This window comes from Pseudonaja textilis, chromosome 1 (assembly GCF_049901715.1).
Source record: "Pseudonaja textilis isolate UNSWEBS1 chromosome 1, rPseTex1.2, whole genome shotgun sequence".
In the NCBI taxonomy this organism is placed as follows: Eukaryota; Metazoa; Chordata; class Lepidosauria; order Squamata; family Elapidae; genus Pseudonaja; species Pseudonaja textilis.
The window spans coordinates 317519056-317581124 of record NC_141990.1 but is presented as its reverse complement, the minus strand read 5'-3'; the positions used below and the strand labels follow the sequence as shown (position 1 = coordinate 317581124).

At 51.5% G+C, this 62069-nt stretch overlaps 2 protein-coding genes across 2 annotated transcripts in view; both read right to left on the bottom strand.

The window, feature by feature from the left end:
- Positions 1-1832: 1832 nt before the first annotated feature.
- Positions 1833-50123, bottom strand: ACSBG2 (acyl-CoA synthetase bubblegum family member 2). The gene is given in 16 exon segments (XM_087922566.1): positions 1833-2019; positions 2853-3099; positions 5299-5438; positions 6381-6598; positions 9245-9478; positions 13691-13872; positions 15448-15624; positions 16494-16643; positions 18521-18556; positions 18558-18602; positions 20514-20634; positions 21277-21365; positions 22429-22670; positions 23243-23304; positions 34923-35119; positions 50079-50123. Coding segments are annotated over 15 exon segments (2148 nt in total). The 5' UTR covers positions 35039-35119; positions 50079-50123; the 3' UTR covers positions 1833-1930.
- Positions 50124-58866: 8743 nt separating this feature from the next.
- MLLT1 (MLLT1 super elongation complex subunit) overlaps positions 58867-62069 on the bottom strand; it is a 45750-nt gene continuing 42547 nt past the window's right edge. Inside the window, 1 exon segment of the mRNA XM_087922565.1 lies at positions 58867-62069. This exon segment is cut by the window's right edge and continues 1939 nt beyond it. The gene's annotated coding sequence lies outside the window, so the exon portion shown is untranslated.

Here is a 62069-nt window from a genome sequence, read left to right as displayed (position 1 = left end):
GGCAGGTGGAGAAATTTGCAGAATTTCTACTTATGTCTTTCTTTCCCCCCCTCACTCACCCCTGGCTTTTGCACCCCGATTTCCTGGGGCTCCACTTAAGAGAAGCTGGAAGATCAAGAAGCCGGACCCCAAAATTTGAGGCAATGCTAAGTCAGGGAAGGCGAACTTCAAAGCCCACCACAACGTAACCACGTTTGCAAGGAAAAGGTGAGTCTGAAAAACTCTAAACCAACATCTGCATATTTTGCAAAACATATATAAATATATAGACCTTGTTACAATATGGGGTGTCCATCCCAGCTTTGGATGGCCTTTAAGAAAAGATACTCCTAATAAAAATGGACACATTCATCACATTCGATTCCTTAAGACAGCTTTCCTTTGCACCCAATTCATAAATTACAGGGAATTCCTGTTATCATATTTACAAGGAGAAGAAATAGTCTTCCCACGAAAACAAAGCAGCCTTATTAACCTTTTATCAAATATGCCCCCTCCCCTCACGTTCGTACTAGAAGCTAAAAGTGATTTGGTTTAGCTCACACTAATTAAAAATTATAATCCATGATTGCACCCCACGCTTCAAGACCCGTTTGCTCAATTCAGCGCTAAACATGACCAAACATCAACATTAAATAAGCCCCCCTTTGCACAGAAAAGCGGCTCCCGGTTCCCAAGGGCAACCGTTTTTGGCTCTTCTACACATTTTGGTTTTTGAATCCAGAGCGGTGCTTGCGATTTTATATCGATTTAATGGGAGCAGGCACAGCCGAGCAGCTTCACACCCACCCCAACCCCGATATAATCGGCCTGAAATTTGAAGTGTTAGGTTCGTGCGGAACAAGTGCAAGGTTTAAACTTTGGCTGGACCCTAAATCCAAGCCAGAGGGCTCGTCCGGGTTCCCAGACGGGTTCCCAAGACACTTGTGAGCAAGATAAGGGAGACTTCTGCCCGTTCCTTCCTTCCTTCCTTCCTTCCCCACCGGGAAATTGGTCCCCTGGCACAAGAGGGGCAAAGTGCAGCTGGAGATCTGCTCTCAAATTGAACTTGGCTACGTAAACACCCCACCCCACCCCAGGTAAAAACAGTGAGGCGGCTTTTTAAGTGTCCCGGGCTTCCTTGCAGGAAGAAAGGTTGCCGCCGTATGTGTGAAGCATGGACACCAGCTGTCTGTGGAAGGAGAAAAAGTGCCCCACGCAAAGACCTGCCCAACAAGCTACCCCCCCACCATGGCATCGCAAGCACACACAATGTTCACCCAGCCTGTGGCATCGCTGCAATGTTTTCCTTTGGTTCGCTATCCCACCCTTGAAGAAAAAAAGAGAGAGAGAGAGAGAAAGAAAAAGAAAGAGAAATGGAGGAGGAGGAAGAAGAAAGGAATGAAAAAAAAACAGAAAGGAGGAGGGAGGGAGGAAAAAGACAGACAGAAAGAAGAAAAAGGAAGGGAGAAAGAAGGAAAAAAAAAGAGAAAGACAGACAGACAGAAAGAGTGGAAGGGAGGAAGAAGGAAGAAAAAAAGAAAGAAAAGTGGGAGGGAGGGAAGAAAAAAGACAGGCAGAAAGAAGGAAAAAAGAGAGCAAAGGAAGAAGGAAAAAAAAGTCAGAAAGATAGTCAGAAAGAAAGAGGTTGGGTGGAAGAAGGGAGAAAGGAAAGAGAGAGAGAGAAACCCTGAGGTTGGTACATTCCTTTCAGGAAGAGGGACCCTGGGGTCAAAGGAGCCGGCGAGGGTCTTCCGGAAGCTTCCCCCTTGGCACAGCCGGAGTCCCAAGGGCAGAGGAGTCTTCTGCCTTGGGGGAAGGCAAGAGAAGACAACATGCCGTTATCGGGGGAAAAAAAAACCTCGTTTATCAAGGGAAGCCTCCCCAGAGGCTCCGGGAAAGACGCTGCCGCCCTTTGGGCAGAGGCCGGCGGAGAGACGCGCATCCTGGTTCACAAATTCGGTGTTTCGGAGTAAAGCTGTTGGATCTGTTCTTCGTACATCTTGCTTACCACGGGCCTCTTCAGCTTCATGGTTGGGCCTGGAAGACAGACACGTGGGTGTGGGTGGGTGTGCGTGGGTGGGTGTCACATTAGCACCAAAGCCCCCGCCCCTCTATATCCCTCTTTCGTTTTTTTCCGAAGCCGTGCAGAACCAAGATCCAGAGGAAGTCCGGAGGGAGGCGGGAGGAAGGACGCTGCTTGCTCTCTTAACACCACGAGGAGCGGGCTTACCAGACCCCTCCCCAGGTGGAGGCTGACCTTACGCTGGACAACCCAGAGCTAGGAGTCTCCTTGGCGTTGCCCCAATGGACGGAGGCAACTTTCCTGAGGTCGCCTTAAAACCCTTGGCGGATTCCGCCCTGGAGTAACGCAACCAATTCCACGTGGACAAGGGAGCAGAGGCTGCTTCCCTCTTTCAGTGTAGCATCTTGGAGGACGCAGTGCCGAAACAGGAGCGGGCCGGTGCCGAAAAGGCACCGAGCGCCAAAACGCACACGCGCAACCCGGAAACTAGAAGAGCAGCTCCCGGCGCAGGCATGCACAACGGCCACCTGGTCTTCCGGTTTCCAACGCGCATGCATGCGCCGACCAGCTGATCTTCAAGAGCGCCGGCCAGCTGGTCTTTGCCCGTGGCATTAGAAACCAGAAGATCCGGTGGCTGGCGTGCAAGCACGCGCCGGGAGCTGCTCTTCCAGTTTCCCACACTCCCGCCTGCGCGAAAGACCAGCTGGCCGGCACAAACGGGAACCCGGAAGAGCAACAGGCGATGCGCCTCTGCCTGCCGCTTCCGGCACCCTCGCCAGGCTGGGGTTAGGGCAAGGACGTTTAAACCATGCCCGCCACCCCCTTTCCCCTCGTCAAAAAGCCTTACCAAGCTCCCCACTCTGGATGGAGAAGTCCTTGTTCAGAAGGAGCCACTTCTGGATTTTCTGAGCGTTGGAGGTGGCCTGATCGTTGACCTTCATGACCCCCTTCTGGATGGCGGTGTACACGGCCAAGTCTTTGTTCCCCACGATGTCGGAGACCTTGGTGGATTTGCTGCCCAGCTTCTGGCAAAACTGCACGGCTTCGGGGGTCAGCTCGTCTTCCGAGAGTCCCGTTTCCAAGTTCATCTTGCTCTAGGGGAGCAGAGGAGCGGCGTTGGGGCGGCCCTAAGAAGGCCTGCAGTGCCACCGTCTGGTGGCCGCTGGCCCTGCCCCAGGGTTTGTCTCGGAAGGCGGTAGCCGAGGCGGAGGTTGTGTGGGGCATTCAGACAACGTGGACAAACAAGACAACGAGTTTGTAGTTCAAGGCAGAGGCCAGAAACTTTTGCCCCCTGGAGACCATTCCTGGGGCCGCGGCAGGACCAACCTCGTCATCCTATCCCAACAGTGACGGGTGTGGAGCACAGAAGGGGAGGAGGACTTTCTCCCTTCCCCACCCCCCCAGCAGAGGACCAGCCCCATCCTAAGCTGAGTGACTCCTTGGGAGCATTTGGGACTTCAATAACCAAATATCGGAAGACTTCAGAAGGGCGGGATTCTGCAAAACGGAAGAGCGAACACCCCGCTGTGTGCAGCTTTCAATTCAAAATCCTAGTCCTCAAGCTTTCAACTCCGGAAGGGTTCTGAAAGGTCAACTTGTTTGGCTTGGAACCGATCCCCACAACGCCTTTCCGAAAGGGGTGACACCTCCCCCGCCCCCCCAATCAACCTTCTAGACGGAGCGGTGCTTCTCCACTTTGGCCACTGTAAGACGGCTGGACTTCAACTCTCAGCATTCTCTGGCCAGCCAATTCTGGGAGCTGAAGCCCCACCCGTCCGAAAACAGCCAATCTGGCAAACACACTGGGGAAGCCCAATTTGAACGTAGAGTAGAATGCAGCTACAGAGTTGGAAGGGACCTTGGAGGTCATCTAGTCCAACCCCCCACGCAAGGAGGAGACCCTACACCATTTCTGACAGAGGGCAGCCCAGTCTCTTCTGGAAAGCCTCCAGGGATGAAGCTCCCACAACTTCCATTGGTTGATTGTTCTCACTGTCAGAAAGTTTCCCCTTATTTCTTAGTTTGAATCTCTCCTGGATCAGTTTCCATCCATTTTTTCCTTGTCTGGCCTTCAGATGCCTTGGAGAATAGCTTGAACCCCCTCCTCCTCTCAGGGGCAGCCCCTCAAATATTGGAAGATGCTCTCCTGTCTCCCCTGGTCCTTCTCTTCCCTAGACTAGCCAGGCCCAGTTCCTATAACTGTTCATTGTATGTTTTAGTCTCCAGTCTCCTAATCATCCTGGTTGCTCTTCTCTGCCCTCTTTCTAGAGTCTCAACCTCTTTTTTATAGTGTGGTGACCAAAACTGGACGCAGGAATCTAGGGGTGGCCTTACTAAGGCTTTATAGAGGGGTGGTAGTAATACTTCACATAATTTTGATTCTGTGCCTCTGTATATACAACCAAGGATTGCATTAGCTTTTTTGGCGGCGGCTGCACACGGCTGGCTCATGTTTAAGGGGCCGCCCACTAGATGCCAAGGTTTCTCTCACAGTTACTGTACTTGTCCCTTTGCCTTTTTCCTGCCCAGGTGTAAAACCTTCCTTTTCTCCACCTTAAACGTTATGCTGTTGGATAGGGCCCATTCTTCCCTTGCGCCAAGATCTTTTTGGCTCCTGAGCTTGTCATCTGGGGTTATATTCCTGTCAGCTTAGCGTCATCTTCCAATTTGACAAGTTCCCCTTCTATCCCCTCATCCAGTGGCCCCCAACCGTTTTGTGCCACGGCCTGGTACCAGCATCACAAAATGATCCGCGGCCCAGTACCGGCATCAGCACACATGACAAGGCAAGGCGAGGCGAGCGACCAGCCAGCCAGCCGTCCCCGGCTTCTCCCCACCACCTTCAACTCCTCCTTTGTACCTTTGTCGATGGGCTTCGCTTCGGGACGGCTTCGGGACGGCCGCTCGGCTCGCCTTGCCTTGGGTGTGCTGAAAGAATCCTCGCGCCTTAGTTTCGTTCGAAGCCGCCCCCCCCCCCCTTCGATGAAACTAAGGCGCGAGGATTCCTTCAGGACCCAAACGCCGCTTTCCCAACCGGAAAAGCTCATCCGGAAGCACTTTCTCATCAAACAAGATGGCGGCGCCCAGCAAACCGGCGGGCCCGGTAGGAAATGTTCCACGGACGGTCCGCGGCCCGGTGGTTGGGGACCCCTGCCCTCATCGATGTCGTTGATGAAGTATTTGGATCACGAAAGATCTGATGGCGGATGGGAATGGCAACCCCTGGAGTTCGCCTCCCCCACCCTCTGGGTCCCGGGGTGCCTCGGGGAGGCAGGAGACAACCCGGCACTCACCTTAAGGGTCATCAGCATGACGAGGTATTTGGCTTTGTCTCCCACCAACATGACGTTACTGAGAATGGGGACGGCCTCCTTGACGGCGTCTTCGATCGGGATCGGGGGAATATTCTCTCCTCCCGCGGTGATGATTAGCTCTGCAACGGAAATGGCGTCAGAACCCCTCCGAGGAAAGTTATTGGGTTGGCTCACGCTTGCAGTCTACGGGAGAAACATGCTGCGGAAACCGGTCATCCTCGCCTCCCAATGGTTCCTTTAGTGACCACTCCAAATGGCAAAGGCCCTGGAGAAAGCGACTTATGACTGGTTTTCACCCTTACGACCGAATCACTTTTATCAAAATCCAGGAACTTGACTTCGGATAGTCCTGAAGGTTGCTTTTCCAGGAGGCAACTGGACTCTTTTTTTTTTCCTTTGAAGACGTTTCCCTTCTGATCCAAGAAGCTTCTTCAGCTCTGACTTCCCAAACATCCAATAAGAGCTGAAGAAGCTTCTCGGATGAGAAGGGAAATGTCTTCAAAGAAAAAAAAAACAACCAAGTGAAGTCCCAAAAAAAGCACCTTTGGGGAAGGGAAGGATTTATATATTCCTTGCAGACAGCTGGTCATTTGCATCCTTTGAGAGGGTCGTTGAGGCCACTTGGAGGTTTATCTGTCTCCTCGGGGTCCTCAGTGTTGTAGACCGGAAATAGGTGATGTCCTCAGTAGTTCCAAGAAGGCTCCGCGCCCATTTGCACCACTCAGGTGACTCTGAGGACACAGGTAAATCTCCAAGTGGCCTCAACAGCTCTCTAAAAAGGATGCAAATGATCAGCTGTCTGCAAGGAATATATAAATCCATTCCCCTCCAACCTGTCAGAACTGAAGAAGCTTCTTGGATGAGAAGTGAAGCGTCTTCAAAAAACCAGAAAGTCCAGCTGCCTCTTGAGAAAAAAAGCACCTTTGGGACAACCAAGACCTGGATGGCTGAGAATCTCTACGGACGTTTGGCTACCGGCATGTATCCGTGAAGGTTGCAGCATCCCACGGACATGGAATCACCCTGGGGACTTTCTCTCCTGACCCAGGGGACTGGATTACCTTTGATCCTCCCGGTGATGTACAGGAAGCCGTCTTCATCGTGCCGGCCCAGATCCCCGGAATGGAGCCATCCCTCGCTGTCAATTGCTTCTTTCGTTTTGTCTTCCATGTTCAGGTAGCCCATAAAGACATGGCGCCCGGCAAAGCACACCTCGCCGATTCCTTCCTGGTCTGGCTTGAAAAACATTGTCTGGCAGCCTGTAATCTCCTTGCCGCAGCTGGACGGGGGGAAAGGGGTCAAGGAAAGGGGTCAAGGGCTGGCGAGCATGGCCCACACGCGGACTGCGCCTTGCGGCGAAGCAGAGCAGACGCGCCACACTCACAAAGTGGGGTGGTATAAAAGAAAAACCTGAAGCGGTTCTTGTTTAACAAAACAACACACCCCGATTTAACAGCCTTCGGTTCAGGGGAGCTTGGATACAACAGACAATCTGTGTACAGTGTCTGATTTAACAGGCGTTCCCTCCCCGTCAGTCCGTTAAATCGAGAGTTTAGCTGAATAAACCAGAATCGAAGGCTCTTTGCTGTCCTTTGAGCTTGCTTGTTTTCTTGCAGGTGTTCACTAGGCAACACCCTCAATGCTAGTTAAGCTGAGTTGGAAGGGACCTTGGAGGTCTTCTAGTCCAACCCCCTGCCCCGCTCAGGCCGGAAACCTTGCTGCACTGAATTTCCAACACGGCCGCCCAAAATGTTTACAACTTTTTTGATATTTAGGTCCTTTTACTCGGAACTTGGTCGGTTCAGTTTTTTTTTTCTCTCCTAATTTCTTAATTTCCTTTCAGCTCTCTCTCTCCCCAAGCGTAAAAATGCAAGAGGCCCATGTTAACAGCTCCCCAACGCCACCCTTGCAATCTAGACTGTTTGCACAACAAACCCAACCATCTGCTTGGAGCCCCTAACACTTGGCGGCGAGCTTTCACATCTCAGCCAGCAATTTTCAGCACAACACAGCCGGAGCCCCAAACTGCCGTGGGAATTTTCCTCCTGCGACCTGTTCATCTGGGCAGATGAATTTAATAAATACATTTTTGCAAGGGACACGTGGCAGCCAATTCATCCAGGAACTCGAAAGAGATTCCTAAATAAGAAAAACCTTCAAATTTCTTCCCAGCTGGAAGTGAAATACAGGTCACCCTCAACTTACAACCTCACACAGTGGCCACTCAAAGTTATGGCAGACTCCCAACTTATGACCTGGTTACAAATTTATGATGGCACACCTCCACACACACCCCCCCCCATGGCCATAGGATTCTATCTTGGGCTCTTGGCAACTGACCTGCAATTAATCATATATATATATTTTTTTTGAGGAAAATTGGCATTTGTTTCTAGATTTCAGCAAAAATGCCTCCCAAACAATAGCTCTGCTTAATGACCGCAATGTTCATTTAACAACTGCTGCAAAAAAAGGGTCGTAAAATCAGCTATTGATGTGACGCCACGCGTTCTTTTCCAATCATCATGGTCAGGCTACCGTTTGTCCGGTGACCGTTCAAGGTTGCAACAGCATTGGAAAAAAGTGGCTTACGACCATTTTTCACGCTTATGACCATTGGAGCCTCCCCACGGTCACATGATCAAAATCTGGACGCTTGGCAACGGATTCATACTTATGACGGTTGCAATGTCCCGAGGTCCACGTGATCCCCTCTGGCGACCTTCTGACAGACAAAGTCGATGGGGAAGCCGGATTCACTTAGCAACTTAACGGCCGCAGTGATCTGCTTAGCAGCTGCGGCAAGAATGGTCATAAAATGGGGCAAACTCACAACAAAACGTTTTATTTAGCCACAGAAATTTCTGGCTCAACTGTGGATGAGAACTGTGGTGGCGCAGTGGTTAGAATTCAGTACTGCAGGCTACTTCTGCTGACTGCCTGCAGTTTGGCAGTTCAATCCTGACCGGATCAAGGTTGACTCAGCCTTCCGTCCTTTCAAGGTCAGTAAAACGAGGACCCAGATTGTTGGGGGGGACAAGAGGCTGGCTCTGTTTACTGCCTAGAGAGGGTTGTAAAGAACTATGAAGTGGTATATAACTCTAGGAAGGAGAGATGGGAGGGAGGGAGGGAAGAAGGAAGGAAGGAGAGAGAGAATGGGAGGGAGGGAGGGAGAGATGGGAGGGTAGAAGAAAGGAAGGAGAGAGAGAATGGGAGGGAGGGAGAGATGGGAGGGAGGGAGGAAGAAAGGAAGGAGAGAGAGAATGGGAGGGAGAGGAGGGAGGGAGGGAAGAAGAAAGGAAGGAAAGAGAGAATGGGAGGGAGGGAGGGAGAGATGGGAGGAGGGAGGAAGAAAGGAAGGAGAGAGAGAATGGGAGGGAGGGAGGAAGAAAGGAAGGAGAGAGAGAATGGGAGGGAGGGAGGAAGAAAGGAAGGAGAGAGAGAATGGGAGGGAGGGAGGAAGAAAGGAAGGAGAGAGAGAATGGGAGGGAGGGAGGAAGAAAGGAAGGAGAGAGAGAATGGGAGGGAGGGAGGGAAGAAGAAAGGAAGGAGAGAGAGAATGGGAGGGAGAGGAGGGAGGGAAGGAAGAAGAAAGGAAGGAAAGAGAGAATGGGAGGGAGGGAGGGAGAGATGGGAGGGAGGGAGGAAGAAAGGAGAGGAGGGAGGTCGAAGGAAGGAAATGGTGGCGCCGTAGTTAGAATCCAGTACTGTAGGCTAACTCTGCCCACAGCCAGGAATTCGATGCTGACCAGTTCCAGATTGACTCAGCCACCCATCTTTCTGAGGTCGGTAAAGTGAGGACCCAGATAGTTGGGGGCAAGAGGTTGACTCTTTAAACTCCTGAGAGAGAGCTGTAAAAAGGATTATGAAGCGGTATATAAGTCTATTGCTATTGCTATGGTTGTGAGTCGAGTTTTGACTCTACCTTGACATCCTGTACGACGTTGGATACGAAACAGTGTGAGGGCCCGAACTTTCGCTCATGCCGTAGAGCTCGTAAATCACAATGTCCAGGCTGAGGAAAAACTCCAAGGTGTCCTTCGTGATGGGGGCCGCCCCCGTGTAACATTTGGTGCAGCGGTCCAAACCCAGCGCTTTCCGGACCTTTTTATAAACCAGCGCTCTCGCCAGCCGGTAGTTCATCGGGAGCTCAACGGATCTGCGGGGAAAAAATATATGCGTGAGGTTGGGAGTGACACCAGACCTCCCTTCCTCTGCAAGGATTCCCCCCTCCCCACATACACGCAGGACCATAGGTGTTTATTCAAACAAGTCTTCAGAAACGGGTCTCCCCGTGGCGCCGGTCTGGACTCCAAGCTTGCAACGGCGAGAGTCACCGTCGCGTAACCGAGCCCAACGGCACGCATAAAGTCCAGGAAAACAATCCAAGATTTGAACGGGTAAGAATACACGGCGTGAGCACACAAGACACGGAATTGGACACAATATGCGAATCCCCGGGATGGGATTAAGTAGGCGACGCCAGTGCAGCCCTTCACGAGAGGTGACGTTGCCTCCTCACGTGTAGTCGAGCCGACCAGCGTTGTCCCTGCCTCCGCTCTGTCCGACGTGTCCTCGGATCGGGAGGTGGTGGTGGACTCTACCTCCCCCTCCTGGCTAGTGGGCATCAGCTGGGACCCTCCTGGCCAACTGGCCTGGCCCTGTCGCTCATCCGGTTGACCCCGCCCAGCCTGCTCCATCCGGATCGCACGCTCCGAGCGCCGATCCCGACCAACGCTCGGCTCCGTGCCTTCCCCGGCAGATTGCAATTTTTCCTTCCTCCCCTGAACCGAAGGGTTGGGATGGGGGAACCATGACGGGGGCCGAGAAGACGTCCGGCCACTTGGGATGGTCCAATCGCAACAAGATGGTTGTCCGGATTCCAGGAATCCAACTTGAACAAAGACCCCAAAGGCAGGAGAATCCTCACAGCCTGCCTGGGAAAGCGAGGAAGCCCGCAATTGCAAAGGGGTTTGTGTGTGTGTGTGTGTGTGTGTGTGTGTGTGTGTGTGATTATTTACAAGTCGTTCTCGACTCACAACAGTTTTTGTTTAGTGACCGTTCAAAGTTCCAACGGCCTTGAAAATAGTTTTGCACGCTTACGACCATTACCGCATCCCCATGATTATGTGTTCAAAGTTCAGATGCTTGACAACTGACTCATACTTATGACAGCGGCAGCGGCCCCCTTTGGGGACCTTCTGACAAGCAAACTCAACGGGGAAGCCAGATTCACTTAATGACCCTACTTAATGATCTTAACAACCCTTAACTATGGGTCCCTTAACAACCATAGCAAGAGAGGTCATAAAATGAGGCAAAGCTCACTTAAAACAAACGTCTCATGTAGCAACCTAAATTCCGTCCTCCATTGTGGTCGTAAGCTGAGGACTGCCGGTACAAGCTTGGAAGTGGGTTTGCTTAGGCAGGCCAGTATTTCCCATCCTCACCCACTCGAAGGAAAGTCCCCAGCATGTAGTCCTCGACTTATGACCAGTTGCTTAGCAATCATTTGAAGTTATGACGGACCCCCCCCCCAAAAAAAAAGGTACTTAAGAATCCTGGGATCCCGACAGCCGCCTCCCCCTGGTAGTCATGTGACTGAATTTTGGTCACTTGGCCACTAAGCCATTTGCAATGTCCGGTCACATGACGATTTGTGGCATTTCTGTTGAAAAGAGGTGTTTACTTCCAGTTTTCAGCCAAACAAACACCCCACGGTCACCGCATCTGCTTAATGACCGCCGTTTCATTTAACAACCAGGCCAATTTGCTTCATGAGCGCTACAGAAACAAAGGGGGTAAAAAATCAGGTCGGGGCACGTGGTGACCCATTTTACAATCAGGATGGCACCATTATGGTCGTTAAGTCGAGGACTACCTACAAAGCATTCTTACATAGTGTTTTTTTTTTTTAAAAAAAACCCGTCTCTTCCTAACCCACGTTTCTCTCAGCCAGTGATGGTATGCTGCCGGTTCGCACCGGTTTAGCGATCCGGTTGCCCCGGCCGGCAGTTGGCCGCGTCCACTCGCGGCTGCCCTTTCCTGTCTTCCATTTCCTTCGTTTGTAGCTCAGCTGATAGGTGTGGCCATCACACCTCAGCTGCTTTGCCCACCAGCGCTGGCGGTCAGGTAAGTTTTAATACTTAAAATTTCCTGTTTCCGAACACGCCACACACGCTCCGCCCCCCCAGAACCGGCAGTCAAATATTTTGAATTCCACCGCTGCTCCGTGGGATTTCTTCGCTTTTGTTTCTAACCCAAGGGCAGGGAAGGTGTCACGTTGAAGGACTTTGCGATCCCGTCTCTTATTTCCACAACAAACGTCATCAAGGCAAAGAGAAAAAGTCGGTTTGGCTTTTGTGAAAAATACAAAGTAAACAGCTTTATATCCCCGAGGAGGAAGAAAGCGCTTCGTGTTACACCTCAGGCTTGGAACAAAACCGAGTTTTCTCCACCCCTAGCAACTTTTCGGGTGTATGAACTTTTCGAGGCCCAGGATATTTCCTGGCCAGCCAACCACCCATATGGCAAACACCGACATACAGGGCAGTCCTTGACTTAACAACCACAACAGTTTGGTCGTTAAGCAAGACAGTCCTTGCCACAGTTAAACGAAGCGCACTACGGTTAAGTCAGCCACACGGCTGTTCAGCGAAGCCAGCCTTCCCCCATGGACTTCGCTGGTCCGGAGGCCTCAAAAAGGGGATCGTGTGACACGCTGAGACTGTCGTAAGCATGAAGCGGTCGCCAAACATCCAAATTTCGATCCCGTGATCACGGGGAAGGTTGCAATGGTCGTAAGCATGAAACACCGGCCGTAAGCCACTTTTCCCCCCCCCCCAATGTTACGGTTAACTTTGAATGGTCACTAAATGAACTTTTGTTAAGTTGAGGACCGTTGCAGAGCCCAGATATTTTCAAGGGGAAGGAAGGAAATTCAAAGCTCACCGTCTTCATCCCAGAAACGCAACGACGGAAGAAGAGCTATTTCCCTCTCTCTTTTTAATATTAATTTCCATAATTCACCCAGGAAGCAACACAATCCAAGAGATCCTTTGGCAGTCGGCCCAAATGTGGCCGAAAAAAAAAATGGACTTACGACCCTGTTTCACGCTTATGACCATTGCGGCATCCCCCGCGGTCGCCTCCATCCAAATTTGGACTCCTGGCAGTTGATTCTCATTTTATGACTGTTGTCAATGTTGTCAATGTGAATTCCGGTCCTTTCTTAGGCACGAAAGGAGGCTGGGCAACTTTCGCCTCTCAGCCTTACCCACCTTGGAGGATTCCCGTCTCAGGGAAAACAGGAAGGACAGAAGAACGCAGGCAGTCCCCGACTTATGGCAGTTCATTTAGCGACCATTCAAAGTTACAATGGCATTTTTTTGGGGGGGGGAAGAGACTTGTGACCATTTTTCACCCTTACAACTATTGCCGCCACCCCCACGATCAAAATTCGGGTGCTTGGCCCTTGACTCATATTTGCGACAGTAAATCCCCTTTTGCAACCTTTTGACAAGCCAAGTCCATGGGGACTCCAGATTCACTTAACAAAGTTGTTATTAAGAATGGCAGCGATTCTCTTTACGAAACGGGGCGAGGAACGTCGTAACACGGGGCAAAACGCATTTCTTAACGCATTTCTCACTGAAGCGACATAAAAAGGGCTCGATGGTGGCTGTAAGTTGAGGATCGGTTAAAGAGAGAAAATGCCGAAGAACTCCTTTGGGTCTTTAGACCCCTGCAAGAAACAAAAAGGGGGGAGTGGGCACCAACAGGAAGACCCTTTGACCAAGGCTCAGGATGAGCAGAGTGTCAGCTTTGGAAGCCAGATGCTCCCATCCTGCCACATTTTGAGCCTGGGAAAATGGGAGGGGGGGAATTTATTGGAGCGTATGCAGTTAAACGTAATAAAATTCTTTTTCTGATTCAAGGTCAGGTGGTGTTGTGACTAAGTGAGGGGAAGTCTCAAGTCTCAAGGGAAGGTTTGAGAAGATGTGTCTGTCTCAGTGTTGGAATGGAGGTTTGCTGGAAAGCTGACCCAGAGTGTCCACAACAGGTCCTGCTGGGACGTGGGCCAGAAATCTGGGTTCAGGGGATGACGATGGGGGGGGGCTCCTTCTCCTGGGGGTAGACGCTGTGCCCAGGGAAGCAGGCGGTATGGTGGGCTCAGAATTGGGAGGAAGGGGCTGCAGAACCAGGGGAGGGTCCTGAAAAGTTCATGCCTTGCGGAGGCTGCCCAGGCCGCTTCTGCCTCCCTCCCGTCCCCCAATTCGGAGGAGCAGCAAGGCTCCCACCTTTAAACGCCCCGCCGCCACCCCCGGGCCCCTAAAAAGGGTCTGTGACTCAGCCGCCCACCGCCTCCTACCCGTTCATGCGCTTCAGGTTGGTCTCCAGCCCCACGGCTTTGGCCCAAACGGCGATCTTCTTCCGCAGCGTGGAGGACTTGGCCCCCACTGACTTCATCCGCTCCTGCATCTTCTCCCACACGCGGGGGACGCCCATGAACGCCGTGGGCCTCACTTCCCGCAGGGTGTCCACCAGGCTGCCCTGCCGGACCCAAGGCAAAGGAAGCGGGTTGGGGGATGAAAGGAGAAGAGGGCAGAGAAAAACCCGCCCTGAATCCAGCCCCCTTCCCCAGGAATATTGGGGGTCTGCCCCCGCTCCCCTTTGGGACATTGCTTTCATTTATCTATAGGTCTGTCTGTCTTTCTGTTGATCTGTCCCTCTATCTATCCATCCGTCTATCTATCCATCCGTCAATCTCTATCTATCTATCTCTGGGTATCCATCTGTTTTATCTGTTTGTCAGTTTACCCATCTCTCTCTATTTCAAACTATCCTAAAAATCTCTTTAGCCGTCTATATTTACATCTGTCTAGCTATCTTTCCATCCATCCATCTTTTATCTCTCTCTATGTCTGTCTGTCTACCTATCTCTGTATCTCGATGTCTGTCTATCATCTACCTACTTCTCTATCACTATATCTCTACCTATCTCTATATGTCTGCCTGCCTATTCGTCCATCTATCCGTCCATCTATCCATTCATCCATCCATCCATCCACCTATCTACCTACCTCTGTTCTACCTTAGTCAACCATCTCCCTCAGAAAGGACCTATTTGGTTCTATATTAAGGTCTTGTGACAGCGACACCTGGCTGACATCAGGAAATCAAAAATGCTAAGTAGAAACTAACCCAGCTAGCACATGAATGGGAAACCACCAGGAAACCCCACAGTCAAGGTATCACCTGGGGAGTGAGAACACACCCTGGAAGAATCAGCTCCCTATCACCTACGGCCCAAGCTTAACAGGCAGTTCTTGCTTAATGACTACAACAGGGACTAGTCACTCTGTTGTTAAAGTGTCATCGTTGTTAAATGAAACATGGTGGGACTGTGACAGACTGAAGTCACTTCCCGTTCGGTCATCAAGCGAGACCTCAAATTGCGATTTTACTGCAGGATCCGTTTATCAGAAGCCGGCATGAAAGTCGCAAACAGCGACTGGGGTGACTCCGCAGCAGTGATAAGTGCCAAAATCTGTCCTAATGTTTACTTTTCCAGCCCTGTTCTAACTTCAAGTGGTCACTAAACAGAGCGGATGTAAAAGAAGACCTGCCTCTAATAAGGAATCGAGTTGTACTGAAGGGAACTTTTGTTTTCCCCACTAGGGTGCAGCACCTAGGCAACCTCAGCTGATGCCCAGGATGGTGCACCACTAGGAAATCCCACCACTGACCGTACCCATGTGGGTGGTGGAGGGTCACTAGAAGCTGAGCTCAAATTTTAAGGCAATAGCTCACTTCTCTTTCAACTCTGACCCATTGTCCAGTCTACCTCGCAGGGTTGCTGTTGTTAGACCGATCCACCCATGGAACAACCTCCCTCCAGAAGTTGCAGGGTCTCCATCGCTGGGAGGTTTTTAAGAAGAGACTGGACAGCCACTTGTCTGGAACGGTGTAAGCTTTTTTTCTTGAGGGGCAGGGGAGTGGACTAGAAGACCTCTGAGGTCCCTCCCAGCCCTGTCATTCTTGCCATTGTGGGGATGATGTGAAAGGATCACCCCTCAAAAGCCCCCCTCGGTCTGCCAAAGGGAGAAGCCGGACGTGCCAGCTCACCTTCAGGGCGTCGGGCTGAGCGAAGTAGGTTTCCACGCCAAAGGTGACGGGCAGCCAGATGTCAATCATCTGTGCGGCGACATGGCTGAGTGGTAGATAGCTGACCACGCTCTCCTGGCCCTCCAAGGCCGTCTTCAGGTGCACGTACTCTCCGGCCGCTCTGGCCGTCCACGTGATCTGCAAGACAAAGAGGGCGTTGGCTGCCACGGAGGGACGTCGGGCCCCCCTGCGGGATCACACAAAAACCTCAGGCCGCCTTTGGGTTATGACGACACTTCGAGGAAACACAATGTCAGGATTCCGGCAATTGCCCCCATTTAAATCGATACTGGAGATGAAGCTTCTTGGATGAGAAGCGAAAGGTCTTTCAAGGAAAAACCAAGAAAGTCCAGCACCTTTGGGTCAACCACGACCTGGATGCCCAAGACACTAATTTAAATATTAAATGCCCCGTACAGATGGTTCTGCAAAAGGCAGGAAATGCGGTAACGTCTCCGCAACCCATTTATTTCCTCTTGCAAACATCTGCAACTTAGGACCTTTAAGGGGAAAACCCACAGATGTAGGTGGTTCTCAACTTATGACCGATCACTGTGTGCATCTTGATATGTGACGGACGAGGGAGCCAGGAGGGGCCCTTTCCAGTCAGAGGGGCCTCAGGAGGAAGGGGGCTACTTGCCCATGTGCTTTATTGAAGAACTGAAGAAGCTCCTCGGATGAGGAGCAAAACCTTTTCAAGAGAAAACCAAACTCAGCTGCCTTTGGGGCAAAAAATAATAATAAAAAAATGCACCTTTGGGGCATTTAAATGAGCGCCTGAAGAAACTTGTAAATTAACCACAGCTAACTCGCCTTAAACAATTCAAGATCAATGTAATTTTTTGTTCAAATTTTTGTCTGCCACATTTCATTCTGGTCCCTCCTTTCTTCAATCATCCTATTCCACCGTTTCTTTGATATTCGCGTAACTCTTGTTCCCGTGGCGAGTGGGCCGTGACAAACTGCCCTAAAAAAAAACAAAACACCCCAGGCACGCAGGCACTTACGTTGTCGTGGCTTAGCATGACTCCTTTGGGGTTCCCGGTGGTCCCCGACGTGTAGATGATGGTGCAACACTGGTTGGGCTTCAGGCTGGCCAGGACTTTATCCAGCTGCTCATCTGGGACGGAGCTGCCCAACTCCATGAATTCATCCCACTGGCCGGAAAGAAACAAAAACAAAAATCAAAAAGTACAGCCTCGGGTGAGGAGGCGGCAGTCGGTGCATTGGAAGGGGTCAAGAAGTGGTATTCGGTTGGCTCAGACCGGTTCTGCAGAACCGGTTGCAAAAATTTTAAGTAGCTTAGAGCAGGGGTGTCCAACCTTGGCAACTTTAAGACTTGTGGACTTCAACTCCCAGAGTTCCTGGCTGAGGAACTCTGGGAGTTGAAGTCCACAAGTCTTAAAGTTGCCACGGTTGGACACCCCTGGCTTGGAGACCCGGCCAATACTACCTCTGACTGGGCCGGCCCAGGGGTCCCCACCATTCCCTCCAAGATTCCCTTGTTTATATTTTTTGTAAAAATTTTATTGGGGTTTCACAAAACATAACACAGATCAAATATCGTTTTGAGGACAGCGTGATTCCAGGTGATCACTTCTCTGTACCGACATAAACTCAATTTACATATTCATCTTTCTATTCTATTCCATCTTTTACAATTTTATTTTATCGCTTTTCTCAATCATTTCCCCCCTTCCCTTACTGTAGAGTTGTAACTGCAGGAATGTTCCAATCTCGGATGGCCAACCTCAGATAAAGAATGTTTCCAAGCAAATACAACTCAGGCAAACAAAGTCACTAATCTAAAGGAGGATTAGAGAGAGGAAGTCAACGTATGTTAGACTTTAACTAGAGATAATTAATTGTGTTAATTATTATTATGCTAAACAGGAACGAAAGTTAAGCAGTAACCAAAGTTAACCAATGTTGGAGGATTACTAAAAAATGTGTATAAATGCACGACTAGACTCCAATAAAGTTCATCGTGGTTCAGTGGATCATGATCAAGCAACTCGACAGCCTCGTCGTTACAACACCTTACTTTCTTCAACCTTATTTTTAATTATCTCCTTCCTTTCTAAATTCAATGACTGGACTTTTTCTAAATTTCAGTATCTTTCTAATCATTATGCAGCATTTATACTTTTGTCTGTCCTGCTTTATAGTTCCTTTTTTTGTTTGTTTAGCTCAGCTGATCCGCACGGCAGAGCACACACGGCTGCGCCTCAGCTGAGGTAAAAAAACAGCTCAGTTCACCAGCGCTAACACAGAGGGCGGCTGTGGGGCGCAAGGTTTTCGCCCTCCCCTTTAAGGGAACGGCTGACTTCCCCCCTCCCTTGATGCCAGGGTTGTCAAACTCGATGTCATTGAGGGCCGCATCAGGGTCATGGTTGATGTTGAGGGACTGGGGGGGGGGGATGGTCAGGGTGGGTGTGGATAGCTCAATGTCCATTTTGGGCCGCCGTGGCCTCGTGCAGCCTTCTGCCAGCAAAATGAAGGTCGAGAGGCTGCATCCGTCCCTCCCGAGCTCCGTTTTCGCCGACAAGAGTCACCGCTGGCCAATCCCTTCCCTGTTTCCAGGGTGACCCTGCGGGGCCGGATCTAAGCCCCCCACTGGGCTGAATCCGGGCCTTGAGTTTCGACCCCCCCCTGCTTCATGCAACCCAAGGCACAAGGCCTCGTGGGACGCTACCCACTGGCCTCTCCGGCCCTCTGCCCAGGGCTGCCCAAGAGGGCCCGCTCAGAAGCACAACGTTCCTGCATGGGATCTCGAGGGGACTTTCCTAGCAAGCAAAGCGAATGGGGGGGGGGCGGGGACTGGGGGGAGGGGAGGGGAGGGGAAACCGGAATTCGCTGAACGACTGAACGATTCGCTTTTTTAAACAACCACAGCGATTTGCGTCACCGCCGTGAGGGGAAAAAAGCCCGTAAAATCCCACGGCCGAATTCACTTCAGCAGCTTCGTTTGTTTAGCTGCAGAAATTCTGGTCGTAAGTCGAGGAGCGTCAGAAAGTGAAGGGAAGCTACTCACGCTGTAGAGGTTGGGCCTCTTCTCTTTGATGTCATCTCTTGTAGTAGACGATAGCTTTTAGGAGAGGCAGCTTTTTCTCCACCTGGGGGGCAAGCAAGAGATCCTTCACCCCAAATATCTTCACTGGGACTCCCCAATAATCCCCTGGAAAAAACAAATCACCCCCCCAAAACCCCCTCTAGGGTGAAGTTTAGCCAGGGGTGGAATTCAACCGGTTTGGAGTGGTTTGGGCAGACCGGGTGTTAAATTGACACCTGGTTTGCTGAACCAGTAGTTGAACTGACCAGCTGGCCCCACCCATCCCACGGAGTCTCCATGTCGTCCATTTTGGATGCAGGTAAGTGCAGGAGGCTCTGGGAGGGAGAAAAACGGCCCAGAAGTCCAGAAATAGGTCTGTTTCCAGCTTCTGGAGGGCCTCCGGAGTCTGGGGGGCCATTTCTGCCTACCCAGAGGCCCGAGGAAGCCTCCGGACTCTGGGAAAGGCGAAAAACTCCCCCTTTCAGAAGTTCCAGTAGGCGACGCCCACCATGGCGACGCCCAACCAGCAATGGGGCAGTGAACCAGTTGCTGGGATTTTGGAATCCCGCCCCTGAGTTTTAGCCCCACAAGTAAGAAGCCAACCCCACCCCCCACCCCCCGATCTGGACTGTGACCCTGAAGAGACCCTACAAATTCCTTTGCTGGGGTCTCACTTCGTTTTGTTTTGGAGACTCCGGATGGGATGTTCTCATTTGAATGACAGGAAGTCCTCGTTGAGGAACCATCGTTTGGACCGGCCACTTGGTCACTAAGCAATGTGGCCGCTAAATGAAACCACCCTCAAGACTTACGGTGCGATTTACAGCTTTCCAAGTGTGCGAAGGTGATAAATGCGAGGATCGGCTGTCAAGTTACTTTGCGATTGCCAGTGGTCACTAAATGAGGCCTATTTATAATCCTAGGGTTGGAGTGCTCTGGGGCTCTTCATTTTGCTTCCATCCCAAGGACCGGCCCATAGATTTCTACTGCTCTCCTCTCCTTTTATCCCCCAGAGTCAGGGTGGGGCTTCGCTAGCAGCCATAGCTCTTCCGTCCCAAGGACCAGCCCATAGATTTCCATTGCTCTCCTCTCCTTTTATCCCCCAGAGTCAGGGTGGGGCTTCGCTAGCAGCCATGGCTCTTCCATCCCAAGGACCAGCCCATAGATTTCCACTGCTCTCCTCTCCTTTTATCCCCCAGAGTCAGGGTGGGGCTTCTCTAGCAGCCATGGCTCTTCCATCCCAAGGACTGGCCCATAGATTTCCACTGCTCTCCTCTCCTTTTATCCCCCAGAGTCAGGGTGGGGCTTCGCTAGCAGCCATGGCTCTTCCGTCCCAAGGACCGGCCCATAGATTTCCATTGCTCTCCTCTCCTTTTATCCCCCAGAGTCAGGATGGGGCTTTGCTAGCAGCAGTGCCTCTTCCATCCCAAGGACCGGCCCATAGATTTCCACTGCTCTCCTCTCCTTTTATCCCCCAGAGTCAGGGTGGGGCTTCGCTAGCAGCCATGGCTCTTCCGTCCCAAGGACCGGCCCATAGATTTCCACTGCTCTCCTCTCCTCTCCTGTCTCCTGTACATCCTCAGGCACTGGACCCGGCTGTTCCTCCTCTTCCTCATCAGCCACCTCCACACCTGGGGGCTGTTGACTCTCCCTCTGAGGGCTGACGGATGGCCCAGGCTCTGCCTCTCGGCCCTCTCTACCCCCACCCTCCTCTCCCTCTCAGCTCCCTTCCTTCTTCCCCCCGGGAGCTCTGACTGGGGAATTCTGGGAGTTGAAGTCCGCCCATCTTAATATTGCCGGGGGAAAGAGAGCGAGAGTTTCCGTCTCAAAAGGTTGGGTGGGCCACATCCAAACACCCAGAGACGTCGCTGCTCCATCCCTGGAAGCCCTCAGGAACAACCCTCTCCTGGGCCAGAGGGTGGGCTAGAAGACCTCCCAAGCCCCCCCTCCCCGCCCTTCCCTGTCTGGCTCTCACCTCCAGGATCTTCTGCAGCTGCTTGTCATTCTCCACCACGATGATGTTGGCCCCGCAATTCTCCGCCACGTAGTGACAGGCTTCGGGAGAGTTGGTGGTGTAGATACCGACGGCAAAACCCCTGCAAAGAGACCGTTTCAAAGCCCACCCCTCTCTCCCCCCCCCAATTGGCAGAGACCCAGGGGAGATTGGCTCGCTGCCATTTGGGGGGGGGTTTGCGTGGCTTTCCACCCTTGGGAGACTTCCGGTGCTTCCAACCGATGGGGCTCGGGGAGCGAGGAAAATTGTGGCTAGTGACTGTCCCCCCGTGCCGAGGAAAGCCCCTCACCCATCCACCCGGGTCAGTTTCCCACTTCCGCCGGAGGAGGGGGAGGACTGTGAGGGTCCTTGGTGCTCTCTGAGCTGGGTGGTTTCCTTGCCGACGTTTCATGACCCAACTAGGTCATGCCATCAAGTGCCGAGGAGGAGGAGGAGGAGGGAGGGAGAATGAGGAGGAAGGAAAAAAGGAAAGGAGGAAGGGAGGAGGAGCTCCAAGGGGCTCCCCTTTAAAGGCTGGGGCTGAGACGGAGACCCCTCCCCTCGCCCCCGACCGGAAGCCTCAAAGAGAAGAGCGGAAGGGGAGGGAGGGGCTGAGGAAGAAGCGGCTGGGCTCGAATCCTCCTCGGTATCGGAGATGTTGTCCATCTCTCCAGGTGGGGGCTGCCCCCCCGCTTTCTTTCCTCCCCCAACGGGGGAGGCCGGGCGACCTGTGTGGTGGTCTCACCCAGCAAAGATGGCACCGACGTCCGCCAGGAACCACTCCAGGGAGTTGAAGCCCAGGATGCAAACGCTGTTGAACCGCCCCAGGCCCAGCTGTGTGGGGGGAGGGGGGAGAAAGCAGAGACGTCAGCGAGACCCCTCCTCCCCTCGACGCCCCCACCCCTTCAGAGCACTCACTGCCCCTCCCCTCCCCCAAAGCTGGAAACATCCATGCCGCCACCACCCCCCAGAGTCCCAAGGCCAGCCAGTGCCGCTGTCAGGGCTCCGACAATCCACCCCCCCCACTTCAAATCTCTAGCTGCAAGATGATTTATTAAGAATGACCATGTCAGCATGACCTGCGTGCAGCCGGCTCTGAGACACACCATTCATTGACCCTGGTCTTCCCTGCACCCCTTGGATGTATATTCTGTCAAGAGTCTATTCATGAACTGGGATAGAGCTTGCTAACAAGGCCAGCCAAGGAATAGGCACAGCAACCAGTCAGCCAAGGAGGACTGTTTGGAAACTGAAACTAAAAGTCGCCTAGGCGTGGCTCTGTATTAAGCTCTGCAGGTCTGCAGCTGTGTTGAGTTCAGAGTCTCGTCTGTCGAAGATGAAACCAACCAACTTGCTTGCCTGCTGAACTAAAGGGAAACTGAGGTCTGTTTCTGAGCTCCTGAGTTGCTACTGAAGTTACTTACTTGCAACCTGTTTCTGTCTGAGTCTGCTCCGTGTTGGAGAAATCTACAACCGGTTTGTCAAATCTACGTATTATGTTTATAAAGATGTTAAATGAAGCGTCAGCCATCGGGGTTTTAATTTTTCTGGCGCTGAATTAACGCTGCAAAACCCTGAACGTATCCTCCAATGGGACACATCCATAGCCAAGAGCCATCACTCAGGCTCCCCCGTAATAATCTTGCGTGCCAGAAGCTTCAGCCGCCCAGAAATTATCTGAAGCATTTAAGGAATGCACTGCTGCTCCCACCCACTTTTCTGCTGGCAACTCCAAAAGACCAGAGAAATATTTCTGAGCTGACAGCCGCCTTCCACGGCCCTCCTACCTCGCGGGGCTCACGTGAACTGATGGCGATGCGGTGCGCGTACCACCCTCCCCTCCCCAATTCTCTCCCCCCATCCCCACCCCCACCAACCCCAACCCCCGCCCTGAGACCTTGAGGAAGCTTTTGGCAGTCTTGCGGCACTCCTCGTAGTACTGGCGGAAGGTCAACTTGAACCACCGGCCCTGTTTTTTCGAAGCCAGCGCCGGCAAGTGGCCGTATTTCTCCACGGTGGCCAGGAAGAGGTCATGGACAGTGATGGGGGTCTCGGAGCCGATGCCGCTCTGGTCCATCCGCAGCTTGACCTCTCCGTCGCGCTTGGTGGTCCACAGACCCCCAGCACTGGGAGCCGGCCCTGGAGGGGAGCAAGCAAGGACGCCGTCCTGTTCTACGACGGTCACGAGGAGAAAACCCTCCTCCCCATGTTCCCCCAAATCCGCTTCCCACCCTGTTGCAGGGGGTCCTCGACTTACGATGACAAATGGAGCCCATTGGTTAAGTGGGCTTTGTTCCATTTTTTTTCCTGCCCTTTCTTTCCCAGGGGCAGTTGTTAAGGGAATCATGCGGTTGTTAAGTGAATCTGGCTTCCCCTGTGGACTTGGCGGGTTGCCAGGAATTGGCAAAAATACAGTTGCAGGACGTTGGAGCCAGTCATTAAGTGAGTCAGTGGTCAAGCATCTGAACTGGTGATTCATGTGTGTGTGAACGCAGGTTGTAAGTCGCTTTTTCCGAGGCCGTTGTGACTTTGAACCATTGGACGCAAATCAAGGACTACCCTGTATGGGTAGTCGTTGATTAACAACTGTTTGTCGGCTAACGTCACAATGGCCTCATGAAAAGTTTCTTACTCCAGCTAGAAGTGGCTATGGTCGTCCCTGCCAGCTAGGCTCGGATCTCCCGGTGGTCCCCTTTCCGCCATTTTCCTACCTTTGCCTTTCGACATCTCAGCTTCCGGCTCCTCCACAGGCTGCTGGGGCTGGGGCCTAGCCCTGCAGGAAAACCAGAAGATAAAGTCAGACCGGGGGGGGTCCCCGATCCACCCCCCTCTCTTCCCTGGGCTGTGACCTGTTCACAACTGGGCCACATAATGTGGCGGGCCGGCATGCACATGTGTGCACGCAATTATGTACTACAGAAATTAGAAATGGTGGCTCAGCATACCCAAGAACAAAATAAACCAGAGAGGGAGGAGTTCTATAAAGAAGAAGCCAACATTGAAGAACAAAACGAACAACAATTATTTAAACGGGGAAGAAAGGAATTAGAACTAAAAAATTGTGGTCTTGATGGGATGATAAAAGAGGGAATGGTTCGGAAAATGGATAAAGGGAGAGGGGAAAAAGCAGAAAAAGGGCAAAAGACAAAAAGCAAAAGAGGGCGAGAGAAAAGTTTAATAACTGGAATGAGAAATGGAGGGGAATAAGAATGGGAAAAAGGGGAATTAAGAGAAAACAAAGAGGAACAGGAAACAAACAAGGATGAAAAGAAAGTATATTGTCCAAAGTATGAGAGATAATGGGTGAAACAAAAAAGGGTAAGGAAGGAGATTCCGCAAGGTAATATGTTGTGATGTATAAGAATATATTGAAAATAGTATTTTGTAATGTATAGATAATTCATAAGGTGTTTGATAAAATATAATGCGGAATCTGACATAAATATATATAAATATATAAATATATATATGGTATTCAGCTTTGTTCGGGTATTTTCCCACGTCATTACAGTTGTGCTTTTAAAGTTGGTGCAACGTTTCGGCAGAATCTCATCTGCCATCATCAGGCTTCTGTCTTGTGTTTGTCTGTGAGTCAATACAGAAGCCTGATGATGGCAGAGGAGATTCTGCCGAAACGTTGCTCCAACTTTAAAAGCACAACTACAATGACGTGGGAAAATACCCGAACAAAGCTGAATACCATACATACATACATACATACATGCATACATACATACATTTGTGTTATATACTAGATAAGGAGATTGATATTAAAGGTAGAATGAAGGTGGTTAGCTCGAATTATTAACCAGAGGGGATAATTATATTTACAGATAAGAATTGATAAAATGACAAAATGTGACAGAAAAAAGTAATATGAGAAATGACAACAGAAATGAGATGAGAATTTTAGATAACATTGTAAAATAAGATATGAGAATGTATTAAAATAACATGAATTGGAATTGGACAAGATAAGCATAAACAATTTAACAATAAGGATGATGCAATATGAAACTAAACAAATATAATGAACAGGTAACTATGGTCATGTTTGTATTGAGATGTGAAACCTGGAACCTCACTGCTTGCCAAATGAGAATTTTTTATTTTAAAAAAATAAAATAAAAGCAGGGAGAAAAATTGAATAATTGAATTACTAGGTATGTTTAACTGATATGGTGGTAGGCATTTGGAGAAAGTTTTGAAAGGTTGAAAATAAGCATTGAAGGATTATGAATTAATGTGAAATACGTGCATTGAGAGATACGATTGGTATTATTAATTTTGCCAGTGCTAAAACATATATTGATGCCACACTGTTAATGTATTGTTCTGCATATGCAGATTGAAATTAAAAAAATATTGGGGGGGGGGGGAAGGAAAATGACTGTTCCCCCTGCCCCCAGTCTGGTTCATTTTCTGTCTTTTTTGGAATTAAGAGGGCAGCCTTCCCGTTTTTCTTGAAAGCCTCCAGTGATGAAGCTCCCACAACTTCTATTCCATGGGTTGATTGTTCTCCCTGTCAGAAAATTTCTCCTCATTTCTCAGGTTGAACCTCTCCTGGATCAGTTTCCATCCATTCTTCCTTCTCTGGCCTTCGGGGGCTTTGGAGAACAGCTTGACCCCTTCCTCCTCCTCTCTGGGGCAGCCCCTCCAATATTGGAAGATGCTCTCCTGCCCCCCCTGGTCCTTCTCTTCCCTCGACTAACCAAGCCCAGTTCCTGCAACCGTTATTCGTATGTTTCAGCCTCCAGCCCCCTCATCATCCTGGTTGCTCTTCTCTGCCCTCTTTCTAGAGTCTCAAATTCTTTTTTATAATGTGGTGACCAAAACTGGACGCAGGACTCTAGGTGTGGCCTTACTAAGGCTTTATAGAGTGGTATTAGTACTTCCCTTGATCTCGATTGTATCCCTCTGTTAATACAATTTAGGATTGCGTTGACTTTTTCGGCTGCTGCTGCACACGGCTGGCTCCTATTTAGCTGGTTGTCCACTAAGACTCCAAGATCCCTCTCCCAGTTCCTGCTATTGAGCCTGGTTTCACCCAGTCTATATGTGTCCTTTTGGTTTTTCTTGCCTAAGTGTAGGACTTTTAGTTTTCTCTACATTGAATTTCATTCTGTTAGATAGGGCCCAGGGTTCAAGTCTGTCCAGATCCCTCTGGATCTTGAGCGTATCTTCCGGGGGGTTGGCTATTCCTGCCAGCTTGGTACCACCTGGCCATGCCAACCCAATCATCCCGAGACGCACCTGGAGCCTGTTTCGTTGTTCCTCTCCCGCAGCAGGTGGCCCAATGGGTTGCTGTTTGGGATGTGGCATCTTTTAGCTTCGGGCTTGGTGGATGGGTCTTCCGGGGAGCCCCCGGGGTCCCCTCAAAAGGGCACCCTCTCCCTGCCCCCGGGGAGGAGGGTGCCCTCTGCAGCAACGGGCAGCTGCTTTCTGCCAACCGCAGAGTTCCAGAAGGGCTGCTTGTGACCTCACCCGCAGCACCAGCCCTCCGGAGTTCTGACCGGAGCTGCCCTGGGCCAGGGGGGGTGCAAAGTTGGCACCGCTGCTGCTCCGCGCAGGGAACGGCGGGCCCTCCTTGGGCAATGGGCCCTGATGACAAAGGAGATCCTTCAGGAGCCCCTGCGCCGCCAATGCTGCATTCGTGGCTTTTTCAGGGGCTCCTGGGCGTAGCTTTGCCCCGGAATATGCCAGGCCCCGGCTGCCAAGAATTGATATCCCTCTGACATTATGCCACTTAGAGACTTCCTTTCCTTCCTTCCTTCCTTCCTCTTTCCTTCCTTCCTTCCTTTCCTTCCTTCCTTCCTCTTTCCTTCCTTCCTTCCTTCCAACTTTCCATCCTTTTTTCCTCCCCCTCAACTCCTTTCCTCTTTCCTTCTTTCCATTATTCCTCTTTCCAACTTTCCTTCCTTCCTTTCTGTTTCCCCAACATTCCTTCTTTCCTTCCTTTTCTTTTTCCTTCCATCCTTCCTCTTTCCAACTTTTTTTCTTCCTTCCTTCCAACATTTCTTCATTCAGTCTTCCTTTTCTCTTTTCTTTCCACCCTTCCTTCCTTTCCAACTTTCCTTCCTTCCTGATTTTCCAAAACACCTTCTTGCCTCTTTTCTTTTTTCCTTCCTTCCATCCTTCCTTCTTTCCTTCCAACGTTTCTTCAGTTTTCCTTTTCTTTTTCCTTCTTTCCATCCTTCCTTCTTCCAACTTCCTTCCCATTTTCCCAACATTCCTTCCTTCTTTCAGCTTTCCTTCCTCTCCCCCTTTTTTCCTTCTTTCCATCCTTCCTTCCTCTTTCCAACTTTCCTTCCTTCTCCCTTCCCTCCTTTCCTTTCCTCCTTTCTGCTTTCCATTCTTCCTCTCTTTCCAACTTTTCTTCCTTCCTTTCTTCATTCAGGTTTCCGTTCTTTCTTTTTCCTTCTTTCCATCCTTCCTTCCCATTTTTCCAACCTTCCTTCCTTCCTTCCTTCCTTCCTTCCTTCCTTCCTTCCTTCCTTCCTTCCGCTTTCCTTCCTTTCCCCCTTCTTTCCATCCTTCCTTCCTCTTTCCAACATTCCTTCTTTCCTTCTTTCCTCCCTCCTTTCTTTCTTTTTTTTCCCCCACCTACAAGCTGGCTGAGGAATTCTGGGAATTGACATCCACAACTCCTCAAGTTGCCAAGATGGAAGAGCTCCGCTTTACGCACGCCTCTATTTCTTTCCGATTGGGACTCGCAGCGCGCCCCGAACCTGGCTAGCTAAACGGTCCTTGACATTATTTTGGGATTCCCCGGTTGCCTGGAAAAGGGAGAAGAGGAAATACGGCCGCTCGATCCGGGGAAGAGTTCGTTTCATAACAGGAACTCTTTTCTGTGCAAAGGATCTTCCTGGGAAGGCGGCCAAAGAAAAAGACAAGCTGGAAAGCTCTCAAAAATAAAAATAAAAATAAAGTACCCGGTGCTTTTCCAGTTCAAAGAGGCTTCCACTGAGATGAGGGTTTCTGCAAACACGGGAAGGCAAAACGGCAACGATCTTGTCGGAAAGCCAAAGGAACTTAAATGGGATCCATAACAGCCGCCGGAAGGAAGAGAGTGAATGGCTGACGTGGATAGGAAAAAGGGAAGTGAAGCACTTAAGTGGGACCTGCTCCCCAGGACGGGGGCGTCCCTCCTCTTCCTTCCAGGAGGCAGACCCTAAAAACCCTGGGCTTCAAACGTCGAGGGAGGCGATTTCGTGGGATCACTGGGAAAGCGCAACTCAAAACAGAGCAGGAAGGGACCTTGGAGGTCTTCCAGTCCATCCCCTTGCTCAAGCAGGAGACCCTAGACCATTTCAGAGAAGTAAACCGTCCGGGCTCCCCTTAAAAAAACCTCCCGTGACGAAGCGCCCACGATTCCTGGTGGCCAGCAGTTCCACTGGTTCGTGGTTCTCACGGTTAGGAAGCTTCTGCCTCATTCCAGGTTGCGCCTCTCCCGGATGAGTTTCCAACATATTGTTTCTTATCTTGCCTTCTGGTGATTTGGAAAATAAGTTGACACCCCCCACTCCCCGCTTTGGGGGAGCCCCTCAAATCCTGGAATATTTCTATTCTTCTTTTCTCTAGAGCGGCCAGACCCCATTCCTGCTTATTTCGTCCTATGTTTTAGTCTCCAGGCCTCTAATCCCCTTTAGTTGCTCTGCTTTGCGCTTTTTCCAAAGTCTGAACACCCCTTTTTTTTTGTAATGCGGGGAACCCCGACTGGATGCAGTTATTATTCCCGGGTCTTATCTGGAGCAGATATTGAATTCCTCCCTCCTAAGCAATCTCAACAGCGAAGAGTTTTCTTCGCTTAGTGGTTCCGCGGGGATCTTAAAAACGATCTTAAAAGAGAGGCAATCTCATGGCTTTGCCCTTTGCCTGGCCTGAGAGAGAGAGAGAGAGAGAGAGAGAGAGAGAGAGAGAGAGAGAGAGAGAACTAGAGAGAGAGAGAGAGAGAGAGAGAATGGCGGGGGGAGAGAGAGGGGGAAGAGAAAGAGAGAAAAGAGAGAGAGAATGAGAGGGAGGGAGAAAACTAGAGAGAGAGAAGAGAGAATGAGAGAGGGGGGAGACGGGGGAGAGAAAGAGAGAGAAGAGAGAGAGAAAGAGAGAGAGAAAATGAGAGGGGGAGAGAAAACTAGAGAGAGAGAGATGATGAGAGAGAGAGAAAAAGAGAGAGAGAATGAGAGGGAGAGAGAAAACTAGAGAGAAAGAGAGAGAGAGAAAGAGAGAGAGAAAAGACAGAGAGAGAATGAGAGGAGAGAGAAAACTAGAGAAAGAGAGAATGAGAGAGAGAGAGAGAAAGAGAGAGAGAGAGAATGAGAGGGGAGAGAGAAAACTAGAGAGAGAGAAAGCAAGAAAGAGAGAGAGAGAAAGAGAGAGAGAAAGAGAGAGAAAATGAGAGGGGGGGAGTGAAAACTAGAGAGAGAGAGAATGAGAGAGAGAGAGAAAAAGAGAGAGAGAATGAGAGGGGAGAGAGAAAACTAGAGAGAAAGAGAGAGAGAGAAAGAGAGAGAGAAAAGACAGAGAGAGAATGAGAGGGGAGAGAGAAAACTAGAGAAAGAGAGAATGAGAGAGAGAGAGAGAAAGAGATAGAGAGAGAATGAGAGGAGAGAGAAAACTAGAGAGAGAGAAAGCAAGAAAGAGAGAGAGAGAAAGAGAGAGAGAAAGAGAGAGAGAGAAAAAGAGAGAGAAAGAATGAGAGGGAGAGAGAAAACTAGAGAGAGAGAAAGCAAGAAAGAGAGAGAGAGAAAGAGAGAGAGAAAGAGAGAGAGAGAAAAAGAGAGAGAAAGAATGAGAGGGGAGAGAGAAAACTAGAGAGAGAGAGAATGAGAGAGGGGGGAGAGAAAGAGAGAAAAAGAGAGAGAATGAGAAGGGAGAGAGAAAACTAGAGAGAGAGAAAGAGAGAATGAGAGAGAGAGAGAATGAGAGGGGAGAGAAAACTAGAGAGAGAGAAAGAGAGAGAGAGAAAAAGAGAGAGAGAATGAGAAGGGAGAGAGAAAACTAGAGAGAGAGAAAGAGAGAATGAGAGAGGGGGGGAGAAAGAGGGGGGGAGAGAAAGAGAGAAAAAGAGAGCCGCCACAACTTCTGGTGACAAGGAGTCCCCCTGGTTAATGGCCCTCCCTGTTTAGTAGGGAGTTTCGCCTTCTTCCCAGCTTGCTTCTCTCCTCGGTCAGTTCCCAGGGTTGTGAAAGGAGACACCAACTGGCCAGGAGGGTCTCCAAGCCTCCTTCCCCACCGAATCCTGGGGACTTTGAATGGGCTCCCAGGAAGAACAGCGCCCGTCCATCCCCAGAGCGTTTCGCCGGTTCTGTGAGAACCACTAACCCTCCGGGCCGCACCCTGTCATTCACAAGCCACAAAAGGTTGGGGCGGCGCAGGACATTCCCTGTAGGGCATACCCCAAATTACAGGGCTGGCCTCCTCGGTTGCCACACAGCCCGGCCTTCACCCGAAGAAAGAAAGAAAGAAAGAAAGAAAGAAAGAAAGGAAGGAAGGAAGGAAGGAAGGAAGGAAGGAAGGAGGGAGGGAGGGAGGGAGGGAGGGAGGAGGAAGGAAGGAAGGAGGAAGGAAGGAAGGAAGGAGGAAGGAAGGAAAGAAAGAAAGAAAGAAAGAAAAAAGAAAGAAAGAAAGAAAGAAAGAAAGAAAGAAAGAATGGAAGGAAGGAAGGAAGGAAGGAAAGGAGGAAGGAAGGAAGGAAGGAAGGAAGGAAAGAAAGAAAGAAAGAAAGAAAGAAAGAAAGAAAGAAAGAGAAAGAAAGAAAGAGAAAGAAAGAAAGAAAGAACCCAACCATCGGGTTCATCTTTCTGAGAAAGCCGCCAAGCCCAGAACGGAGCCTGCTGGAACTCGTGGAGCTGTGGGGCAGCCCTGCCCAAACCCGGCCCCTCCTCCCCCAGCTCTGCCACCCTGGCCAAACCTCCCTTCCCGGGACCGTCACAGAGAGGGACCGAACCCCTCACCTCGGTCGGACGGTGAGACCCCTTGTTTTCGAGCAGAGCAAAAGCAGAAAATCTCTCTCTCCCTCCCTCTCTCTCTTGCTCTCTCTTTCTCCTTCCCTCCCCCTCCCTCCCTCTTTCTCCCCCTTCTCCCTCCCTCCCTTGCTCTCCCTCCCTCTTTCTCCTTCCCTCTCCCTCCCTCCTTCTCTCTCTCTCCCCCCTCTCTCCCTCCTTCTCTCTCCCTCCCTTGCTCTTTCTCCTTCCCTCCCCTCCCTCCCTCTTTCTCTCTCCCTCTCCCTCCTTCTCTCTCTCTCCCTCCTTCTCTCTCCCTTGCTCTCCCTCCCTCTTTGTCCTTCCCTCCCCTCCCTCCCTCTTTCTCCTTCCCTCCCCTCCCTCCCTCTTTCTCCCCTTCTCCCTCCCTCCCTTGCTCTCCCTCCCTCTTTCTCCTTCCCTCTCCCTCCCTCCTTCTCTCTCTCTCCCCTCTCTCCCTCCTTCTCTCTCCCTCCTTGCTCTCTTTCTCCTTCCCTCCCCTCCCTCCCTCTTTCTCTCTCCCTCCCTCTCTCTTTCTCTCTCTCCCTCTCCCTCCTTCTCTCTCTCTCCCTCCTTCTCTCTCCCTTGCTCTCCCTCCCTCTTTCTCCTTCCCTCCTCCTCCCTCCCTCTTTCTCCTTCCCTCCCCCTCCCTCCCTCTTTCTCCCCTTCTCCCTCCCTCCCTTGCTCTCCCTCCCTCTTTCTCCTTCCCTCTCCCTCCTCCTTCTCTCTCTCTCCCCTCTCTCTCCTCCTTCTCTCTCCCTCCTTGCTCTCTTTCTCCTTCCCTCCCCTCCCTCCCTCTTTCTCTCTCCCTCCCTCCTCTTTCTCTCTCCCTCCCTCTCTCTTTCTCTCTCCCTCTTCCTCCTTTCTCTCTCTCTCCCTCCCTCTTTCTCCCTCCTTCTCTCTCCCTTGCTCTCCCTCCCTCTTTCTCCTTCCCTCCCCTCCCTCCCTCTTTCTCCCTCCTCTCTCTCTCTCCCTCCCTTTCTCCCCCTTCTCTCTCCCTCCCTCTTTCTCCTTCCCTCTCCCTCCCTCCTTCTCTCTCTCTCTCCCTCCCTTTCTCCCCCTTCTCTCTCCCTCCCTCCTTCTCTCTCTCTCCCCCTCTCTCTCCCTCCCTTGCTCTCTTTCTCCTTCCCTCCCCCTCCCTCCCTCTTTCTCTCTCCCTCCCTCTCTCTTTCTCTCTCCCTCCTTCTCTCTCCCTTGCTCTCCCTCCCTCTTTCTCCTTCCCCCCTCCCTCCCTCTTTCTCCCTCCCTCTCTCTCTCTCCCTCCCTTTCTCCCCCTTCTCTCTCCCTCCCTCTTTCTCCTTCCCTCTCCCTCCCTCCTTCTCTCTCTCTCTCCCTCCCTTTCTCCCCTTCTCTCTCCCTCCTTCTCCTTCTCCTTCCCTCTCCTCCTCCTTCTCTCTCTCTCTCCCTCCCTTTCTCCCCTTCTCTCTCCCTCCCTTTCTCCTTCCCTCTCCCTCCCTCCTTCTCTCTCTCTCTCTCCCTCCCTTTCTGCCCCTTCTCTCTCCCTCCCCTCTTTCTCCTTCCCTCTCCCTCCCTCCTTCTCTCTCTCTCCCTCCCTTTCTCCCCTTCTCTCTCCCTCCCTTGCTCTCCCTCCCCTTTCTCCTTCCCTTCCTCCCTCTTTCTGTCCTGTTCCCCCCTCACATACACCCCCTGAGTGTCCCTGATGCTGGAGTCTGGTTCCTCCCAACGCCCAGCATTTCAGCAAAGGCCATTTCCGTAGGTGGAAAGACTCCCCCGCTAATGGAGAAAGGAAGCCCTGGGGGAAGAAGGGGCAGCTGGCACGGGGTGCACGAGGCTGCCCAGCCTGGAAACAGCACCCCTTCCTCCCCGCCAAAAGAGGGTGACGCACATGCAACTGGGGTTTTCCTGCACCCCCCCCCAGCGTCCCTCGAGGTGCTGCCCACCTGTGCGCCAAGCTGGGAAGGAGGCACCAAATAGAATCTCTTGGATATTCTTCAGCTGAGATCAGCATTTGCCTTCCCCAAACTACGCCGAGGCCCCCCGTCGCTGCCCCCCAAGAGTGGCTGTCACTCAGCCCCCAATCCAGCCCCACTAAGGATTTGTAGTCCTTGTTTGAGGGCAATGGCACCCAAAACTTCCGTCGCTAAGCGAGACAGTGAAGTGAATTTTGTCTCATTTTACGACCCTTCGGAATTTGTATTTCAAAGAACGGGGAAAGGATCCCTGCCTTGAGCAAGCGGGGGATGGACTGGATGGCCTCCAGGGCCCTCCCAGCCCTAGAATCCCACCAGGGGAGGAAATAAAAACTCCTTCCTGCTTTTAAAGGGACTCGGGGATCGCTTCCCTTGAGAAACGCCGATTTCAAAGAACGGGGAGAGGTTGCATGAAGGGCGGGGTGAAATTGGGGCAACGGACAGGTGATCTGGAGAGGTGCGATGGTTCTTTGCCAAAGGATGATGGGTGGCTCCTTCCCTCCAGCACGGATGCTGCTGCCTAGTTGGGTAACGAAAGGGAGCCAGGCCAGGTAACTGAGCTAACAGAACAGCAAGATCTCAAGGACGGAACAGATAAGCAAGGATGAACACCAGACAAACGGAGAAGCAGGACCCTAACTAAGCCTAACTGCCATGGTGGGAGGAATCCTCTCTCACCAACACTGACAGGGCAACCCATCAACTCTTCCTCCCTTCCTTCCAGCACTGATGATGTTACCTAGTTGGGTCATGAAACGCCTGCACAAAAAGAACTCGGCTCAGAGAGCCTCAGCCCTCCTCTTCCTCCTCCTTCTATCCCTCTCCTCCTCCTCTTCCTCCTCCTCTTATCCCTCTCCTCCTCTTATCCCTCTCATCCCCCTCTTCCTCCTCCTCTTATCTCTCTCCTCCTATCCTATCCCTCTCATCTTATCCTTCTCATCCTCCTCTTCCACCTCCTCTTATCCATCTCATCCTCCTCTTCCTCCTCCTATCCCTCTCCTCTTCATCCTCCTCTTATCCCTCTCATCCTCCTCTTCCTCCTCCTCTTATCCATCTCATCCTCCTCTTCCTCCTCCTCTTATCCCTCTCCTCTTCCTCCTCCTCCTATCCCTCTCATCCTCCTCTTCCTCCTCCTCTTATCCATCTCATCCTCCTCTTCCTCCTCCTATCCCTCTCCTCTTATCCCTCTCATCCTCCTCTTCCTCCTCCTCTTATCCCTCTCATCCTCCTCTTCCTCCTCCTCTTATCCATCTCATCCTCCTCTTCCTCCTCCTATCCCTCTCCTCTTCCTCCTCCTCCTATCCCTCTCCTCCTCCTCTTCCTCCTCCTCTTATCCATCTCATCCTCCTCTTCCTCCTCCTCTTATCCCTCTCCTCTTCCTCCTCCTCTCTGCCAAACCCTCCCTCCCCCTTCTAGCACATTCTTACCTCCTCTTCCTTCTCCTCCTCCTCTCCACAAACCCCACTCCCTCCTAGCATTGATGATGGTATCTAGCTGGGTCATGAAACGTCAACCACCCAGCTCAGAGAGCATCAAGGACCCTGCACAGTCCTCCCTCCCTTCTTCCCTCCCCCCCTCTCCGCAAACCCCTCCTCCCTTCCAGCACTGATGACTACCTCTATAGGTAGGCCTCGACTTACCAAGCGGCTGGAGTTTGATCACGTGACTGTAGGGATGTCACAACAGTCGCAAGTGTGGAAAAATGGTCATACGTCGCCTTTTCCCCCCCAGTGCCGCTGTAACTTTGGTCACTAAAGGAACCGTTGTAAGTCGAGGGCTACTTGCTGTTTTGAACCCTACACCTCTGGGTCCAGATGTTCATGCCCGATGCACATAGGGTGAAGCGTGGTCTGAGCAAACCGCGAATGTCTGGTTTATACAGACCACTACGCTACAAACCAGGATGGTCAGTTCCATAGAACATAGAATAACAGAGCTGGAAGAGACCCTGGAGGTCTTCTAGTCCAACCCCCTGCCCAGGCAGGAAACCCTACACCACTTCAGACAAATGGCTGTCCAATCTCTTCTTAACAACTTCCGGTGTTGGAGCACTCACAATTTCTGGAGGCAAATTGTTCCACTGGTTAATTGTTCTCACTGTCAGTAAATTCCTCCTTCGTTCTAGGTTGCTTCTCTCCTTGATTAGTTTCCACCCATTGCTCCTTGTCCTGCGCTCAGGTCCTTTGGAGAATAGCTTGACTGCCTCTTCTTTGGGGCAGCCCCTGAGATATTGGAAGACTGCTCTCCTGTCTCCCCTGGTCCTTCTCTTCCCTAGACCAGCCAGGCCCAGTTCCTGCAACCGTTCACCGTATGTTTGAGCCTCCAGTTCCAACAGGTTCAACCTTCTTTAACTAAATCTCCACCTAGCAGGTTTCCAAGGCAGGGGGTTAAAATTCCATCTGGATTACACCCACCCCCCCGTCAATAATGGCCCAAACACCCCATAGTAAAAGTGTGTGTCCCCTTGGGTTGTGGGGTAGAGACAGACAGGAAGCACCCACCTGGGCGAAGAGGGAGCCACCTCAACGTCGCTCAGCGAGACATCCGCCGCTTCGGAGAAAGGAGGGGTCGCTGGTCCCACGGGGACGGATCCAGTCACCAGGGCTGCCGCTGCCATCTTGACCGAGCCTTGACGTGGCCTGAAAACGAATCTCTTACAATCCCTTCCACCGGGTCTGGTCTCTTAAGCCAGTTTAGCCTGAAGGGAGAAATCGAAGAGGCCTCTTAGTGCCACCTTCTCCACTTCCGGGTGTTTGTGGGAAGCCCCATGCAGACAAGGAAGAGGAAAAAGAAAATAAGATATATATATATATATATGTTTTCTTAAGTTTTTGCAAGGATGGCAGATGAGATTCTGCCGAAACGTTGCTACAACTTTAAAAGCACAACTACAATGACGTGGGAAAATACCCGAACAAAGCTGAATACCATACATGTAAGTACCCGTGAAAACTTAAGAAAACATATACACACACACACATATATACACACACACACCCTTCGGAGATGGAAGAGATTGGGTTGTGTGTGGCTTTTGCAAACCTCTGACGGACAGGCTGGACTAGATGACCCTTAAGGTCTCCCCAACCCTGTCCTTCTCAAAATAAGTGAAAAGCTGACACCACCCCACCCTTCTTTCCATCCCCAAGCCTCTGAATGCAAAAAAATCCCTTCACGAGTCTTGCTGTCAGTTTATCATCCGAATGGCAGAATCAGAGAATTAGACGGGACCCTTGGAGGTCTTCTAGTCCAACCAGGACACCCTACACCACTCCAGACTGGGGACTGTTCAGTCTCTCCTTAAAAACCTCCAGCGATGAGGCACCCACAACTTCTGGTGGCAGGCAGTTCCACTGGTTAACTGTCCTCCCTGTCAGAAAGTTTCTCCCCTGGATTAGTTTCTACCTGTTGTTCCTTGTCTGGCCTTTTGGTGCTTTGGAGAACAGGTGGACCCCCTCTCATCTTTGGGGCAGCCCCTCAAATATTGGAAGACGACTATCACATCCTCCGTAACCCTTTCCATTAAACTAAACCTACCCAGTTCCCGCGACCGTTCTTCGTATATTTTAGCCTCCAGTCCCCTAAATCCTCTTTCTCGCTCTTCTCTGCCCTCTTTCCAGAGTCTCCACATCTTTTTTTAATATCGTGGCGACCAAATCTAGCTTCCAAACTATTCCAAGGGTGGCCTTACTAAGCATTTATAAAGCAGAACTACAACTTCACGCGATCTCGATTCTATCTCTCTCTCTCTTAATGCAATCGAGGATCGCGTTGGCTTTTTTGTTGGCTCCTGTTGGCTCACGTTTAAGTAACTGCTTACTAGCACTCCACGTTCCCGCTAACTGCTGTTGTTTTGGAGCCAGGTTTCACCTAATCTGTACCTGTATCTTCACGCCTGAGCGAAAGCCCTACCCACCCCACTTAATTTCATTTTGCCGGGTGGGGCCCAGGGCTCAAGTTCTATCAAGATGGCATGTTTCCTTTATTGTCACTGCACCTTGTACAACCAAATTAAATGTAGCCTCCAGTGCACATTATTATAACTATAAAAACGCAAACACACCTCCTTTGCATTCTACGCCATTGGATTGAAACCCCCCCCTCCCCCCCCGGACGTTGCCTTCATATTGCACTGTATTAGGGGTCCCGAAACTTGGCAGGTTTAAGGCTTGCGGACTTCAACTCCCAGAATTCCTCCTCCAGTCATGTTAGCTCAGGAATTCTGGGAGTTGGAAGTCCACAAGCCTTAAACCTGCCAAGTTTGGAGATCTCTGCGCTATACAGTATAGTTGCTGCCCTGGGATAGAAGCTGTTTTTCAGCCTCTTTGTCCTTTTTTTTTACTATCCTGTAATGGTAATAGTTCCCCCCCCCCCCCAAAAAAAAGGGGGTGCCCAGGAGGAGATGGATCTTGGAGAATGTTTTTGAGTTTTCTTAAGGCAGCGGGAGCTATAAAGCTCTTCCAAAGAGGGGAGAGGGCAACCCGTGATCCTTTGAGCAATCTTGTCAAAATATTCATGAACTGGCAGAGACATGGTTAACAAAGTCAGCCAAGGGGAGCTGAACTAGAAACTGAAACTAAAAGAGAGAATCTGGGCAAGGCTGATCTCCCCGCTCTGTTCTGAGCTCTGAAGCTGGATTGACATTTACTTATGTCTTATTATGTCTATAAAGAAGTGAATGAATCCTGCTGAATCAGTCATCTCTGTGTGTGTGTGTGTTTCCTGGCTGTGAATTTCTGCTGCAAAATCTAACAAATCTGGATTCTTCAGACTTGTTTTTAAAATAAGGGTGTGCATAATTACGGTCTCAGAAGCCTTGGAATCCTAAGGAATTGAAGACAATCTCATGATCCGCCCCCCGCCCCATCCAGGCGGCCTCTAGAGAAACAGCTTTGAGGAACTCCAGAAATAGCAATATTCAAAACCAACCCACTTGTCTTCTGGGAGAAAGGAGGAAGCTTCTCGGATGAGAAGTGAAATGTCTTCCCCCAAAAAAACCTCCCAGAAAGTTTCCAGTGGCCTCTTGGGGTGGAAAGCACTTTGGGGACAACCACACAGGATCTGGATGATGAAGAATCTCCATAGACATCTCTCTCTCTCTCTCTCTTTCTCTCTCTCTTTCCTTTCTTCCTTTTCTTTCTTCCTTTCTTCCTTCCTTCCTTTCTCTCTTTCCTTTTTCTTTCTTTTCTTTCTCTCTCTCTCTCTTTCTCTTTCTTTCTCTCTCTCTCTCTTCCTTCCTTCCTTTCTTTCTCTCTTTCCTTTTTCTTTCTTTTCTTTCTCTCTCTCTCTTTCTCTTTCTTTCTCTCTCTCTCTCTTCCTTCCTTCCTTTTCTTTCTTTCTTTTCTCTCTTTCTTTCTTTCTTTCCTTTTTTCTTTCTTTTCTTTCTCTCTCACTTTTCTCTTCTTTCTTTCTTTTTCTTTCTTTCTTTCTTTCTCTCTCTCTTTCTTCCTTCCTTTCTTTTCTTTCTCTCTTTCTTTCTCTCTCTCTTTCCTTTCTTTCTTTCTTTCTTTCTTTCTTTCTTTCTTTCTTTCTTTCTTTCTTTCTTTCTTTTTCTTTCTTTCTCATGAGTTACTAACATCTGGATTTCTCCCCTTTTGCAACTGGGGAGGGAGCAGCCCAGAAAAAAGAGACTCTGCAGCTATTTCCTCTTTGGAAACAGGAAATGTTCTCGGATCCAAAGTGGGCCCCCGGATTGCTCAAGGTCCGTCCCGTCCCGTAAAGCCAGCCCCCCCCCTCCTCGGTTTGAGGCCACGCCCGGTCACGGGTGATGTGTCCCATCAGCCCATCATGGGCCCTCAACCTTGAATGGACTCACGTTTGACTCCCTCCCACCTCCGACCTATTTCAAGTGGCTTCCGGTACGGTAAACCCCGCAAAGGATTTCCGCTGGTTTGATGATCACAAATAACTTCCATTTTGTGCTTTTAAGGCTGTGACTGAGGCGGGCAGGCGAGCCTCAGTGGATTTGCAAGCCTTTTTTGAGGAGGGGGGGGGGTGGAATTTCCAGCCTCTTTGGACCACAGACTCTTTTTTTAGACAAATTTGGCTCTGTGGTACAGACTTCCGAGTGGCCCCCTTTTTTTTTTTCTTTGCAAGAGTTTGCATTGCCAGTTTTAAAACTTGCTCCCTGGAAGGAAGGTCTATTTAATGCGTAACTAATTTTTAAAAAATAAAAACAAAAAATAAATGTTCCTTGGATCCCCGGAGCCAAGCAACTAGGATTTTCAGCTAGACTGCCTCGGATCGTGGAAGGTCCGCTAAGGTTTCAGGACCCAACGTCAGCAATAAATCTGACCGCCCCGCTCTTTGAAGCTGGATCAGCTATAAAGGCCCAACTGGTCTGGCATCTTCCTTCTTCCCAGATTGCCGGGAGAGGAGATGTTCAGATTAACAGAGTTGGAAGGGACCTTGTAGGTCATCTAGTCCAACCCCCCGCCCAAACAGGAGACCCTACGCCATTTCAATCCAGTCTCTTCTTGAAAGCCTCCAGTGGATGAAGCTCCCACAGTTTACAAAGGCAACTTCTGTTCCACGGGTTGATTGTTCTTGTTCTTCTACTCCCAAGGCATGCAATAATATATTTCCTGGTTGTCCCTTGATAGACTGCTCTTGGATAGGGAGGTTCAGTCTTCAAAACTACCTCGCCCTGCCTCCTGAGACAAGACATTTTAAGCCATGTGCGGTCTCATTCACCTCTTCTCCTGTTCCAAATTCTCTGCTTTGACCGAGTGAAAGTATTCGGAGCACAAAGGGGCCATGGGGAAACATCCCCCCTCCTCAGGGATTTTGCTCCAAATCAAAATGCTTCCCCTGCCCTCCTCCCCCTTAAAATTTGAACCCGAGCCCATTTTCCTTCGGTTCACAAACAAGTGTCAAGTCAAGGTGACACGGCGGTTATCTCAACGATCGAAAAGGCCAGCGCAAACACAACACCCCCTCCCGAAACAAAACACGAGAGAGAAAGGGAGGGGGGAGAGAGATAGAAAATAGAGGGAGAAAGGGAGGGGGAAAGAAAGGGAGAGGGATGGATATAGAAAGATAGAGAGGAAGAAAGGGGAGAGGGAGAAAGGGGAGAGAGAGAGGGAAGGAGGGATAGAGATAGAAAGATAGAGAGGGAGAAAGGGGAGAGGGAGAAAGGGGAGAGAGAGAGGGAAGGAGGGATAGAGATAGAAAGATAGAGAGGGAGAAAGGGGAGAGGGAGAAAGGGGAGAGAGAGAGGGAAGGAGGGATAGAGATAGAAAGATAGAGAGGGAGAAAGGGGTGAGGAGAAAGGGGAGAGAGAGAGGGAAGGAGGGATAGAGATAGAAAGATAGAGAGGGAGAAAGGGGAGAGGGAGAAAGGGGAGAGAGAGAGGGAAGGAGGGATAGAGATAGAACAGTAGAGAGGGAGGGGGAGAGAAAGGGAGAGGGAGGGCTAGAGATAGAAAGATAGAGAGGAAGAGAGAGGGAAGGACGGATAGAGATAGAAAGACAGAGAGGGAGGGGGAGAGAAAAGGAGAGGGAGGGCTAGAGATAGAAAGATAGAGAGGAAGAGAGAGGGAAGGACGGATAGAGATAGAACGATAGAGAGGGAGGGGAGAGAAAAGGAAAGGAGGGCTAGAGATAGAAAGATAGAGAGGAAGAGAGAGGGAAGGACGGATAGAGATAGAACGATAGAGAGGGAGGGGGAGAGAAAAGGAAAGGGAGGGCTAGAGATAGAAAGATAGAGAGGAAGAGAGAGGGAAGGACGGATAGAGATAGAAAGACAGAGAGGGAGGGGGAGAGAAAAGGAAAGGGAGGGCTAGAGATAGAAAGACAGAGAGGAAGAGGGAAGGAGGGATAGAGATAGAATGATAGAGAGGGAGAGAGGGAGGGATATAGATAGGGAGGGAGGGAGAAAAAGGAAGCGAGAGAGAGAGAGAAATATGCAGGTGTAATCCTGGCAAACACGAAGAGATAGAAGAAAAACCGCCAAGGTGTAATCCCTGCGGAATTACCTCTGCCCCCCCCCGGCCCCCCAATTCCCAAGAGAAGGGCCAGAGAACCCAACTAAGGGGGTCCCGGGAGCCGCCTCCTGCCACAAAAAAAGCCTCCCTGGGCAGCAGGGGAACCGTGGTTTCTTCCTTCAAAGGACCGGCACGGAGCCGCACAAGATACCAGCCTCCCTGTTTTCACCCATTCACTAGGAGTCCTTCGCCCCAGGCTGGCTGGCTGGCTGGCTGGGGGATTCTGGGAGTTGAAGTCTGAAAGCTGCCGTGGTTGAGGGAATAGAAAAGACTAACAGCGTTGGAAGGGGCCCTGGAGGTCTTCTAGTCCAACCCCCTGCCTAGGCAGGAAACCCTACACCACTTCAGACACCAATGGTTATCCAACATCTTCTTAAAAACTTCCAGCGTTGGAGCAGCCACAACTTCTGGAGACAATTCGTTCCACTGGTTAATTGTTCTTACTGTCAGTAAATTTCTCCTTAGTTCTAAGTTGCTTCTCTCCACGATTAGTTTCCACCCGTTGCTTCTTGTCCTGCCCTCAGATGCTTTGGAGAGTAGCTTGACTGCCTCTTCTTTGGGGCAGCCCCTGAGACATTGGAAGGCTGCTATCAAGTCTCTCCTAGTCTTTCTGTTCATCAAACTACAGATACTCACTTCCTGCAACTTCATGTTTTAGCCTCCAGTCCCCCTAATCCTTGTTATTGTTCTTCTCTGCACTCTTTCTAGAGTCTCAACATCTTTTTTACGGTATGGCGACCAAAACTGGACGCAGGATTCCAGGTGTGGCCTCTTCCCAAGGCCTTATAAAGCGGTCTGAACGCTTCCTGTGATCTTAATTCTACGATCCTTCTGTTTATGCAGCCTAGAACCGTGTTGGGTTTTTTTTTGGGGCAGCTGCTGCTCACGGCTGGCTCCTGTTTCGGTGGAACTCTGCCCTACGGGGCAACCTGCCCCATCCAGAAGGCGACACCGTAGAGAGACGGACAGTTGTTTGACTACCCGGAGGGCGTGATCCGTTGCATCACTCGCACTCAAGGCCAGCTGACCTCTTCCCCTTCCAGAAAGGCACCCAAGCAGGTCAAAGGGTCCTTCCAGAGTGCCAACGCTAACGCAAGAGCCCGACTATTTTTAGCAACCCTCCAGCTTATCTTTGAGTCAAATGTTTGAATTGCACACTTGGAAGAAGAAAGACAAAAGTCCCCAGACTTTTAGCAAACACAAATTAGTGCCAGCAGAGAGGAACCTGTCCAAGATTTTAGCCCAGGAGAGAAATAAACACCCGATAACAAGAGGGAGGGGGATCTTGGAGGTCTTCTAGTCTAACCCCACCCCCCCCAATCGTTTCAGACACTTCAGAAATTGTCAATTTGGACGATTCCAGGCATCTATCATTCTATCCTGCTTGTGGATGCCTGCCTTGGGCAATGGGTAGGACTAGAAGACCTCCAGAGGTCCCTCCTAACCTGCATGATTCTACTGTATGAGCCACGTTTCATCCAACTTTCACTGGGATTCCTACACCAGAAATTCTTTTAATGTAAGGGACAACACCTGGCCTCCCACACAGTCCAGCTCAGGGGTCTCCAAAGTTGGCCACTTTAAGAGTTGCGGACTTCAATTCCCAGAATCCTCCAGCCGGCATAGCTGGGAGTTAAAGGATTCCGGGAGTTGAAGTCCACAAGTCTTAAAAAGTGGCCAAGTTTGGGGAGCCCTGATAGATAAGGGACTACATATAACGGCAACCCGGCCATGGGCCTTGCAAACCATGATTTAGTGCTTAGCATGCTCTGTGAGCGAACTGCAGCTACACTTCAACAACGTCCCGCTTTAAAGGGTCGAAATGAAGCAAACGGAGAGAGCGAGCAAAGGAGCCAGGATCTGAAGAAAGATTTTACAACTCCCCAAAATCAAGACAAGCTGACCCCCCCCCCAACCCCACCCACAGAAGCCTTCTAGGCAGCGGTGGGATTCAAATAACAACCAGTTCTCTGCTCCAATGACCAGCTGGGTGGGCATCGCCGAGGGTGTGACAGGCAGCCCCCTGGGAGCAAAAACGGGTCGCGGGCAGGGTGGGTGCCCCCCAGCATCCCATTTTGGGCCTAGTGGGCCTCTTTGCAGCCTCCTGGGAGGTTTACTAGGCCCAAAACAGACCATGGGGGACAGTGCCACACACTCTCAGCACCCCATTTTGGGCCTAGTGAGCCTCTCTGCACTTCCCTGGGAACCAAAACGGGGAGTCCTGGCAGGGGGAAGAGCCAGCCAGCAATTTAACAACCGGTTCGGTTGAACCGGTGTGAAGCCGTTGAATCCCAGCACGGCTTGTAGGGAGGGATCTTTGTCACGGGGCCCCTTGCCTGTTGCAAAACTCCAGCTAGAAAAGAAAGGGTTAAAAAGTCAGACAACCACACGATGAGGACTACTGCTGCTGCTGCTGATTTGCACATCCTGTGTTGTTTGAAGTAAAGACAGCCGCTTCTCCAGCACAGCCCCACTTTGCAACGGTCAGGGTTCGGATCCGATCCTCTCCCTCCCCGAGCCCCCCTGGCCACCTCTTACTGCAGGTGGGGCTCAAAGCCCCCTCACCCCGTCTTCCTGGCAACTTTCTCCATTTTACTCTCCCAAGACTTTTCTTGACTGACGGGAAAACCCAGGTTCTCTTTTGCACCCACAATGGGTGTGTGGGTGGGTGTGATCTGACTATTAGATGGAGGAAAGGCAGCTGGGAAAAAAAAACAAAAAATAAAAAACCACTTTGCCTCCAGAAGTTGTGAATGCTCCAACACTGGAAGTTTTTAAGAAGAAGAGATTGGAGAACCATTTGTCCAAAATACTACAGGGTTCCTGCCTAGGCAGGGGGGGGTTGGACTAGACGACCTCCCGGGTCCCTTTCAACTCTGTTCTTCTATTATTCTGTTATCCTCTCTGGGGCAGCCCCTCCCTCAAATACTGGAAGGCTGCTCTCTTGTCTCCCCGGTCCTTCTCTTCCCTAGACTAGCCAGGCCCAGTTCATCGTATGTTTTAGCCTCCAGTCACTCTCTCTTGCTCTCTTTCTTTCTTTCTTTCTTTCTTTTTCTTTCTTTCTTTCTTTCCTTCCTTCCTTTTTCTCTCATTCTTTCTCATTCTTTTTTTCTTTCTCTCCTTCCTTCCTCTTCCTCTTTCCTTTTCTTTCTCTCCCTTTCCTTCAAATATTGGATCACTGCTCTCCTGTCTCCCCTGGTCCTTCTCTTCCCTAGACCAGCCAGACCCAGTTCATTGTATGTTTTAGCCTCCAGTCACTCTCTTTCTTTCTTTCTTTCTTTCTTTCTTTCTTTCTTTCTTTCTTTCTTTCTTTCTTTCTTTCTTTCTTTCTTTCTTTCTCTTTCTTTCTTTCTTTCTTTCTTTCTTTCTTTCTTTCTTTCTTTCTTTCCTTCCTTCCTTTTTCTCTCATTCTTTCTCATTCTTTTTTTCTTTCTCTCCTTCCTTCCTCTTCCTCTTTCCTTTTCTTTCTCTCCCTTTCCCTTCAAATATTGGATCACTGCTCTCCTGTCTCCCCTGGTCCTTCTCTTCCCTAGACCAGCCAGGCCGGTTCATTGTATGTTTTAGCCTCCAGTCACTCTCTTTCTTTCTTTCTTTTTCTTTCTTTCTTTCTTTCTTTCTTTCTTTCTTTCTTTCTTTCTTTCTTTCTTTCTTTCTTTCTTTTCTTTCTTTCTTTCTTTCTTTCTTTCTTTCTTTCTTTCTTTCTCTCCTTCCTTCCTTCCTTCCTTCCTTTTTCTCTCACTCTTTTTTTCTTTCTCTCCTTCCTTCCTCTTCCTCTTGTTCTTTCCTTTTCTTTCTCTCCCTTTCCCTTCAAATATTGGATCACTGCTCTCCTGTCTCCCCTGGTCCTTCTCTTCCCTAGACTAGCCAGGCCCGGTTCCTACAACCGTCCAGAGTAGGTTTTAGTCCCCCCACCAATCGTCCTGGTTGATGTTCTCTGCATTCTGTCCGGAATTAATTTAATGCCCATTTTAACAGGACGGCAAGGGACTCCCCACCCCCAATCAGACCCTGGCCAAAAAAAAAAAACCTCTCTCAGCTGGCCTTGCAAAGAACAGCTGCAGCTTCCTGGGGGGGCGGGGGCTGAGTGTTTCCCAGGGAGGATTTGGGCTGCCGTTACCCTCGTCCCGTTCCTCCCCCCACACCCTCTAATTAGATCCGCCTGTTGCTCAACGCAGCCTTGGCTACACCTGCTGTTGAATCATCCAACTCTCTTCCACCAATGGGAGGGCTGAGCGGCAACATCCAAGCTCCGTCACGGGGCCCGTCCCTAGACAATCTGTGTGTGTGTGTGTGTGTGTGTGTGTGTGTGTGTGTGTGTGTGTTATCAAGTGGCAGCAGCAGAGGGGAGGAAGAGGGGGAGGAGGAAGAAGAGAAAGAGGAAGAAGAGAAGAGGAGGAAGAGGAGAAAGAGGAAAAGAAGGAAGAGGAGGAGGGAACAGAGAAAGAGAAAGACAAGGGAGAGGAGAAAGGAGAAAGGAGAATTGCTGGCAAGACAGTTGTATTGGAGGATGCCCTTTCACCCGTGGCCTGGGGGGGTGGGGGGTGTGGGTGAGGATTGAGAGACGCAGGCCAGCAGGCACCCACCCAGCCCCGGGGCTCTGTGTGTGTGTGTGGGGAGGGGACAGGAGCGCCCCCGTCTCTCACCTCCCCGTCCTTCTGAGCAGGCGGCTGACGTGGCTCCCCAGCCGAGCAAGCAAACTGACTGCACGAAGAGGTGACTGGCGGAAGGGACAGATGCTCTTTGCGTGGCCCTAATCCGAGCAGCAGAACCCCCCGCCCTCCTCCCAGGGCCACGGTTCAAGCAAACCGGCCGATGGGGCAGAGCGACCCAACCGCGCAGCAGAAAAGGGTAGGCAGGCCGCCACTTTAACGACCCTTCGTTTAGTGGCCGATCCAAGTGGCGACGGCACTGGAAAAAAAACAACCACCGACAAGCGTTTTTCACGCCGGCAAGTCAACCGTAGCGGCATCACCGCTCGCGGGATCAGAATTTGGAAGCTTGACCACTGACCCATCGTTCTGACAGTCGCCTTGTCCCAGGGTCCCCTTTTGCGATCTTCGGACAAGCAGATAACAGATAAGCAGAGTTGCAACTTGGAAGGGACCTTGTAGGTCATCTAGTCCAACCCCCACCCAAGCAGGAGGCCCTATGGCATTTAACAGATGGAAGGGACCCTGTGGGTCATCTAGTCCAATCCCCCCCACTTAGTAACATAATTTGGGGGCTCAGCTATGGTTGTAGGCCAAGCCCCCATTAACCGAGAGGGAAGGAAGAGAGAAGATTGAGGGGGCCGTATGGCAGCCCCCCCATCCCTAAGTGGGCCAGGACCTCCCACCTCCTTTCTGTTAGGATGCCTCTCGGGGGGCTTCGGTCCCAGGAAGGCTGAGTCCAACAGAAACCCAGGAAAAAAAAATGACTTTTGAGACCCAATCTAACTAAGTCCTCGACTTACAACCACAAAAACTCGAGCCCAAAACTTCCATCGCTGAGCAAACAAGGTCGCTAAGTGGATTTGCCCTGTTTTACAACCTTTCTTGCCAGAATTGTTAAGCCATTTGACACACACACACCCTGATAATCCTGCGGCCATCATAACTATGAGTCGGTTGCTGAGCGTCCAAAATTTTGACCCCCTGACAATGTGGGGATTTTGCAACAGTTCTTGTCATTTCAAATGGCCAGTAAATGAACTGTTATAAGTTGAGGACTTATCTGTATGGTGCTTGCTAAGAGTCTCACTGAAGGAACCGATAGCGCACCATCTACCCAAGGGATCCCAGAGCGGGATCAGTTTCTTCCCAGGGATCTGGTGAACTCCTCTTCAAGGCAGCTTTAACCGGGATCTCTGCCTTGAGCAAGCGGGGGATGGACTGGATGGCCTCCAGGGCCCTCCCAGCCCTGGAATCCCACCAGGGGAGGAAATAAAAACTCCTTCCTGCTTTTAAAGGGACTCGGGATCGCTTCCCTTGAGAAACGCCGATTTCAAAGAACGGGGAGATGTTGCATGAAGGGCGGGGTGAAATTGGGGCAACGGACAGGTGATCTGGAGAGGTGCGATGGTTCTTTGCCAAAGGATGATGGGTGGCTCCTTCCCTCCAGCACGGATGCTGCTGCCTAGTTGGGTAACGAAAGGGAGCCAGGCCAGGTAACTGAGCTAACAGAACAGCAAGATCTCAAGGACGGAACAGATAAGCAGGGATGAACACCAGACAAACGGAGAAGCAAAACCTTAACTAAGCCTAACTGCCATGGTGGGAGGAATCCTCTCTCACCAACACTGACAGGGCAACCCATCAACTCTTCCTCCCTTCCTTCCAGCACTGATGATGTTACCTAGTTGGGTCATGAAATGCCTGCACGAAAAGAACTCGGCTCAGAGAGCCTCAGCCCTCCTCTTCCTCCTCCTCCTCCTATCCCTCTCATCCTCTTCCTCCTCCTATCTCTCTCCTCCTATCCTATCCCTCTCCTCTTATCCCTCTCATCCTCCTCTTCCTCCTCCTCTTATCCATCTCATCCTCCTCTTCCTCCTCCTCTTATCCCTCTCCTCTTCCTCCTCCTCTCTGCCAAACCCTCCCTCCCCCTTCTAGCACATTCTTACCTCCTCTTCCTTCTCCTCCTCCTCTCCACAAACCCCACTCCCTCCTTGCATTGATGATGGTATCTAGCTGGGTCATGAAACGTCAACCGCCCAGCTCAGAGAGCATCAAGGACCCTGCACAGTCCTCCTTCCCTTCTTCCCTCCATCCCTCCTCTCCGCAAACCCCTCCTCCCTTCCAGCACTGATGATGTTACCTAGCTGGGTCACAAGACATTTGCAAACCAGGCACCAAGCTCAGAGACACCCCCCACCCCCCAGATTGCTACCTGGAGGCATCCTGAACACACGAGATCAGGATTAGGGGTGAAGCCAAAGCGTCCACAGCGAGGGGCTGCAGGATTTGGGGAAAGGGTCTCTTCCCTCTTCGTTCTAGAGGCCACACATGCTGTGTGTGTGTGGGGGGGCTTACTGACCTCCAAAGACACAGATGCAGGGGTGGCAGGCCCACCAGGAGGGAGGCTTCTTAAGGGGTCTTTGCAGAACTAATGCCCCCCCAACCCCTTGGGAGTTCTAGCACTCTTGGCCTGGAACACCTTCCTTCCCAGGAGCGAGAGTTCACACACACACACACACACACACACACACACACACACACACACACGCCCCTCTGCCCTTTCCAGCCCCTCAGTCGAGCTGAGACCCAACAGCCAAGAGACCCAATTCCTGGTAGGCAGTCCTTGACTTCCAATGGTTCATTGAGTGGTTCGTTTGGAGTTACGACGGCGCTGGGGGGAAAAGGGACTTTTAACTGACTCCCCCGGCGTTCAAGTGGTCAAAACCTGGACACTGGATGACTGGCTCCTACTTACGACGGTCACAGCTTCCCCGGAGGCCCTCTCTGACCCAAGGCGAGGGGAAAGCTGGAATCTCTTTAATGACCGTGTTACTGCGGCGATCCGCTTAACAACGGCGGCAAGAAGAGTCGTAAAACGGGACCGAAACCTCACCGAGGTCTCGCTTAGCCGTGGAAATCCGGGGCTCCGCTGCGTTTTTTGGGAGTGCAGCAAGGAGTGGGGTTGGACCGAAGGCACGCCTAGTTTCTCTTCCCCCTTGGGTATCGATTGGGACACCGCAGCCCCTGGGCCACAGCCACCCGGGGCCCGCTCCCTTCTCTCCCCCTTGGGCCGAGGACTTCCTTCCTCCTCTCCGTCTTCCCGGGTTGCCTGTCCCAGCTGCGGACACGTGCGCCTGGTTGTATAAGCGGCCTCTTGCCACAGATCAATCGGCGCATTGTTCCAAAGGAGGAAACGGCTTCGGGGAAAGGTAAAGGAGAACGATCCGCTTCAGTCACGGCTGGCTTTGCACGCTCGCCCAGGCGTGCGAGAGCCACCAGTTCCACCCCCACCCCCACCCCGCGTAGGTGTGTGGAAAGCCCCACCGCCAGGGGAACGATGGGAACCCACCGCCAGAGATTCTGCAACCGGGCTGGGAATTCCTCCTTCCTTCTTCCCCCCAGGAGTTTTTAAAATCCTGCCCAGCTTCGCTAAAGCTTCGGAATAAAATCCGAGAGGAGGGAAAGGGGTTCCTCCCCCCACCTTGGACCCCTCCCAGTTTTGGGGTTCCCCTCACTTCCTCCTTTGACGCATGCCAGGCGTCCCTGCCAGAAAGCCTCCTCTAGAGCAGGGGGTCTCAACCTTGGGCCCTTGAAGCCTGGGGGACTTCAACTCCCAGAATTCCCCAGCCAGCTTTGCTCTAATGCGGGGGCGGGTCTAATGCAGCTTTGCTGGCTGGGGAATTCTGGGAGTTGAAGTCCCCCCAGGCTTCAAGGGCCCAAGGTTGGAGACCCCCTGCTCTAGAAAAAGGAGAGGAGTGGGAATGAAGGTTTCCTGGAGGGTCTGGGAAGGGAGAGGGAGGTCAGGAGAGGCGAGGGAGGGGGAAGGGGGAGGAGGAAGGGGTCTCCCCCCCCCCAATTTACTGGGCATCAGAGAGGAGGGGAGGAGCGGCCCAACCAGCCTAGCAAGATTCGCATCGGTTGCAGCCCCCTTGGCAATAAGGCGAGAGTTCAAGTTCTTCCGGTCTGTGTCTCTCTTCCCGCCCCCCCCCTCCAAGAATGGGCAAGTCCTCCAGATGGGAGGGTCTCCCCCGCCCATCATCCCCCGCCCACCTGGCCTTCAGGAGCAGCTGGGATGACGAAAGGCAAAGGAGACCCCTCCCCTCTCTTTTGCAGGTACGGTAGCCCTCCAAAGCTGACCGCTTTGGCCCCAGGCGAGAGAGCGAAGGGACGGGAGGGGAATTCTAGTTCTGCCTTAGCCACAGAAGACGACGGCTGGGGGACTTGGGGACCGTTGCCAGGCGCCGGCGACTCGTAGTTTTCCTTCTTAGGCAGGAAAGCCACTGGGTGCCTTAGGGACGCTCGCGAGTTCTAGTCCTGCCTTAGCCACGAAAGATGGCTGGCTAACTTTGGGCGGCTCAACCAGGAGACGGGGACTTCTAGTCCTGACTTTAGCGGTGGAACTCCTGTGAGGGCAACCCCTTGTCCGAAAGGGTCTGGGACGGGGGGGTGGTGGTTCACTGCCTGAGCAGGGGGTTGGACTAGAAGAGCTCTAAGGGGCCCTTCCAAGGCTGTTAGGAAGACGGGCCGCTGGCCAGGAGGTGGGGAGTTCTAGTGCCCCCTTAGCCAGGGGAGCCAGCTTGCTCGCCTCTCAGCCCCTTTCCCACCTCGCCGGGTTGTTGTGGCCAGGAGGAGGAGGAGGAGGAAGGTCCCCGTTCCACGTCGCACATAACCAAGGCGGAGTAAGGAGAGCGGAGTAAAAGCCTCGGCTGGCCGTAAGGAAGGTGTGGGGGGGGAGCTTCCCTTCTTTTCCTCCTCCTCTCCAAAGCCCAGCCGGCCGGACTCCTCGCTTGTCGGCCAAGCCAGCGAAGCCCCCTCCGGACTCCCCTCCCCGCCGGGCTCCGCAAGCAGCTGACGGGCGCCCGGCTGGCGGAGTCCGGAGGAGACCCGAGCCGGCGGCGGAGTCCCGCAGCTGCCCGCCGGAGCCGGCCTGGTTGGGGCAAGGGGTGGAGGGAGGGGAGGGTGGGGGGTCCTTCTCGGCAGGCAAGCCCGGCTTCTCTCCCCCGCCCGCCCGTCCGACTCACCCGCCGCCTCCGCTGCCTCCGCCGGCCGCCTCGGGAGTGAGCGGCGCTTCCCCGGAGCCGGCGGCTTTTGGGAGGGGCGGCGGGAGGGCGGGGCGGGGGCGGGGCCTGGCGCCGCGTGGAGCCCGGAGGGGGCGGGGGAGGGGAGGCGCGCGCGCCGGGTAACCCGCGGTCGTTGACCTCCCGGCCGGGGCTCTGGGGGGGAGGGGGCGGGGCGGGCTTACCCCGAGGGAGGGAGGGAGGGGAGGGGCTGGCAAGGGCCGTTCCTTCCTTCTCTCCTCCTTCCCTTCCCTTCCTTCCTCCTTTCCTCCCTTTTCCTTCCTTCCTCTCCTTCTCTCCTTCCTTTCCTCCCTTCCCTCCCTCTCTCCCCCTTTTCCTTCTCTCCTCCTTCCCTTCCCTTCCTTCCTCCTTTCCTCCCTTTTCCTTCCTTCCTCTCCTTCTCTCCTTCCTTTCCTCCCTTCCCTCCCTCTCTCCCCCTTTTCCTTCTCTCCTCCTTCCCTTCCCTTCCTTCCTCCTTTCCTCCCTTTTCCTTCCTTCCTCTCCTTCTCTCCTTCCTTTCCTCCCTTCCCTCCATCCCTCCCCCTTTTCCTTCTCTCCTCCTTCCCTTCCCTTCCTTCCTCCTTTCCTCCCTTTTCCTTCCTTCCTCTCCTTCTCTCCTTCCTTTCCTCCCTTCCCTCCCTCTCTCCCCCTTTTCCTTCTCTCCTCCTTCCCTTCCTTCCTTCCTCCTTTCCTCCCTTTTCCTTCCTTCCTCTCCTTCTCTCCTTCCTTTCCTCCCTTCCCTCCCTCTCTCCCCCTTTTCCTTCTCTCCTCCTTCCCTTCCCTTCCTTCCTCCTTTCCTCCCTTTTCCTTCCTTCCTCTCCTTCTCTCCTTCCTTTCCTCCCTTCCCTCCATCCCTCCCCCTTTTCCTTCTCTCCTCCTTCCCTTCCCTTCCTTCCTCCTTTCCTCCCTTTTCCTTCCTTCCTCTCCTTCTCTCCTTCCTTTCCTCCCTTCCCTCCATCCCTCCCCCTTTTCCTTCTCTCCTTCTTCCCTTCCCTTCCTTCCTCCTTTCCTCCCCTTTCCTTCCTTCCTCTCCTTCTCTCCTTCCTTTCCTCCCTTCCCTCCCTCTCTCCCCCTTTTCCTTCTCTCCTCCTTCCCTTCCCTTCCTTCCTCCTTTCCTCCCTTTTCCTTCCTTCCTCTCCTTCTCTCCTTCCTTTCCTCCCTTCCCTCCCTCCCTCCCCCTTTTCCTTCTCTCCTTCTTCCTTCCCTTCCTTCCTCCTTTCCTCCCTTTTCCTTCCTTCCTTCCTCCTTCTCTCCTTCCTTTCCTCCTTCCCTCCTTCCCTCCCCCTTTTCCTTCTCTCCTCCTTCCCTTCCCTTCCTTCCTCCTTTCCTCCCCTTTCCTTCCTTCCTCTCCTTCTCTCCTTCCTTCCTCTCCTTCTCTCCTTCCTTTCCTCCCTTTTCCTCCCTTCCCACTCTCCCTCCCTTTTCTTTCCTTCCTCTCCTTCTCTCCTTCCTTTCCTCCCTTCCTCCTTCCTTTTCCTTCCTTCCTCTCCTTCTCTCCTTCCTTTCTTCCCTTCCCTCCCTCCTCCCCTTTCTTTCCTCTCTCCTTCTCTCCTTCCTTCCCTCCCTTCCCTCCCCCCTCCCTCCCTTTTCCTTCCTTCCTCTCCTTCTCTCCTTCCTTTCCTCCCTTTTCCTTCCTTCCTCTCCTTCTCTCCTTCCTTTCCTCCCTTTTCCTTCCTCCTTCCTCCTTCCCTCCCTTCCTTTTCCTCCCTTTGTTCCCCTTTCCTTGCTTCCTTCTCTCCTTCCTCCCCTTGGCTCCTCGTTTTACCCAAGGGTGGAAGGTCGAGGCGACCTGGAGCCCGTGAGGTCCAAAGGAAGGAAGGGAGGCCTGGATGGACGGACGGCCCACGGGACCCGGGCGGGAGGGGAGGGGAGCGGCGCTCCTGGGAGAGACGCGCGCGTGCCGGGCCGATTGCATCAGGCGGGAGCGAGGACCTCCCTGCCCCCGTCCTCCCCCCCCGCCTCGGTCCGGCTTGGCTTTCGAAGGGTCGTCCGCTTCCCCCTCCTCTTCCTGCCCCCTCGAATAGCAGAGAAGGAAGGAGACCATCCCCCGGGGCCTTTCCTCCACCCAATCAATCCGAACAGAGCCAAAAGGAACCCCAGAGGTCTTCTAGTCCAGCCTCCTTGCTCAAGCAGGAGACCATTTCAGACAAGGGGCTGTCCGGTCTCTTCTGCTTAAACCCCTCCAGTGACGGAGCAGCCACAACTTCTGGTGGCCAGCAGTTCCCCTGCTTCACTGTCTTCACTGTCAGCAAATTCCTCCTCCATCCCAGGTTCCTCCTTCTCCTGATCTCCGGTGGTCGCGTGACCTCCCTCCTCTTCTTGGGGGCAGCCCCTCAAATACTGTCGCCTCTCTCCCCTCATCCTTCTCTGCACCTTTTCCAAAGTCTCAAGGTCTGTTTCGTAACCTGGTGACCCAAACTGGACGCAGAGTATTCCAGGTGTAGCCTTACTAAGGCTTTACCAAGTGGTACTAATCATACTCCGCCTGATTTTGATTTCTGTGCCTCTGTTTTTACAAGCCAGGATTAGGATCCTGTGAGTGGATCCCCCCCCGGGAAGCGAAGGCTGGCATCGGTTGGGTGGCCAGTGGGCAAAGGGGGGGGGAGGGCAGTGGCAGAAGGACAAAGCCACCCCTCCCCATCTTTCTGGCTTTCTGCCACCATGTAGACACACCCCCCCCCACTTCCCACCCAACACACGTGCCAGGTAAGAACTGAAGGGTCAACAATACATGGATTTTTACTTGCACAACATTGGAAGAGCAAAGAGACACCTAAAGAGGGGGATGTGATTTGGAAAATTACTAGAATGTGCAGAAAAGAAACAGATTAGCATTGGCAATTAAGGAGAACGAGCAGACTGAATATTATATGACATTATTTTATGGATGGTTAGAGATGAAAAACGGAAGTTAGAAATAGGGAAATAAAATAGAGACGGTGCGTTAAAAGGGATCAGTTAATCACGATGACGAGCATGTTGAATATTTTGACGTTGATATTCTAGAATCCATCAGTCTAATCAATAGGTGGTAGTTACTATGTTAAGTATTGCAAATTAATATGTAATGAAGGATGTTGTAACTTTGATGGTTGTTTAACAAAGATGTTTGTACCCAGACAACACACTGTTCAACTGTACCTGTTTCAACTCCTTCCCTCAAAACGACGCTATAGAGCACTGCACACCAGAACAACCAGACACAAGGACAGTTTTTCCCCGAACGCCATCACTCTGCTAAACAAATAATTCCCTCCACACTGTTCAACTTATTTACTAAGGCTGCATTACTATTATTCCTCTACTACTAGATTATAATAACACTTCCTAGTATCTGTCTCTTCCCACTTGTGACTATAACTCTGTTGCTTGTATCTTTACCATTTATATTGTTTTATTCGTTTCCTAGTATGATTTGATTGCTTATTAGCAACCTAGGACTATCACCATGTGTTGTATTCTTCTGATTCTTGATGAATGTATTTTATTTTTTTCTTTATGTACACTGAGAGTATATGCACCAAAGACAAATTCCTTGGGTGTCCAATCACACTTGGCCAATAAAAGAGATTCTGTTCTGTTCTATTGATGTACGGATGGACTGACTGACTGACTGACTGATTGATTGACAGCTTCTGACATTTCTAAACTGAAAAGGTAAGTTATAGAAAGGGAAGCTTGGAGGAGGTCTCCTGATAAGAGAAAGCTCATTAGTGCTAATTGGCCTCTCTTTTTGTCCCTTCCAGAACTCCAAACAAGCCTTTTCCCTATTACCACCTTATATTTTGTGCCCCCTTCTGTGGTCAGACCTCATTTAAGTGGACATGCATGTAACATATTTGACGCGTAGCTGGTCTCCTATCTATGCAACCTCTGTCCTGCCCAGTGACCTTTTCCCTTGCATTTTCTTGGACGCCTTAACTATAAAGGGAATGTCAGGTCCTAAAAAAAACAAACCCATTTTATCAATGAATATATTCGTAGCTCAAGGTTAATCGGTGGGGCCCTGGGGGCTGGGTGGGTTTGTTGCAGACGTTTCATGACCCAACTAGGTAATGTCATCAGTGCTAGGAGGAGGAAAGTGGAGTCCTGAGTGATCTATGAGCTTGGTGGTCTTGTTGCAGATGTTTCATGACCCAACTAGGTAATGTCATCAGTGCGAAGAGGAGGGTGGAGTCCTGAGTGATCAATGAGCTTGGTGGGTTTGTTGCGGATGTTTCATGACCCAATTAGGTAATGTCATCAGTGCTAGGAGGAGGAAAGTGGAGTCCTGAGTGATCTATGAGCTTGGTGGGTTTGTTGCAGATGTTTCATGACCCAACTAGGTAATGTCATCAGTGCTAGGAGGAAAGTGGAGTCCTGAGTGATCTATGAGCTTGGTGGGTTTGTTGCAGATGTTTCATGACCCAACTAGGTAATGTCATCAGTGCTAGGAGGAAAGTGGAGTCCTGAGTGATCTATGAGCTTGGTGGGTTTGTTGCAGATGTTTCATGACCCAACTAGGTAATGTCATCAGTGCTAGGAGGAGGAAAGTGGAGTCCTGAGTGATCTATGAGCTTGGTGGGTTTGTTGCAGATGTTTCATGACCCAACTAGGTAATGTCATCAGTGCGAAGAGGAGGGTGGAGTCCTGAGTGATCAATGAGCTTGGTGGGTTTGTTGCAGATGTTTCATGACCCAATTAGGTAATGTCATCAGTGCTAGGAGGAGGAGGAGGAGGGTGGTCCTGAGTGATCTATGAGCTTGGTGGGTTTGTTGCAGACGTTTCATGAACTAGGTAATGTCATCAGTGCGAAGAGGAGGGTGGAGTCCTGAGTGATCAATGAGCTTGGTGGGTTTGTTGCGGATGTTTCATGACCCAACTAGGTAATGTCATCAGTGCGAAGAGGAGGGTGGAGTCCTGAGTGATCAATGAGCTTGTTTTCTTGCAGATGTTTCATGACCCAACTAGGTAATATCAGTGTTAGAAGGGAAAAGGGTTTGTCAAAAGGAGGAGGAGGAGGAGGAGGAGGAGGAGGAGGGAGGAGAACTAAGGAGGTCCTTAGTGCTTTCTGAGCTGGCTTGTTTTCTTGCAGACGTTTCCTGACCCAACTAGGTAACATCATCAGTACTAGAAGGGAGGAGGGATTGGCAGAGAGGCTCTGTCTGTCTTGTCTTCCCTACCTCAAAACCCTGGACGCCAATTCAGCGGCTGGGCTCTCCTGCGCCTGCGTACACATATAAAAGTTTTAATAAAAAAAGAAAGAAAGAAAAATTATAAGCTGACAAAAGAGAAGCCGTGAGGGATTAGGAGCTAATCATGGCAAGTAAATCTGATGAAATTCAGATTGAGAACAGCTGTTGGATTCCCCCACCAGAAAACCCCACTGTGAGCGCCAAGGAAGACGTCAACAGGACAGGGCTCAACTCACCTTTTCAGGTGAGACCCAGACGTCTCCTCTTCCTGCTCACGTAGGAAAACCTTATTTGTCGACCTGTTTTTCTTACGAGCGCACAGGACCTGCTCCCGTATAGCAAGAGAATAAACACAGGAAAAACCTGCCTTTATGGGAGCCACGTGATCCTTTACAGCAGCCTTAAAAACCCGATTTGTTTCCCCAAGCCTCGCGGCTGATATTAAAATAGATTTTATTCGTTTTAGTTCATAAACAAACCCTCAGGGGCTACGGACGGGCAGCCGCTTTACTCTGTTTTTAATTGATGTCCTCTTGACCGGTTCTGAGAGTCACACTGTTCAATCCAGGCAACCGTATCGATCGTTTTAAGTAAATGAAATCAATGCAAATAAAAAGAAAGTAAAAAAAAAAAAAAAGAAAAAGAAAAAGAAAAAAAAAGAAACAGCAACAACTTCTCACCGCTTGGGTTCCTGCAGAATTGCCCCTTCCTCTTCCCTCTTTTTTGTTTTTTTAAATTAAAAAAACCAAACATTTTATTTATACATGGAATCTATCCTTGATCATCGGCTTCCATCCGCTCTTCCTTGCCTGGCCCTCGAGGGCTTTGGAGAAGAGGCGGAATCTAAATAAGAAAATATATATATATATATATATATATTTATATTTATATATATGTGTGTGTGTGTGTGTGTGTGTGTGTGTGTGTATATATATTGTATTATATATATATATTTGTTTTCTGAGGTTCTCGCAGGTATTTGTATGTGGATCTTTGGTTGTTCGGGTTTTCTCCCGTGTAAGATTCGAAGTATCTAGGCAACGTTTCGATGAAGTTGATGCTTCTCAGAGTGCACAGAGCACAGAGCCGGAGACAGAAGCCTGAAGATGATGAATGAGACTTCATCGAAACGTTGCCTAGATACTTTGAATCTTACGCGGGAGAAAACCCGAACAACCAAAGATCCACACACACACACACACACACACACACACACACACACACACACACACACACACACACACACATACACACACACATTTTCTTAAGTTTTCGCGGGTACTTACATGTATGGTATTCATCTTTGTTCGGGTATTTTCCCACGTCATTGTAGTTGTGCTTTTAAAGTTGTAGCAACGTTTCGGCAGAATCTCATCTGCCCTCACAGAAGCCTGATGATGGCAGATGAGATTCTGCCGAATCTCATACACACACACACACACACACACACACACACACACACACATAAGCAGCAGGCAAGGAGACCGGGGGAGGGGAATCCTCGTCCGATAAGAACGCCTGGCAGCTGCTCCGGGAAACGGGCAGGTCCTCAACTCTCCAGGCCCTGCAACGTCTTGGGAGCCTCTCCCCCTGGGGGGGCACCTTGAATTGCCCCCCACCCCCACCCCGAAGCAAACGGGCAGTCAGTGAGGCTTGTGGAGCTTGAGCCCATCGCTGCCCGCCTGGCTGTGTTCTGGAGCAGCTGGAGCTTCCGGAGGCCTTCGAGGGCAGCCCCACGCCGACCAGATTGCAGTAGTCAAGCAGAGGTGACCTCGTCCCTTCTCCTCTGCCTTCCTTCCTTCCTCCCTCCCTCCCCTTCCTTCTTTCCTTTCCCCTCTTCCTCTATTTCTCCTTCTCACTCCTCCCTCCCACTGTCCTTTCCTCCCCTTCCTTCCTTTCTCCTCGCTTTTTCTGCCTTTTCCCCTTCTTCCTCTATTTCTTTCCTCCCTTCCCTTCTCACTCCCTCCTTTCCTCCCTCCCTCCCCTTCTCCCTCCCCTTCATTCCTTCTTTCCTGCCTTCCCTTCCCCTCCATCCATTCCCTCTCCCCCTTTTCTTCCCCTTCCCTCTCCTTCCTTCCCTTCCCCCTTTCTGTCCTTCCCTCCGTCATCCACCTACCCCTTCCTTCCTCCCTCCCTCCCTCCCTCCTGGCACAGAGGGGCCCATATGGCCCAGCAGGCTCTCTCCCTCCCCTCCATCCATCCATTCCCCCTCCCCTTCTCTTCCCCGTTCCCTCTCCTTCCTTCCTCCCCACTTTCCTTCCTTCCTCCCTTCCCTTCTCCCCTCCCTCCTTTCCTCCTTCCCTCTCTTTCCCCTTCCTTTATTCCTATTTCTCCTCCCTCCCCTTCTCCCTCCCTTTCATTCCTTCTTTCCTTCCTTCCCTTCCATCCATTCCCCCTCCCCTTCTCTTCCCCCTTCCCTCTCTTTCCTTCCTCCCCACTTTCCTTCCTTCCTCCCCTCCTCCCCTCTTCCTTTATTCCTATTTCTCCTCCCCCCTTCTCCCTCCCTTTCATTCCTTCTTTCCTTCCTTCCCTTCCCCTCCATCCATTCCCCCCCCCCTTCTCTTCCCCCTTCCCTCTCTTTCCTTCCTCCCCACTTTCCTTCCTTCCTCCCCTCCTTCCCTCTTTCCCCTCTTCCTTTATTCCTATTTCTCCTCCCTCCCCCTTCTCCCTCCCCTTCATTCCTTCTTTCCTGCCTTCCCTTCCCTTCCCCTCCATCCATCCCCCCTTCTCTTCCCCCTTCCCTTCCTCCCCACTTTCCTTCCTCCCTCCCCCTTCTCCCTCCTTCCCTCCCTCTCTCATCCTCCTACCCCCTCCCTCCCTGCCACCTGAGCGTGGAGCCCCTGAGATGCGACCTGCCACCTGGTTTCCTCCTGCCGCAGCCAAAGCTGCCCCGGCATGGCCGGTCTGAGCGGTCTGGGCAGAGCCGGACCGTCCACTGCCCCTCCACAGGCAGCGCCTTGGGCCCTGGAAGAGCAGCTGCGAGGGAGACTTCGGAGCTGGGCCTCCCCCCCCCCCCCGCATGGAGGACAGGAGCCCCCAAGTGCCCCGGGGTGTGTGTGTGAAAAAGAGCCCCGGGAGTTAAGATGGAGACCCCTCCCTCCTTCCCTCTCACCTGTCCCGCTCATCCCTCCCCTTCCAGGTGGGCGAAGGAGGCCTCACCAGTTGGGCTCTCTTCTTATTAACCCTACAGGGAATGGGCGGGGGTGGGTGGGGGAAGACCCAGAGGAGCCCCCCCACACACACAAATGTCCACACCTGACAGGCAGGTTTGCAGAACAAGCCCCGTCTGGATGCAAAAGCCCCCAAAAAACAGAACAAACAAAAGACAACAACCCCGTCCGATTTGCGACTTTCACCTTTTTATTTCAGGTTTCTCTCTTTTTTAAAATCTTTTTTTTCCTATAAAACTCCTCCGTAAATTTCCACAAGTGTAACAAAAAAAAAAAAAAAAAAAAGCTTAAAAGTCAGGAACCCCCGCCGACCCCCCTCCCCCGAAAAATAATGACCACAACCCCATAACTTATTACAAACATTTCCCTCACCGCCCCTGACTTTTATTTTTCTCCTTTTTTCTCTCTCTCTCTCTCTCCAAAAGGTCTCTTTCGGATTCCCAGGGCTGGACAGGTGAGTCCCCCGACACGTGACCGACACCCACACCCCACCCTTGCCTTAAAACAAAATTTTTTAACACGCCTGGGGGGGGGGATTTAATACCTTTGCTCCGGACGGAGAGAGACCGAAGCTTTCCAATACTTGCCCTTGAAGGGCTTGTTCGCTTTGAAGGGTACAAAATCCTTGCCGCCCCACAACCTTTTTGTTCTCAACCCCCAGGTGAGGACAGGTGAGGGTATGGATGCCCTTGGCCAGGAAAAGGGAAAAGGTAACCGTGATAACGGGAGGCTTAATTGTGGTTACCTACCATTGTGGTGTATCTGGGTCAAAGCAAGGAACGGAGAAAAAAAGGCCCAAGGGACTACCTGGATCTCACCTGGCTGGGAGGTTAGGAATCACCTTAACCCCCCACAATAAAAGGATTCTCCCCACCCCCACCTCCCCAAGGAAGCAAACTGCAAAAACTGCCTGGGAACGGTCGGTTCTGGGAGATTGTTCTCCAAAATACTTATTATGCAGATTATTTTACACTTTTAAAATACCGAAGAACGGATGCGAAGGAGAGGAAAAATCCCTGAAATTGGCACCTCTTGACCCCCCAAAATGGGAAAAGGAAGGACTGTTCGACCTACTACAGGGGTGTCCAACTTTTGGCCGCCGGAAGATCTGTGGACTTCAACTCCCAGAATTCAGCCTGGCTGGTTGGGGGAATTCTGGGAGTGAGAAGTCCGCAGGTTTTAAAGTTGGGAGAAGTTGGACACGCCTGACTTTTAACACTTCCTGCTCTGCGAAAACAGGCTGCGAAAGGGAGGGACAGGCGGGGAAGGACCCTCGTGTTTGGGGGGATTGTTTTGGGGTGTGTGTCAAATAATGGGGAGGGGGGAAAATAAGGGGGGGGTGGGGCTTTGGAGACAAGCCCCTTCCATGGAGGGGGGGTCCCACAAGAACGGCCCGTGGGCAAATTAAGACCCCCCTTTCTTTTCCCCGAGCTGAAACGGCTCTGAATTGGGGAAACCTTCACTTTTGAGTGCAAACGGCAGCCGTCCACATTTCTGGACACAGTGTGTGTGTGTGTGTGTGTGTGTGTGTGTTTCTACCTGCAAAAAAACCAAAAACCTGGGACCGAAAGGGAAACAGAGGAAGAAAAACCCAGCACTCTTTGCAAAACACTGCGTTCTGGCACATCGACAAAGCTTCCAAGCGGCCGTCAGAAAGAGAGACGCTCAGCTAAAAAAATTAAATAAAATAATAAGAAGTTTGTGCCCGAGGTCAAGTTGTCCGTGGAAATCAGCGAGCCTGTCAATTATTTATTTCGGCCGCGGGCCCCAAAAACAAAAAAAAAGAAAGAAGAAGAAGAAGAAGAAGAGACGAAAGCCGGCCAAGCCCACGTTCGCAAAGCCGATCGCCGAGGTCGGCCGAGCCAAAGCAGAGAAGCTCACCTGTCCCCCCTACAATGAAATGCCCCCGATGTGTTCGGGAGATGGGCCACCCCTCGCATTAAGTCCCTGGAAGCACTGAGAAGTTGTGTCCCCCCCCCCCCAAGGATCCTGGCATGGCTTCGCTTAATGGCCTCCAGACCAGTCAAAAACCAGCAGGGGAAGTGAACGGCCTGGGTCAGGGCTGCCCCGGACGCGGCAAACTTTTAAGGCAGGTGAACGTCCAACTGCCCCCGTTTCCCCAGCCAGCATGGGAGTTGGAAGCCCCACCCGCCTTCAAAGTCAAAATTAAAAATGGGTTGGGAAGGTGGCTGGTTGGCCCCCTCTCCGCGCTCAACCCAATCGGGAAGGAATACCCGAAATTTCCTTCTGAAAACAAAAACGAGGAAGGCCAAACGGGAACCAGACGGGAGGGAGGAAAAATAAAATAAAATAAAAATAACACAGCGGTTGGTTTGTTTTTTTCCAAAACTTCCGCGCCTTATTCGAAGGCCGCCTCCTTCCCAGAAACTTTCCAAAATTTCACCCAAATTGTCACCTTTTTTGGGGGGGGGGAGGACTTTCCATGGTTTCGTTTTTCTTCCCCCCCCCCTTCCAGTAGGCTAAATTCACCTCCTGTAAACCCCAACTCTCTCGGAGTTTTGAATTTTCCCACGCCCGAGCGTCGGACCCACGCGAGGAAGCGGGTGCTAAAAGCAGGGCAAAGCCCCCCCCCCCCAAAAGGGGCAGAGGAGAGGATGCACGAGACAATCACATCACACCCCACAAACACAGCCCTGCCCAAGGAGAGAGTCACCTCCTAACTCGGGGGAGGGGAGACGGGGGGAAGGAAGAGACAGACCTCTGGCCAGCCAGCCAATCTTGGGGGCAGCGAAGTGGCGGGATAGAGAGGCTAATTTGGGGAGTTGAAGGACACTCCCTACAAATACCAACGCTGCCCCCGCCGCCTCCTCCAAAGGGGTCCTTCCAGTGGAAGAGACCGCCCCCCCTCCCCTTCACAGCAGGGACGTCAAGAGCATTAATTCGGGAGGGGGGCCCCCTCCCCCCCCTCTTCACCCCACTCCAGCCAAGGGCCTCTGGAAGCCCAGGGAGTCCTTTCCAAGCAGCTTCAAAGCCACAAGGGGGATTGTGACCCATTGGCAAGGAGTGGGGTGAAATCAGCCCTTGCTTGGGGGGAGGGACCCCATTTTTACAGGGGGGGGGCCATGCGCAGATCTGCCCAGGGAGGACTGGCTTGCTCGCCAAGCAGAGCGTCGCAAACGCAGGGGATGCCCCCCCACCACCCGAGAAAGCGGCGCGGGCCTCTGCTGGGTTTGGTTTCTTTGCCGCTTGGCCCCGGCAGCATTTGTACCGCTGGCCAACGATTGGGAACGGCCCCCCCACACACACACAGGGGCTTCAGGCATTGCCCAAAAAGTCAGGGCGCCTCCACCCGCAACCTGACATCACGGAAGCATTTGCAAACGGCGGATGTGTGTACACAGAAGGACGGCCAAACAAAACAAACCCCGTACACCCACGCACAAACACCAAAAGGGGTCACCTCGGAACGGGGTTCAGGGTCAACATGACCTCACTCGGATCGGGTTATTGCCACGTCAAGACTTTTGGGGGGAAGCGACGGGAGAAAAGGGCGAAATATAAAATATTAGCCTCGTTTTTTTCTGCCCTGGGGCCCAGGCAGGTAGCCGTTGGCAGAAGGTGGGCGTTCCTGCGCCCCCTGCCTCCCCTCC